At 53.9% G+C, this 68270-nt stretch overlaps 3 protein-coding genes and 1 non-coding gene across 6 annotated transcripts in view; all 4 read left to right on the top strand.

Annotated features, from left to right (window-relative positions):
* Positions 1-10029: 10029 nt before the first annotated feature.
* LOC116648889 lies at positions 10030-10132 on the top strand. Its single transcript, XR_004302579.1, has one exon. It is a non-coding gene; the product is annotated as a U6 spliceosomal RNA (small nuclear RNA).
* A 1745-nt stretch (positions 10133-11877) lies between these two features.
* On the top strand, positions 11878-19656 carry ZP3 (zona pellucida glycoprotein 3). The gene is made up of 8 exons (XM_032430915.1): positions 11878-12208; positions 13893-14011; positions 15651-15754; positions 15830-16007; positions 16104-16221; positions 18687-18778; positions 18943-19085; positions 19423-19656. The coding sequence occupies exons 1-8, from the start codon at positions 11903-11905 to the stop codon at positions 19641-19643; spliced, it is 1281 nt and encodes a 426-aa protein (XP_032286806.1). The 5' UTR covers positions 11878-11902; the 3' UTR covers positions 19644-19656.
* Positions 19657-28427: 8771 nt separating this feature from the next.
* DTX2 (deltex E3 ubiquitin ligase 2) lies at positions 28428-63760 on the top strand. Of its 3 annotated transcripts, XM_032431066.1 has the most exons (11): positions 28428-28560; positions 29722-29886; positions 40419-40775; positions 42856-43492; positions 49897-49997; positions 54779-54919; positions 57825-57898; positions 59332-59490; positions 60092-60253; positions 61451-61540; positions 62630-63760. In XM_032431066.1, exons 3-11 carry the CDS (start codon positions 40508-40510, stop codon positions 62855-62857), a joined length of 1860 nt encoding a protein of 619 aa, XP_032286957.1. In that variant the 5' UTR covers positions 28428-28560; positions 29722-29886; positions 40419-40507; the 3' UTR covers positions 62858-63760. The 3 variants fall into 3 exon arrangements, with proteins under 3 accessions (XP_032286957.1, XP_032286958.1, XP_032286959.1); XM_032431067.1 differs by lacking the exon at positions 29722-29886; XM_032431068.1 differs by lacking the exon at positions 54779-54919.
* Positions 63761-64997: 1237 nt separating this feature from the next.
* Positions 64998-68270, top strand: part of UPK3B (uroplakin 3B) — a 3663-nt gene continuing 390 nt past the window's right edge. The window contains exons 1-5 of the mRNA XM_032431199.1: positions 64998-65273; positions 65423-65572; positions 65816-66053; positions 67336-67415; positions 67902-68031. Of these exons, the coding sequence (XP_032287090.1) occupies positions 65186-65273; positions 65423-65572; positions 65816-66053; positions 67336-67415; positions 67902-68031 (686 nt within the window). The 5' untranslated portion in view covers positions 64998-65185. The remainder of the gene's footprint in view (positions 65274-65422; positions 65573-65815; positions 66054-67335; positions 67416-67901; positions 68032-68270) is intronic.

The following is a 68270-nucleotide window of genomic DNA, read 5'->3' as shown; positions in this document are numbered from 1 at the left end:
CTGCTCCACCCCCGTGCGTGCTCTCTATCTCTCTAAAATAAGTAAATAGGGCGCCTGGGTGGCTCAGTTGGTTGAGTGACTGCCTTCAGCTCAGGTCATGATCCTGGAGTCCCTGGATCGAGTCCCGCATCGGGCTCCCTGCCGAGCAGGGAGCCTGCTTCTCCCTCTGACCCTCCCCCCTCCCACATGCTCTCTCTCTCTCATTCTCTCTGTCTCAAATAAATAAATAAAATCTTTAAAAAAAAAAAAAAAATAAATAAAATAAAATAAAATAAAATAAGTAAATAAATCTTAAAATAATAGTTCTGTATCTTGATTGCCATGATGGTTACAGGAATTTACACGTATGATAACATGGCAGACCTATACACACACATTGTATTAATGTCACAGTCCTGGTTTTGATATTGTACCATAATTATGTAAGATGTAACCATAGGGAAGCCAGGTGAAGGGTACACGGGACCCCCTTACATATTTCTTTGCAATTTCCAGTGAATCTCTATTTCCAAATGAAACATTTTTTTTTAAGTCTTAGCTGATTTACAAGAGCAAAACAGACTAATACTTAAGAATAAAAGTGGGGGGGCTGGGTGGCTCAATCAGTTAAGTGACTGCCTTCGGCTCAGGTCATGATCTCAGGGTCCTGGGATGGAGCCCCGCATCGGGCTCCCTGCTCAGTGGGAAGCCTGCTTCTCCCTCTCCCACTCCCCTTGCTTGTGTTCCCTCTCTCACTGTGTCTCTCTCTGTCAAATAAATAAAATCTTTAAAAAAAATTAAATTAAATTAAAAAATAAAAATAAAAGTGGTACAGGGTGCCTGGCTGGCTCAGTCAGAAGAGCATGTGACTCTTGATTGCAGGGTCATGAGTTTGAGCCCCATGTTGGGTGTAGAGATTACTTAAAAAAAAAAATTAGAATTAACTTTAAAATAGATAAATAAGGCGCCTGGGTGGCTCAGTCAGTTGGGCGTTGCCTTCAGTTCAGGTCATGATCTCGGGGTCCTGGGATCGAGCCCCACATCAGGCTCCCTGCTCAGCGGGGAGTCTGCTTCTCCCTCTCCCTCTGCTGTTCTTTCTCTCTGTCAAATACATACATACATACATACATACATACATACATAAGTAAATAAACAAGTCTTTAAAAAATAAAATAAAATAGATAAATAAATCAATAAAAGTGGGGCGCCTGACTGGCTCTGTTGAAAGAGCATGTGACTCTTTTTTTTTTTAAGTATTGTAGATTTTTGGGGTGCCTGGGTGGCTCAGTCATTGAGCGTCTGCCTTCGGCTCGGGTCATGATCCCAGGGTCCTAGGATCGAGCCCCACATTGGGCTCCCTGCTTGGTGGGAGGCCTGCTTCTCCCTCTCCCACTCCCCCTGCTTGTGTTCCCTCTCTCGCTGTGTCTCTGTCAAATAAATAAAATCTTTAAAAAAAAAAAAAGCATTGTAGATTTTCAAAACATCCTATCACCTAGAAGTTGAACATGTATTTCTAGGTTTTTAAAAAATATTTTTTTAATTTATTTGAGAGAGAGAGCAGAGGGAGAGGGAGAAACAGGCTCCCCAGAGAACAGGGAGCTGATGTGGGGCTTGATCCCAGGACCCTGAGATCATGAGCTGAGCTGAAGGCAGATGCTTAACCAACTGAGCCATCCAGGTACCCTGAGCATGTGACTCTTGATCTCAGGGTTGTACGTTTGAGCCCCATGTTGGGTGTAGAGATTACTTAAAAATAAAATCTTTTAAAAAAAATAAATAAATAAAGATAAAAGCAAACATTTTTAGCACTTCTTGAAATCATCACCTTGAGGTGTGAAAAAATGGTTTCCAACAAGTGTTTTTTTTCTGGTATGAGAAGCTGCCAGTGCCGAGGGATTGATTTACTGATGAGCTTTCTCAAAGATCATTTGGAGGCAGCTGGGCCTGGATGGAGGGTAGGAAAATCTGGTGTCCAGTTAATGGGTGGATTTCCACTGGGCTCCACATTCTGGAATGCCTCTCCCATGTGGAACACTTCATCTGCTCTTGAGCTCCCTGGGAGGGCAGTGACCCTCAGATGCTTCCATGACTCCACTTAGGTCAGTTATGAAAAGACCTCATGCACTTCTTTTTTTTTTTTTTTTTTTTTAAGATTTTATTTATTTATTTGACAGAGAGAGAGACAGCGAGAGAGGGAACACACGCAGGGGGAGTGGGAGAGGGAGAAGCAGGCTCTCCACCGAGCAGCCCAATGTGGGGCTCGATCCCAGGACCTGAGATCACGACCTGAGCTGAAGGCAGACATTTAACCGACTGAGCCACCCAGGCACCCCGACCTCATGCACTTCTAATTTTATTTTATTTATTTATTTTTTTAGAGAGGGAGAGAGAGAGCATAGGGGGAGGAGCAGAGGGAGAGGGAGAGAGACTCTTAAGCAGGCTCTGCACTGGGCCTGGGGCTTGATCTCACAACCCTGAGATCATGACCTGAGCCGAAATCAAGTCTGACGGACTGAGACACCCAGGCACCCCAACCTCATGCACTTCTAACAGCTCTCCTTATCCTCAGGAAATCTGTTGCATGAAATCTAACAAGAGTGGCCAGATGCCCATTCTTTCTCGGTATGCTTCTCCGGGTAAGACGGCCTGAAGTAGGGATCCGCTGAAACCCATTCTTGTGAAATAAAAGTTTCGTTGTGAAATGCTTTTGCACTTTTACAAAATGCAGTTTCCACACGCACAGAGCACGCAAAAGCAAAATCCAGAGGATAGAAGAGAAGTGCCACATGTTTCCCCATAGAGTCACTGAAGCTTCATTCTTTGATCTTCCCAGAGACAACTATGGGCAGCACATTCGGTGAAGCACTGGTATTGAAGGAGTTCCATAAGACCAGAACTAGGGGCCCATTATGTTCATCCAGCATTTTCTTTTACCAGCAGCCTAAGGGGTGCCAAGGCAGAAACATCCCAGGGGAAAGTGCTCTTGCACTGGGCAGCCAAGGCTCAGAGGAACCTTCTGGCAATATTCTGAGAATCAAGCCGGCCCTATTGGCCAGGAGCTGCGTTTTTCTGATGCATTATTTAAATTTATTTTATTTTCAATTGTAGTAAAATACATATAACATAAAATTTGCCATCTTAATCAGGTTTTTGTTTTTTTAAAGATTTTATTTATTTATTTGACAGAGAGAGACACAGCGAGAGAGGGAACACAAGCAGGGGGAGTGGGAGAGGGAGAAGCAGGCTTCCCACTGAGCAGGGAGCCCGATGTGGGGCTCGATCCCAGGACCCCGGGATCATGACCTGAGCCGAAGGCAGACGCTTAACAACTGAGCAACCCAGGCGCCCCAGATTTTTTTTTTTTTTTAGATTTTATTTATTTATTTGCAAGAGAGAGAGAGAATGAGTGGGGGGAGGGTTAGAGAGAGAGAGAGAGAAGCAGACTCCCCTGCTGAACAAGGAGCCCAATGCGGGACTCGATCCCAGGATCCTAGGATGATGACCTGAGCCGAAGGCAGATGCTTAACTGACTGAGCCACCCAGGTATCCCTATTTATTTATTTTGAAAAGACTTTATTTTTATTATTTTTAGAAAAGATTTTATTTATTTATTTATGGGGGTGGGGGGGAGGGGCAGAGGAAGAAGGAGAGAGAGAATCTCAAACAGACTCTGAGCTGAGCAGGGAGCCCCACACAGGGTTTCTTCCCACAAGCCTGACATCATGACCTGAACCAAAACCAAGAGCTGACACTCAACCAACTGAGCCACCCAGGCTCCCCTATTTTATTTTTTTAGACTCCACGCCCAATGTATGGGGCTTCAACTCACAACCCTGAGATCGAGAATCTCATGCTCTACTAACTGAGCTAGCCAGGCGCCCCCTCCATTTTTACTTTAGACACTTGTTTATTTTTTAAGATAATTTTTGAACACTTTATAATAAAAAGTCAAAGTGTGGTACAAAATATCCGTTTTCCTGAGCTGTAATCAAGGTCACATACTCGCTCAATGGGCTGTAAATTTTATATACCATTTGACATTTAATAATGAAATAGTGAAAAGTTCCCCATACACGTTAGAGCCCCTTTCTTTTTGTATCTTTAAATTTCTTTTCACTTCAGTCACTGCACAAAAAATGTGCCAGATCCCAGCCCATCGGGATCTCTCCAGTCTGTCTGAAGTCTGGCTGCAGAATTAAGCAGCAGAATCGGCAGCATGTGGGTATGTGTGTCTGGCAAATTCCAGCTGCCTTATAACTTATGGCTACTCTTATTCTCTGTCACATACCAGCTATTTTGCCTTCCCAGGGTGACAGAAAGGAAAGTCCTAGTTTAAAAAAAAAAAAAAATTTTTTTTTTTTTTTGAGTAATCTCTACAGGCAATGTGGGGCTCGAACTCAACCCTGAGATCAAGAGTCAAATGTTCCATCGACTGAGCCAGCCAGGTGTCCCAGGAAAGTTCTATTTATTTTTTATTTTTTATTTTTATGTTTTAAAGATTTATTTATTTGACAGAGAGAGACACAGCGAGAGAGGGAACACGAGCGGGGTGGGGGAGTGGGAGAGGGAGAAGCAGGCCTCCCACCGAGCAGGGAGCCCAATGCAGGGCTCGATCCCAGGACCCCGGGATCACGACCTGAGCCGAAGGCAGACGCTTAACGACTGAGCCACCCAGGTGCCCCTCTATTTTTTTTTTTTTTTAAGATTTATTTATTTATTTTAGAGAGAGAGAGAGAGTAAGGGGACGGGCAGAGGGAGAGAATCTTCAAGCAGACTCCCCGCTGAGCATGGAGCCCGACGTGATCCCAGGACCTTGTCATCATGACCCGAGCCAAAGTCAAGAGCCGGTCCCTCAACTGACTGAGCCACCCAGGTGCCCTGTCATGGTAGCTATTTTTATCACTTATGAAAGTGTCCCCAAAAGTCACCTCTCTTTAATGGTTTGTGCTTTTTCTTGTTGGGTGGGTCATGTTTAGCAAATACCCTCCATCTCACTCTGTCCCGGGAGGTTGTATTTCCTTCCACAAATTTTAAAGTTTTCTTCCAGGGGCACCTGGGTGGCTCAGTCATTAAGTGTCTGCCTTTGGCTCAGGTCAAGATCCCGGGGTTCTGGGATCGAGCACCGCATCAAGCCTGTTTCTCCCTCTGTCTGCCGCTCCCCCCGCTTGTGCTCACTCTCTCTCTCTCTCTGTCAAATAAATAAATAAAAATCTTTAAAAAAAAATGATTTAAAAAAATAAAGTTTTCTTCCTACACATTCAGCTCTTTAATTTATCTAGAATTCCTTTTTATGTATGAAGTAGAAATCCAGTTTTTCCCCCATATGGATAATCACTGTCACAGCTCCTTTCATTAAGTTGTCCATCTGTCCCCTCTGTCATGTGTCATATTTCACATATGTAAGTGGCTGCTTCTGGGCTCACTCATCTATTCCACTCCTAGTGTTTTTCTGTCCTATGAGCACCCCATTTTAATTACTATGGCTCTAGAATATAACTTCATAGCTGCGAGCATGTGTCTTTCGCATTGTTCTTTTTCTTCACAAGTCTTGATTTCCTTGATCCTTAGCCCTTCTGTATAAATTTTAGAATCACTTAGTCAGGTTCCATACACACACACACGCACACACACACACCCTATGGGGATTTTGACAGAGATTATAGATTAACTTCAGGGGGAAAATTGAGATCTTGATGATACTGTGTTTCCCATCCATGAATATGGAATAGCTCTCTGTGCATTTAGATATTCTTTGATGACTTTCAATAAAGTTTCATAAAGTATTCCTCAAAGATCTTGCACATTTTTGGTTGGTGTGGTTTATACCTAGTAACTTCATATTTCACTTCAGCAATTGCTTTTGGAAACTGGTTAAAAGCCTTCTTCTGAAAAGGGATGCCACTATTTTCCCTTTCACTTGAATTGACCTAGAGAAGGTTTATTTTTCATTTTGAAATCCTGTTTCCCCTTTACAGCAAATATGAACATTTTGCTGCATATACTTTCTCTGTATCTGTCTCTCTCTCTTTTTTAAGATTTTATTTATTTACTTGAGAGAGAGAAAGAGAGCGAGGGGCAGAGGGAGAAGCAGACTCCCCGCTGAGCAGGGAGCCTGATGCGGGGCTTGATCCCAGGACCCTGAGATCATGACCTGAGCTGAAGGCAGACACTTAACCTTAACCGAGCCACCCAGGAGCTCCTCTGTATCTCTTTATATTTGTATGTGTATAAATGAACATACACAAGCATGTATATATACACACATGTATACACATAGAAGTGTGTACACACATACACATACATACTTTTTTCCAAAAACTGGGCATCATCCCCTCACGTGAGGAGGCACACAATGTCAGTTTATCCCACTAATGGGACAATGTTTATTCCTCTAATGGTTAATTAACTTTGACAATGTGGCTCAAGTGGTATCTGCCAGATTTAATCACTGTGAAGTAACCACTTACTCCTTTGTAATTAATACAGAATCTTGAGGGAGAAACTTTGAAACTATGCATTCAAGCTTCCATCAAGTAGTTTTTTTTTTTTCCCCTGTGTTGTTCTTATTGTGGTAAAATGTACATAACATAAAATTCACCATTTTGGGGTGCCTGGCTGGCTTAGCTGGCAGAGCATGCAACTCTTGATCTCAGGGTTGTAAGTTCAAGCTCCACGTTGCGTGTAGAGATTACTTAAAAATAAAATCTTGGCGCATCCTCGGTGGTTAAGTGTCCGACTCATGATTTCAGCTCAGGTCATGACCTCCGGGTCTGTGCTCAGCATGGAGTCTGCTTAAGTTTCTCTCTCCCTCTCCCTCTGCCCCTCCTCCCGCTCATGCTCTCTCTCTCTCAAATAAATAAATCTTTTTTAAAAATAAAATCTTTATTTATAAGTAAATCTTTAAAAATAAAATCTTTATTGATTATATATTTATAAAATATTTATATATTTATTTGTTACGAATAAGAATACTATGACTAAGTAAATAAATAAATAAAATTTACAATTTTAGTCATTTGTAAGTATATAGTTCAGTGGCATCCACTACATTCATACCATTGGGCAACCACTGCCATTATCCATCTCCGGAACTTTTCTTCCAGCTTTATCAAGTTATAATTGCATAACATTGTGTGAGTTCAAGGTGGACAACATGTTGATCTGATACTCATATACTGCAAATGATTATCACCACAGCTAACACCCCCATCATGCCGTCAATGAATTTTTAATATACACTGATAATTCTTGCCTGAATCTGTTACTATGATGACTGCAACTGGTCATTTTTTTAAAGATTTATTTATTTATTTGAGAGAGAGAGGTGGGGGGAGGGGCGGAGGGAGAGAGAATCTCAAGCACAGAGCCCTAGACATGGGGCTTGATCTCACAATGCTAATATCCCGACCTGAGCAGAAAACCAGGAGTAGAATGCTCAACTGACTGTACCACCCAGGCGCCCCCAAATGGTCATTTTCTAAATGATCCTTCCTCCTATGATAGTGTTCTACTGTAGAGAAGCTTCTTCCCTTTTATGGAAAAATATTCCCATTTATGTGTTTTTACGCATTGTCAGAATGGATGCCCATGGATTCTTACTTTATTCAATGTGGAGATGTGGAGTTCTTGTTGTCCTCATTCATTTGATGTACAGTTGTCCCCACCTTGGCCAGTGGGGCCACCCCCCCCCATTCAATTTGGCTTGTGTCCTTTTGACACGCCCTCATCATTTTGTGATCTTCTTTTGCCATAACAAGACATTCCAGATTCACCTGTACTTTCCTGGCCCTTGCCCTGGAATCAGCCAGTCCTCCAAGGAACCCTGGGTCCCCCAGTTAGAAAGGAATAGTATTTAGAGACCAGTATCTGGGCTCTAAGGAATTTTAAGGAAAACACTCTGGGCTGGTGCCTCCGCCTTTGGTGATTCTGGCCACCAGGTGGCAGTACTTCTCAGAAAAATGCAAAAGACCCAGAATCTGGGCGGGGTGGGGAGAGTGGGGGCTGGGCTGGCCAGGCTCCTTGATGGGGTTGTCTTTGGTCCTCTTTCTGGAAAGGGGACACACAAACTTACCAGCACTTCATGTGCATACTCTCCTCCATCCTCCTCTCCCCCTCCCCCAATACACGCCTCACACCCCCTCATCAATTTCTTCATGTCTTATTTTTTATTTGTTTGTAAACTCTAAGCCCAATGTGGGGCTTAAACCCACATGCTCCACCAACTGCACCAGCCAGGCAGTCCATGTCCTTTCATCCTGAAGCCTTCTAGGAGGGGTTAGTCTCAGGGCACAGAGGGAGAGGGGATGGATCCCAAGGCTTCAATGAGGCCCTCATTTCCAGTGCCCAGCCCACCCCACCCTATTTCCAGCACAGTCCACAAACACAGCTATGGGCTACAAGCATGGAGAGGCCCCTTCCCCAGAGGGCCCCCACTCCTAAGACAGAGTGTCTCCAACTAGCCGTTCTTTGGGGCCGCGGGCCCCAGCTGGCTCCCTCCCTCTGGACCTGGTAGGTAGGTTAAAAAGAAAACCACAGGCCCAAAAAGGCATCACTTGTGTTAAGGCCCCAAGTCAGTAAACCAAGATTTAATACCTAACCTAACTGTAGTTTCAACCCCTCAGAAATGTAACCTTTTTTTTTTTTTAAAGATTTTTTTTTTTTAAAGGTTTTATTTATTTATTTGAGAGAGAGAGAATGAGAGAGAACACATGAGAGGGGGGAGGGTCAGAGGGAGAAGCAGACTCCCTGCCGAGCAGGGAGTCCGATGCGGGACTCGATCCAGGGACTCCAGGATCATGACCTGAGCCGAAGGCAGTCACTCAACCAACTGAGCCACCCAGGCGCCCTTTTTTTAAAGATTTTATTTATTCATTTGAGACACAGATACAGAGAGAGAGCACGAGCAGGGGGAGAGGCCAGGGGAGAGGGAGAAGCAGGCTCCCTGCTGAGCCAGAAGCCTGTAGTGGGGCTCGATCCCAGGACCCTAGGATCATGACCTGAGCCAAAGGCAGACGCTTAACCGACTGAGCCACCCAGGTGCCCCGAAATGTAACCTTTTTAAAAAATATATATTTATTTTTAAGATTTATTTATTTATTTTAGAGACAATGAGAGAGACCGCAAGTGGGGGGGGAGGGGCAGAGGGAGAGAGAGAGAATCTCAGGCAGACCTGAGTTGCAATCAAGAGTCAGACACCTAACTGACTGAGCCACCCAGGCACCCCAGAAATGTAACCTTTAACCAGCCAACATAGGAATTTCCTGCTCTAGGGTCAGCCCTAGGAAGTTTCCTGAAAGATCCCTTCCATTCCCCTTAGGAGAGCAAACTTGCCTAAAACAATGAATTCTTTCTAATAATTTCCTTTGTTCTACTCCCTCTCTATTTTTAATTTTTTTAAGACTTTAATTATTTATTTGAGAGAAAGAGCGAGAGCTCGAGCATGAGCAGGGGAAGAGGCAGAGGGACAAGCAGACTCCCCACTGACCGCAGAGCTTAACTCAGAACCCAATCCCAGGACCCTGAGATCATGACCCAAGCCAAAGTCAGACGCTTAGCCCACTGAGCCACCCAGGTGCCCCTCCCTCTCTATTTTTAAAAAAACTTTCATTTCCTGTGGCCCTTTGGGGTTCCCCTTTACCTGTTAGATGGTGTGCTGCCTGATTCATGAACCAAATAATAAAGCCAATTAGCTCTTTCCCGGGTTGGGATGCCTGGCTGGTTCAGTCAGTGGAGCATGTGATTTTTGATCTTGGGGTTGTGAGTTTGAGCCCCACGTTGGGTATGGAGATTACTTAAATATAAAATCTTTGGGGCACCCAGGTGGCTCAGTCGGTTAAGCATCCGACTCGGTTTCGGCTCAGGTCATGATCTCATGGGTGGTGGGATCCAGCCCCTCATCAATCTCCACACTCAGAGGGGAGTCCGCTTGAGATTCTCTCTCCCTCTGCCCCTCCCCTCCCCTCCACGCGCGTGCATGAGCATGAGTACTCTCTTTCGCATAAATAAATAAATCTTTAAGAAATAAAATAAAAAATAAAATAAAATCTTTAAGTGCTTGCTTCAGCAGCACATATACTAAAATTGGAATAAAAGAAGATTAGCATGGCCCCTGCACAAGGATGACACGAAAATTCGTGAAGCATTCCATGTTTAAAAAAAAAAAAATTAAAATCTTTAAAAAAATAATAAATAAATAAAATTTACTGGGTTGAATTTTTGTTATCTAACACAGGGAACCCAGAGGGAAGGGTTTCCCACAGGGGTGGGCCACCCAGGTGAGCTTGGAGCTGCTTCTCTGAGCTGGCTGCCTCCATCCCCCACACCGCCCCCCACCCACCCCTGTTGGTTAAGTCAAAGGAAGTTGTGGGGGTAATCTCTTCCCTCCACTTATTTATTTTCCCACAAGTAAACTAGAGTACATATTAAAAAAATACACCCTTCCCCCCGCAAAAAGCCCACCAAGGGACTGTTCAAGCAACTTAAATCTATGGTTTGATTACTTCAGAAGCAAGCATTTGCAAGTGAGTCCACATTCTGTCCCTAGGAATTAGGTGCCATTAATTTTTTATTTTTATTTTTATTTTTTAAAATTTATTTATTTGACAGAGCACAAGTAGGCAGAGTGGCAGGCAGAGGGAAAGGGAGAAGCAGGCTCTCCGCCGAGCAGGGAGCCCGATGCGGGGCTCGATCCCAGGACCCTGGGATCAGGACCTGAGCCAAAGGCAGCCGCTTAACTGACTGAGCCACCCAGGCGCCCCTTTTTATTTTTATTTTTATTTTTTAAAGATTTTATTTATTTATTTGACAGAGAGAAAGACAGCGAGAGAGGGAACACAAGCAGGGAGAGCAGGAGAGGGAGAAGCAGGCTTCCTGCCGAGCAGGGAGCCCGATGTGGGGCTCGATCCCGGGACCCTGGGATCATGACCTGAGCCGAAGGCAGACACTTAACCGACTGAGCCACCCAGGCGCCCCTTTATTTTTATTTTTAAGTACTCTTCACACCCAACGTAGGCTCGAACTCAAGACCCCAAGATCAAGAGTCGCACACTCCACCAACTGAGCCAGCCAGGCGCCCTGGTGCTGTTAATTTTTGTAGTTCTCCTCCCCTGCTTTCTGGCAGAGTAAATGTAAATGTGGACCCTGCCGGTCCTTCTTCACCCTCTCCCACCAGGACTGGTACGGTAGCCACCTGACCCTCCTCTCTGGTCCTACCCCTTCCCAGCCAGAGAGCCCCAGACCGCCCCACCCACCTCCCCAGCCCCCTAAACTGTCACTCTTACCCCCTGGGGAACCGAGGCTCCAGCACCTCTGAGCTCCTGGGCTTTTCTCCCAAGCCCGCCCAATCCCCTCTCTTCCCCTCTGTTCACACGGCCACCTCTACCTAAACTGACCTCCCCTCCTACCTCCCGTAAAATTGGGCAACGACCCCTAAAATTCCCTGGTCTCCTAATGAGGCCTCCTTCTGTTTTCTCACTTGGAATGAGCTCCCTGCCTCCCCTGATCCATCCTCCTCACCCTCCAATCAAAGTCTTTCTCCCCATCTCCCCCACAGACCTGGGCCCGCTCTTAACTCCCTCGCTGGGCCAGCAAAGGGCTGACACATGGGAGTGGGGGTAGAGAAGGGGCAAGACGGTATGACTGAATGGGCTGCCTGCCCACGCTTGTCAGATTTACCTCGAACACAAATCACTTGGGAAGAGAGCAAAACACCAGATTCTGACTCGGTAGGTCTGGGGTGGGGCGGAGAGTCTGCAGGTCTAACAAGCTCCCAGGTGATGCGAAGCTGCTAGATCGGGGACTGGCCCACTGATTGGTTGGGGAACGGAGGCGGGTGGGAGCCCAGGTGCAGGTGGCATCATCCGGGGTATAAGACCGCTGGGTGGTGGCTGCACAGGGGTTACTAGTGCGAGTGACTAGAGGAGCCATGGGGCTGAGCCATGGGCTCTTCATCTGCTTTCTGCTCTTGGGAGGCGTAGAGCTGTGCTACCCCCAGACCACTTCTCCGGGTGAGACCTACTACTCATTGCCATCTAGGCCCCCCGTGGTTGTGGAGTGTCTGGAGGCCCAGCTGGTGGTCACTGTCAGCAAAAACCTTTTTGGTACTGGGAAGCTCGTCAGACCTGCAGACCTCACCCTGGGCCCGGAGAACTGTGAACCCCTGGTCTCTATGGACGCAGATGATGTGGTCAGGTTTGAGGTCGGGCTGCACGAGTGTGGCAACGGGATGCAGGTGAGACTTGGCCCCCTTGGCCGTGGGGAGTGTGGATGCAGGGCCAGGGAGAGGTGGGGCTGGGCCAGAGCCCTTTCACTTGCTGGGGACAGGGAGCAACTGAGGCCTGAAGCTTGGGATTGGCAACTTGGGGTGGTTGAAAGTGCTTGCCTCTAGTTGCCAGAATCAGGTAGATGGGGTGGAGTCCAGAGATGGCCATGCACTCTGGGCCAGAGAGGGCATCCCCCACTCTGATTCCTGAGGGTTTGTGAACCCCTGGAGGGCATCCAGGAGAGATGTGGCTTTGAGGGAGGGGGCAAAGGGCGTCATGATCACCTCTGTGTTAACTTCAAGGCACAAACGGGATCCCTGGGGGTAGTCCCAAGTAGAGGGGTGGGGACACTTAATGTGGGAGGCAGGTACTGAAGAGCTAAGGAATTCAGGCTACAAGGAGGGGCTTCCAGCAAGGCAGGGCTGGACTGGGCACAGGACCCCTAGCTGGTCCATGGTTCCTTGGACTACTTCCTGTCACCCCACAGCCCATCTTCTCCTTTGTCCTGGGCTCTTGCCCACCAGGCCCTGGACTCACGGCTCAGCTTGGCTAGGGTGGGGGCAAGCTCAGTAAGCACCTGGAGCCTTCCTGGGGCTTTAATCTTCCATGCTGCCCCCCACCCCCGGGGCTTACCCTGAGGCCTCCTGGCCCTTGCTTCCCCAGGAAGAGGACAGCGAGCCCAGAGAACCCAAAGAGTTATTTGAGGAATCATTCTAGTTGAGTAACTCCCAAACTTTGGGCATTAGAACTGCCCGGGGAGCATTTAAAAATCCTGATTCCCTTTTCCTGTGCTAAATCAGACGGGCTGTGGGAGCCAGCTAGCAGCATTCTTAAGGCCCCCAGGTGACTCCAATACGCACAACCTGGCCGTGCCCTTTTCCGGGGTGGGGTCTCACAATCCTGCCCGATAAGAATCACCTGGGGCCAGGCCCTGTGCTGTCTCACCAGCTGCAATTGGTTTAATGCCCCGAAATTCTGAACTTCTGAACAGGGCGACCCACAAATGATGCTGCTGGTCCATCTGGGGCCCTAGCTAGTAGAAAGCTCGGACTCTCTCCTAAAGATGCAGTGGTTCGGGCATGGCCAGGCAGCAGCTCGGTCTCCTCCCGGGTGGCCCCTTGGAAGATGCAAGTGTCCGGTAGCACCTGCCTGAGCTCTTCCTGCCTCTGGCAACCACTGACCCAGTATCCCCTTCTGTGATGTGGGTATGAGAAGAAGAGAAGGAAGGGCAAGTTGAGTCTTAACTGCTGTGGCCATGAATTAAACTTCCTGGAACCTTCTGGGTTCTTCAAGGTGGCTCTCTAGGTCCCAGGCCTTCCCTGCCCCCCTTCCACCCCCAGAAGGAAACGGTGTTGGGATGGGGGTGGCAGCCTGAGAAGGGGAGCACATACCCAACACCCCTGGTCGCTGGGCACCACTTGGGGCCTGACACAGAGCTGATCCAGACCCCCTGCGGTGGCGTCACAATTCCGGGGGGGGGGGCGGGAAACGCAGGTTCGAGGGTGGTACCTGTTCAGGCTTTCGCATGGGTCATCAGGAGGGTGGGCTTTGAGTCCAGGGTCTGGGTTCTCCCCACCTCAGGTGGGCTGCCCTCCCTGCACCCTTTCGTGGGCAGGTGATGCTGTTGGGGTTAACCCCTCCCGTTCCGTTCAGGTGACGGACAGCGCTCTGGTGTACAGCACCTTCCTGCTCCACAGGCCCCGCCCTGCGGGAAACCTGTCCATCCTGAGGACTAACCGCGCCGAGGTTCCCATCGAGTGCCGCTATCCCAGGTCAGTGTGGGACAGGGCGTGTTGCTGCGCCTGGTGCGGAGGCCCCTCCCAGCATGCTCTGGCAGCTTGGCGGCTCGAAGTTGTGCGTACTTAGGTTGAGGTCACTGCCCTCCACTCCAGCGGGGAGTGGGGAGGCCGCTGAGTCTGCCCTGAGCCTCTGAAATGCATCCGGGCCCCAGCTGTCTCTCGGTGGAAGCTGCAGGGCTGCCCAGCCCAGGCCCACCTTGAAGTTTTGAAAAACTCCGTGCAGGTGGAGGTTCTAGGCTTGGGCTAGCACAGCCTGCTCTTGGCCTCTGGCTTCCCCCACAACGTGCACGCGGGTGGGGGAGACCCCTCAAGCCTTAGCACCAAGCACGTGCCTGTGACCTTGGGCACTGGCGCGTGAGGAGGAGGTGACTATGGCTCATAATGACAAGGCCACAGTGCCGGGTCCTGTGTGGCTCCGCTGAATGCAGAGTGCACAGGCTGGGAGGAGGTAAGGGAGGTGGTGCCGATACCATGAGGGTATGGGCCTGGGTGGGGGGGTTCATGGTAGAGTCTCCCAGAACAAGATCCTGGGAGGGTGCCTCTAGGACGGGTGGGACTGGGACGGTCTGGGCAGAGCCACACACTCCCCAGGGGAGTGCAACATACCACTAATAGGGGCGCAGCCCAGGGGTCTGGAGCCCAGGGCCTGGTCAAGAAAGGGAAGGGGAAAAAAAAAAAGGGAAGGGAGACGGGGGGTTCTAAAGGCTCAACCAGATCCAGAGAAGGGGCGCAGGCTCACACGTTAGCGGGCACCCCTCCCTAGAACCAAGCTGAATGGGTAAGGACGGGTTTCTCAACCCAGAAGGGCCTCGGGCAGACGGAATCGGTGAGACCAGCTGCGATGGCGTAGAATGAGTTCTGACCCACGGCAGCAGGGGTGGAGGGAGCCTGGAGCTTGACCTGGTTGGGTGGGGGAAGATGGAAGAGCCAAGGGCAGGAAGGTCAGCCGCCCCTGTACTTGCTCCAGAGGTTGAAGCCCTCCTGGGACGATGGCTGCCTTGCTTTAGAAAATCTCTGCCTGGGACTGACCTGAGAACGTGGGCTTGCCTGGCCCGATGGCGGCAGGTGGTGCAGGGGGGCCTGCCCCAGGCTGGGATGCTCTATCCTAGCTCCAGTTCTCCCATGTGTCACCGACACAGCCTCTCCCATGAGACCCGGTGAGGTCGGCAGGGCAGACCTCTGGAGACCTTCCACTGCTCCCAAGGACCTTCCCGTCCTGGTATAGGCCCAGACAGTCCCTGAGGCTCCTCAAGAACCAGAGGGGGTGCAGAGAGGGCTGGCTGCCTCAGGCCCAAAATCTGAGCCTCTGGGGTTAACCCTGATAAGCCCATCTGGGTCTAGAGACCAAACTGCGAACTCGGGTGTATCCCATTTTCATGCCTCAGCAATGTCCTCACAGCTGGAGGGAGGGGCCCACTCACAGGTGTTGGGTTTGGGCGGGTCAAGGGGGAGGCTCAGACTTCGGGTGTCTGTTCAGTGGCCTTAGACTCACCGCCTGGCTGGGCCCCAGCTGAGGTCTCTGCTGTGAGATGGGAACGAGAGACCCAACCCCTCCACTGAAGCCAGGTGGGATGAGCTCAGGACAGGTGTAGACAGCTGGTCTGCTCCGTAGGCACAGCAACGTGAGCAGCCAGGCCGTCCTGCCCACCTGGGTGCCCTTTAGGACCACGATGCTCTCAGAGGAGAAGCTGGTTTTCTCTCTCCGCCTGATGGAGGGTAAGCAAGGAGGGCTTGGGTGGGTGCTGGCAGGGAGAACTCGGGTGGTCTCACCCCTGACTGTGTGCCTTTCAGAGGACTGGGGCTCCGAGAAGCGGTCCCCCACCTTCCAGCTGGGAGACGTCGCCCACCTCCAGGCCGAAGTTCACACTGGTAGCCACGTGCCACTGCGGCTGTTCGTGGACCACTGCGTGGCCACGCTGACACCCACCCGGAATGCCTCCCCTCATCACACCATCGTGGACTTCCACGGGTGAGGGCTGGGCCACTTCTCTAGGGAGCCCTTGTAACTACCTGACCTCCACCACCTTCCTCAGCCCCTGACTCCATTGTCCACTCCTCTTCAAAGCTGTCTTGTGGACGGTCTCTCCGACGCCTCTTCTGCCTTCAAAAGCCCCAGACCCAGGCCAGAGACTCTGCAGTTCACAGTAGACATGTTCCACTTTGCTAATGACTCCAGAAACACGGTAATTGACCTTTAAAAAATAACTGGGGGGCACCTGGCTGGCTAAGTCAGTGGAGCGTGTGACACTTGGTCTCAGTGTTCTAAGTTCAAGCCCCGTGTTGGGTGTGGAGCCTACTTCGGGGGTGGGGGAACTTGGAATAAGATTGAACTATAGGGTCAGGCTGACCAAGCTTACTGTCTGCTGTGGGTCACCAGGTATCTCCTTAAGCAACTTGATAGCTCTGTCCCTATCCCAAAACTCTGTGAATTCAGCTGATAAAGCCATGGGCTCTAGTGAGATCTTTAGGGAAGAAGCATGGGTAGCACAAACCCTTAGAGGTAGGTAGGAAGCCCATGAAAGGTGGAGAGAATCCAGGGTCTTAGAAATAGAACCAACCAGGGGTAGAGCTGATGGCTCAGATGAAAGGAGGACCACCCACTGTGGCATCTGGTGGCCAGGTCACTAACCTGGTCTTTGCCACAGTGGGCAGGGCCAGCAGCCAGATGAAGGGTTGAATAAAGGGGTTGACAAAAACAGGTGTCAGCCTTCCTGGAAGCTTTCTGGAAGGGCAAGAAAAGCAGGTACGAACTTTTCCTACAGGGTAGGCTCTTGAACTTGATCCTAGGCTAGACCGGGGACTTTTTGAAGCTTGAGTGCATCAGCAGCATCTGGAGGGTTTATTGACCTAGGTTGGGCCCCATCCCCAGGATTTGGTTTTAGTAGGTCTAGAAGAGAGCCCAGCCTCTGCATTGCTAACCAGAAAGTGCTGGTAGAATTTTACAAATAAAAAACAGATCTTAAGTTTGCTGAACTAGGAGCAGGGGATGCAAAGTTTGGAATAGCTGCTCAGGAAGGGATCGTAGCAGGGATTTTTTTTTTTTAATTTTGGCTCTATACTAATCACCTGGAAAGGTCCTATAATCCCATATCTTTTCACTTAATTGGGATGGGGACAGCATCTCTTTTCTAACATTTTATTATGGAAATTCTCCTGTGATGAAAGAATTTCACAGCAAATACCTATATACCTATCATCTAAATTTCTACCATTAGACTAGTGAATGAATGACCATAAAATATGGTCTTTTTTACTTGGAAATCATCAAAAGCTACTTAAGCTCCTAGGGGGCTCTAATAAACAGCTGGGTTTACAAACCACTAAACCAAAGGCTCCTATGGCTGAGGGGCATTAAGGGGTTAGCACAGTGAATTTGTAGATGACACTGGAGCTACCTCCCCACGCCCAGCAGTTCTGTTCTGAGAACAGGAAGCTTGATACACTGGTCAATAAAAGGAGGGGTGTGAATCAAGGCTATTGGTGAGATGCCCTGAAGCTCCAGATGGGTCGGACGGGGCTGCGGATAAAGAACAGACTGTGAGAAAGGGTCCTGATCACCCAGATCAGGGACCTTGTGGGTCCTAGGGTAGAGGATCCTAGCTGGGGTAGGGAGTGCCACTGACCCTCAGAGGTGACCTGGTGGGGAGGAGGAAGGGATAAGGTTTCATACGGGTGGTGGTTATCAGCACAGGTGCAACCTGAGCTGGTATCTGCATCTCTCGGGATTTTGGGGGGGTTGGGGGGGTTGCGCACCAGAGACCAGAGGATGATGCTGATCAGTGGAAGGTAGCCTGAGTTCTGGGAAGATTCTTCCTTAACAGTAAATGGGATGGTTTGGCTGACCCTGTCCAAGGCACAGAGAAGTAAACCTTTTATTCAAGAGGAACAGAGAACCATTGTAGAGTCTTAGGCCCCAGTTAACATCAAAAAATGTACTGGGAAGAAGCTTGAGGATAAAAGCAGTGCTATCCTGAAATAGGGATTCTAAGGGATCCCAGAGCTCTCCTCTGCTGGGGCAGATAGAAGGCTAGTGGCCTGGGGCGCCTGGCTGGCTCAGTCAGCGGAGCATGTGACTCTTGATCTCGGGGTTGTGAGTTCAAGCCTCACGTTGGGTGTAGAGATTACTTTAAAATCTTTAAAAAGAAAAAAGCCGCTGGCTAGAAGTGTATCCTCCCTTGTTCAAATTGGCTTCCCTGCTGGTGCACTCAGCCACTAGGTGGTGGCCAAGGTTTATGGCTCTGCAGACGGCTTCAGAGAAGGTGGTAGAACTTCTATGCCCTTGTAGGGTTGGCAGGGGGTGCCAAAGCACTGCCTGGAGTATGAAGGGGGGACCTCTGCCTGGGGATGCATCTGCCAAGAGGACCAGGGCTGACGTGAACCCTGGCTTTGTATCAAAATTTCCCCTATCCCAGGTGGCACAGTGGTAAGGGATTGGAGAGTTTGGGAAAGATTGGTTGGGGGGGGGTATAAAGCTGGTGGGTTACAGTCTAGAATCTGATCTGCCACTTCCTCAAGTCTTGGCTGACTTCACCTCTGACCCTCTATTATCTCTAAAATGAACTCCAAGGGTTCAGGTTAAAGATCTGGCTTACTCAAGTCCCTGGTACAGTTTAGAATTCCACCTCGTAACAGCTGCTCTTACTTCTAGATCTATATCACTTGTCATCTGAAGGTCACTCAGGCTGACCAAGTCCCGGACCAGCTAAACAAAGCCTGTTCCTTCATCAAGTCCACCAAGAGGTGAGGGAACGGGTTAGACATGGCTGGGGCAGAAAGCCATGTCACCGGCCTCCCTGGGGTCCGTTCCCCTAGGATGTATACCAGCAGCAGGCTGGTGCCTGAGGGTAACACGGCCATCTGATCTTGTCTTCTTCCCCTCCTTCCCCCCACCCCGCCCTGCTCAGGTGGTACCCTGTAGAAGGCACTGCTGACATCTGTCACTGTTGTAACAAAGGCAGCTGTGGCCTTCCAGGCCGTTCCAGGAGGCTGTCCCACCTAGAAAGAGGGCAGCGCAAGTCTGCTTCCCGAGCCCGAAGTCGAAGGCATGGTAGGTGTTAGGACCCCTCCGGGGCTCTTGCCCTTGCCTCCGTCTAGGGTACGTGCTGTCCCTGCAGGGTGACATTCCTCCTTGGTCTCCCACTCAAGGCTGCTCACCGCTGGGGGAATGCGGTTTTGGGCTTTCTTACATAGACTTGGGGGCTAATAGGGGACTCTAAACCCCCACTCCAGCATCAGCCAGTGGTTCAGAGTAGGGCGTGATCAGGACTGTGGGGAGATAACGCAGCTTCTAGAACAAAACCTAGTTAAATCTGCTGAAATAGAGCAAAACCGTCGGACCCCTGGTGCGGGACTAAGGTGACCCTTAGGTGTCCTGTGTCTTTCAGTGACCGAAGAAGCAGAGATCACCGTGGGGCCTCTGATCTTCCTGGGAAAGGCTGGTGATCGTGGTGTGGAGGGGTCCACCTCTCCTCACACCTCTGTGATGCTGGGCTTAGGCCTGGCCACGGTGGTATCCCTGACTCTGGCTACCATTGGCCTGGTCCTTGCCCGGAGGCACCGTACTGCTTCTCGCTTGGTGACATGCCCTGTGTCTGTTCCCCAATAAAAGAAGAAAGTGAGCTCTGGGGTGTGGTGCGATGATGTCATATAGGGGTGAGGGGGAAGGGGGGGCAGACGGGAGAACAGTGCTGTGGGCTCAAGGAGCACCCTCTAGCATGGACTGCTGCATCTCTAGCGTGGGGTGGTCTGTCCACAGCAGAGAGGCCAGACTGGGTTGTGAAGGCAAGCCTGCATTTTCCTGGCTCTGGGCAACACGGCCTTCCTGGGAGAGGGGCTCATCTTCCCAGGCCACCATCCTCCCATGTCTCCAAGGAGGCCAAGATATCAGCTATCGGGGGCAAAAAAGCAGGGTGGGCCCTGCCAGCCCCCTTCTGGGCTAGCAGAGGGTCTGGTGTGTCTCTGGACCCCGTGCATCTGAAATGGGGTTGGGGGCAGGGAGGAAAGGATGGAGTCGGCCTCTCTAGGGGGCAGCAGACTCAAGGCCCAGAGGTGACCGGGTCCAGGGCGGGGGTCTGGACAGTGGTCACCCTGGGCCTGAGGCTGCTGTAGGGGAGCACGTCTGGGGTGTAGGGTGAGTGGGAGTGTGCTATGGCCAAGTCACCAACTCAGAGGTAGGCTCCTCAGAAGGGCTGAGCCCTGCTTGAAGCTTCCTGTCACTGGGGGGAGCTGCTTTCCCCCTCTGATAGAGCTGCCTTCCTCTCCTAAGCCCCAGGGGTGCCCAAGCAGCTTGTGACCCCCTCTCTAGGGCAGGGGGCCCCCCGCTCCCTCTGACAGCTGTGACACCCCCCCCCAGGGGGCTGTGGCCCTTAGCTGGCTCCAACCTCACCCCAGACCCCAACTCCTTCTCCTGATTGTGTGAAGTTCCCCTTCACTGGGAATCCCAGCCTTGCCAGTTAATTTCTGTGAGCCTGAGGCTCCTCATGGGCAAAATGGGGCTGGTACCGGTTGGGCGGGCTTGTTGGACATAAATGGGATTGGAACCAGAAGGAGCTTAATTGTTGCATCTGGAATGGCTCCCTCCCTGCAGCCTGGGGCCTGGCTGAGGGCAGAGGCTTGGATGTGTTGACAGAAGCCTAGAGACAGATGTCTAAAGTACATTCAGGGGGCGCCTGGATGGCTCAGTTAAATGTCTGCCTTTGGCTCAGGTCATGATCTCAGCGTTCTGGGATCGAAGCCCCGCATCAGGCTCCCTGCTCAGTGAGGAGCCTTCTTCCTCTCCCTCTGCCGCTCCCCCTGCTTGCGCTCTCTTGCTCTTTGTCAAATAAAATCCTTAAAGTACATTCAGGGCAAGGTTTTGTGATTCTGGGTCTGCCTCGGTTCTTGCCCCTCTAAGGGTGGTCTGTGAACACTATTAGCATCACCTGGGGACTTGTGGCAAGGCAGAATTTGGGGCCCCATCCCAGCTCTAATCTGCATTTTAAAATCTCCAGGTGATTCAGGTGTGTTAAGGTGCCCTGGGCCAGGGGATTTGCAGCAAGAAGGAATCACACCCCCCCCCCCCCCCCCCCCCCCAAGCAGGTCCGGGTGTGCTGTGGGAGGGAGTAAAAGGCTGGAGATAGGAGGGGTGGGCTTCCTGGAGCTGGTGATCCTGGAGCAAATCCTTGAAGAACCAGCGGGTCCTGGCTGGACAAAAGGGGAGAGGTGGGTGTGGAGGGAGGAGAGGAAGAGAGAACGCTTTCTCCTGGAAGAATGGAGGGCCTGCGTGCCTAGAAGAGGTGGGGTGGGTGGGGAGGGAGGGAGGTCTCCTACCAATGAGTCATTAACAATGTGAAAAGGAGCCACGGAATGGATAGTCTGTCAAGAAGACCCAGAGGAACAGCAGAACATGGCCTGGAGGCAGAATCAGCCTGGCTCCCTGCCTCTGCTGGCCTGGCAGGTCCCCCCCATCTGTGAGGTATGCTGTCCAGAGACTGAGTGGAGTGCTTGATGGCCGCCTGGCTCACGCAGCAGGCCTCGGGGGGGCCAGAGGGCCTGTGTCTCATCCCACCCAGCTCTACTCCTCACCGAGCCTGTTTCCTCCTCAGCATCATCACCTTTCAGATGGAGTTCTCCACTCTTCAGGGTTCTTGGGAGGAATAATGTGGTACTTGGGGTCCAATGAAGGGGCTCAGGACAAGTCTCCCCGAAGTGTGTGGCTCGGCCTACAGCTCAAGGTAGGCCGCATGCCAACGGAGACCCAACAGCTCAAGAGAAATTTTTGCCCCTCCCTTAACTAGAAGTATTGAATTTGGGGGAGAGTGTCTTTCCCAGAATGGGAGTTTTTACCACCAATTTTATCTGAGTGATCCATGGGGGGGAGGGCAAACATCTGATTTTTTTTTTAAGATTTTTGTCAGCACAAGCAGGGGAAGCGGCAGGCAGAGGGAGAATCAGGCTCCCCGCTTAGCAAGGAGCCCGGTGCTGGACTCGATCCCAGGACCCTGGGATCATGACCTGAGCAGAAGGCAGATGCTTAACCTACTGAGCCACCCAGGAGTCCCCAAACATCTGTGATTCTTGCCTTTTGAATTGCCTTACATGGCCTACCCCCTTCCTTAGCTCAGGATGGCCTATATACTTCATGTCAGCTTTGTCTTTGGGAACCGCACATACATGAACGGTTCATGACTACAAAATTCGATCTGATTTTTCTCCTGTTAACCCGCCTCATGTCAACTTGTAATTTACCCACGTGAGTTTGCACCTAGGGAAGTCAAACCGCACCAGGTGGAGCAAATACGGAGATCACGGGGAATGGCTTCCAATACGCAGTGACCGATAAAGAGAGGGTTGGACGGGTTCCTTTTGTTTAGGGGTAGGAAGACTAGATGAGGAAACCTTGTCTTCCTGTGCAGAGGTGGGCATAAGGTGGTGCATGTGCCCGAAGGAAACCTGCCTAGACCTACCTTGTAAGTTACATAAATGAGGCTGGGTGGAGATTTTAGTGCTCTAATGAGGTAAAAGTGATTGTGGATCATTCCAGAGGTCACTCCGTGGTCCATCTGCACAGGTGCGAGTCAGGTTTCCGCTCAGGGGTCTAGCTGGTGACAAAATTCTTTAGCCAGAGAGACCTTCTGGAGGAGAGAGAATTTTCACTCCCCACCACCCTCGTGTGTTGGGACAGAAGCGCTCCATAAGCTACAGCTACTTCCAGGACACGCCGCAGGGACTGTCCCCGCAACAACCACCCATCCTGTTATCTGCCCTCCTATTTCGGGGGCTTGCAACATCCTGGGAACTCCTCTCATTCAACTTCTGCTGTCTTCAGCGGGAACAGGAAGTGGCTATATCTGGTGTGGGGAGGAAGTGTGACTAGAATGTGACCCTGGATGTCAGCCCCAGCCGGTTCCAGATGGGCCTCTGCACTGCGCGAAGCTGGCCTCCAGGCAGGGCCAGAGAGGCCGCCTCCAGCAGTGAGGGCAGAGGGCCCTGCCTTCTAGACTCCACTGGAAGTTTGGGGGAAGTGAGGGAGATAGCCAGCAGCTGAGGGTTGTCTGGATTGCCATTGCTTACAGCCACCTGTTTCCCTGGTGTTTGGGGCAGCTTCCTATTACATGCTATGAAACTCTTGGTGGATCAACACTTCGTGGGTTTAAAACTTTGCCTTTGTGCTTCCTGGTGGCCAAGGGAAAAAAGGAGAGGCGGTGGTTAAAAAGGACAATGCGGGGCGGGGGGAGTAAAATCATGATCGCCCAAATACAAAATGAAAATGTGTCAAAGGTCTTGTCATAACTCCTTCCTTGAGGGAAACCACAGGATGTTAGAACTGGTTCAAAGGAGAATCCGAAGACTTACATAAAGGTAATCAGGAATGCAGAAATGAATTTGCTGATAGATGCAAACTTGGCTTCCTCCGAAGGGCAGAAATCAATTTCATCTCCACAGACAGGAATCCTTTGCAATCATTTGCATTACTACCGGCTTTCTACAATATACAGAATTGCAAAATATGTTAGGGGTGCCTGGGTGGTTCAATCAGATAAGAGTCTGCCTTTGGCTCGGGTGGTGATATCGGGGTCCTGGGATCAAGCCTTGAGTTTGGCTCCCTTCTGAGCAGAGAATCTGCTTCTCCCTCTCCCTCTCCCCTTCTCCTCCCGCCCCCTCCCCGTGCTTTCTCTCTCTCAAGTCTTTATTTTTTTTTAAAGATTTTATTTGAGAGAGTGAGAGAGAGAGAGAACACAAGTGGGGAGGGGGGAGGGAGGAGCAGACTCCCCACTGAGTGGGGAGCCCGACATGGGGCTCAATCCTGGGACTCCAGGATCATGACCTGAGCCAAAGGCCGACGCCCAACCGACTGAGCCACCCAGGTGCCCCTCTCTCAAATCTTTAAAGAAAAAAAAACTTAGTCAAAGACTAGGCAAGGCAGACTTTTATAGAACCAGATAATCTGGAAGGTTGCTAGAGGACATCCAATTATCTTTTTGCCCATGTCTGAGACACTTTTGCCTGATAGGTGTTAGATTTACCAGGTATTTTTAGCAAGAGATTCTAAGCAGCTCCTAGGGACTAATGAAACTAAGGTTCAGGGGGAGGCTGGATACTACCAGGAAGATAACTCTGTCTCTCGGGGGGCCTCTTGCCCTTAGCCTTTAGGCTAGGAAACCTGGCTTGTCCACACGCCACACTGAGCCCTCTCTTGAGCAACTCTGGATCCCAAACCAGGATGCCAGAGTATTAATTTACAATGAGAACAACTGGGGTGGAGGGCATAGGTCGAGTGAGATTGCCTAGTGTTAAAACAAACTTCTCGGATGAATTAGCTGTGAGTACACATCAGTTATTTCAGACTTGCAGCAAGGGAACCAGCAAAAAGGACAAGCCAGTTCAAAACGTGTTCCAAGGGGCCAGGACTTACATAAGATAACGCTTTTAGGGGCTTTGCTCCTGGGGCTGCAAAGCCATCATGCTTTTGTTGGCTGTGTAGGTCACACCTGGGTCCTGAGTGGGCACCGTTGCCCAGAGATGCCAGGTGCTGTCTATTAATCAGAAATAATGAGCAAGGCAGCTGTGGCTTCTAATCAGACAATCCCTCCAGAGTGTCAGATGGAGGCCAATTAGCCGAGGCACCAAGCAACAAAATCCTGCCTTTCCAAGCAAAACATCAGAAAGTGCTCGAGCCCCTTAGGGGAGAGGCTGGGCCCCCGGGTCTAGCCTTTTCCCAGATTTACATTGATCTTTTCTTGCTCCCGGGTGAGCTGGGGCCGGTTCCAGGATCAGAACCTTCAGAAGCAGTAAACCCTGGCACCTGGAGTGGAGTCTAAGGACTTCTCGGAAAAAAATTAAGTTTCTTTGGCCACCATCGCTCCCCATTCCGTGGCCAACAGCCACATTCTTTCTTGGGCCACGTCATTTATTCTCAGTTGCTAGGGAGCCTTCGGAGGCCTGAGGTTGGCACAAACTCCAGCCTTTGAGACATTAAAAAAAACAAAACAAAACAAAACAAAAAACCAACAAAGCTTCCCTTCGGGGCAGAAGATTTTGTTAGGACAGAGGGCCAATGCCAGGGATGTGGCAGTTCCTTTCACTCCTAGGAGCACTTCGTGCCAGGCAAAGCTAACCTGCCCTACTGTGTGTGTGTGTGTGTGTGTATGGGTGGGGGGGCATTCTCACATTTTTCAAACCAACAACACAAAGAGGTGCACATTCTCTATGCTCTGCAAGTTCCTTTTTTCTTTTTCAAAGATTTTATTTATTTATTTGACAGAGAGAGACACAGCGAGAGAGGGAACACAAGCAGGGGGAGTGGGAGAGGGAGAAGCAGGCGTCCCACCGAGCAGGGAGCCCGATGCGGGGCTCGATCCCAGGACACTGGGATCATGACCTGAGCCGAAGGCAGACACTTATCGGCTGAGCCACCCAGGCACCCCCATACATTGGTTTAAAGTTCAGTTTGCAAGTGGCCGATCCTCTTTCCCTCCTTTCAGCTCCCTCAGGGGCATCCTGCTGCAGCCTCAGAACACAGCACACTCACTCTCTCCTGCCTAAAAATTTAAAGTCCATCTCCCCCACCCCATTCTCCTTCTTGCTGCTGCCCTATTTCTCTTCTTTTCACGACCAAAACTCTTTATTTTTCCCAAATAAAAATAGTCTTTCTTTTCAGGTTATAAAAAAGGAAACTATTCATTGGGACACACTCAAATGATGCAAGAAGAGTACAAAGAAAGTGAAAATCACCTGCTATCCTGCTCGGCAGATGTTACTGTGTTGACCAGTGTCCTGACCAGTGTCCTTCCAGGCACACACAGCCACGGGCAACCTTATGTAAGTCGCCCCATTCCACACATGTGGGTTTACCCTCTTCCGCCCCATGCCCAGATGTGTGGAACACAAAGGTTGTTCTTGGAAGAGCGGTCTGCACTCCCAGACTGCAAAACCTTCACAACCACAGACATCTATGGGCATCTGTGCGCTCGAGCCCCTGCTTCTCTATGGAAACCACTTCGGTCACCAGTGGCCTCCCTGTAGTGAAGTTGGAATTTTGGGGCATTTCCTGAAGACTGCGAGATGAGAGAGCCCGGAACTGGGAGGCAGGGGCCCTGCGTTCTGGGATAGGCACCCCTCCCAGCAGACCTCTAGGAAGTGTCTGTTGGGCCTCTAGGAAGTGTCTGTCACCACTGAGCGCCACCTTCATGGGACACTCCTCTTGATTCTCTGCCACCATGCTCGCCCCGGGCTCCCCCAGTCCGGCCTCCTTTCCAGACACTTCTATCTCCTCTGTTCTTCAAAAGTCAGTGTTCCTTAGCCCTGGACTCCCCTTTTCTTATCTTCTGTGGTCTTTCCAGGTCATCTCAGTCTCATTGCCTGTGACTCCCAAATCCCTATCTCTACCCAGATGTCTGGATTTGCTCGCCTTCCTACCTCACACTCAACTTGTTGACTGAAATCCCCTCCTCCCCGCTTTCTAGTGTCTTCTACCCCATGGGAAGGCACTCCATGCACCCAGACTTCCAGGCTGTGTCCTACTTCCCGCCTCTGTGAAACTTCTCCACCCTGGCCTTCCCCCTGGCTCCCACACTGGCCCCCAACCTGGGCAGCCCCATCAAGCCTCCCTCAGAGCTCCAGCTCCTTCTGCTCTCCGAGTTTAGATGTCCTCCCCTTTCCAGAGCCTAGGTTCCAGAACCTTTCCAGCCCAGCCTGCCACCATTGTTCTGTTTGAGCCTGTAGGTGTGTGTGAGTGCAGTGGAATTTTAAGGACAATAACTATCACTCAAGCATTTCACGGAGGAAAAAGGAAGCACTTAAGAGAACACCTTTTGAGGGTTGAAAGGCTTTTCTAATGCTTCAGACCATTTCATCTGCACCACCCTCCCCAGCAAGGCCAGCAATATGGGGCTGCTCAAGTCTGGAGTTAGACACCACCTTGATTTAAAGACCAGCTCTGCCAGGTCCCCGCTGTGTGACCTTAGACGCATTGCTTGAACTGTCTCAGTGTCCCCATCTTTAAAATGAGGATAATGAGGGGGCACCTGGCTGGCTCATTCAGTATAGCATGCGACTCCTGATCTCAAGGTTGTGAGTTCAAGCCCCACGTTGGGCGTGGAGCCTACTTAAAAAAAAAAAATGGCGGGTGCCTGGGTGGCTCAGTTGGTTGGGCGACTGCCTTCGGCTCAGGTCATGATCCTGGAGTCCTGGGATCGAGTCCTGCATCGGGCTCCCTGCTCGGCGGGGAGTCTGCTTCTCCCTCTGACCCTCCTCCCTCTCATGCTCTCTGTCTCTCATTCTGTCTCTCTCAAATAGATAAATAAAATCTTTAAAAAAATAAAAAAATAAAAAAAAAATGGGGATGATGTTAGTACCTACCTCATTGAGGGGATTTACCGTGAGGTGAGGCATGTCACAGTGCTTGGCACATGCTAGGTGCTTTAGAGATGTTGTAGGTGGTTTTGGCTAAGAATATTGAGATTCGGAGAGAAGAAGGGAAATGTCCCCATCCTAATCTGTAGCCACTGCAGTTACCTAGTGTAAATCACAGCTTAGAAAGTCATCCTTCATTTCTAGAAAGAGGGCTGGCATCATTGGGAGAACCTAACTTTGGCGCCTCTCCAGACTCAAGGCCTATATCCTCTAAGTCAGGTTCTAGGTCATGAAGAGTCCTGGCCTAGGGTCCCAGAAGACGGCCCGCCACAGGCACTCCTTCCCCTGCTTCATCAACTTTGGGTTGATTAGTCCCCGTCTCTGGGCCTCAGCTTCCTTTTCTATAAAATAAAGTTTTGAACTGAGTGATGGGGGGCGGTGGGAGGTGTCTCTTTCTTAAATCCCTGATGAAGTATGAGTGACATTAGATTATGTAAAGACACTCAACTAGAGTCCCAGATTCAGAGAACTCCGAACCCTGTGAAACCAAGCACTTTCACATCTCTTTTCCTTTGCAAGAGCTTCCCTGTACTCCATCTGGCAAACCCCTGTGTGTGCTTTAAAATCCAACTCAGGCGTCCGACCCCTTTGTGATGTCTCCCTGACACCTCCCCCAAATTAACCACACCCTCTGTGCTCCAAGTCCTGTGCTTAAACTCACATTTTCCCCACTGTACTGTAATTACGTGTTTGAGTGTCTGTCTCCCCAAGTAGATATGAAGCTCTCGCAGGAGAGAAACCAAGTTTCTGACTCACGTTTTAATCCCCAGTACCCAGCACAGGGCCTGCTGGCACCACATATGTACGGGTAAACACGATCTAAAAGTAAATAAGTAAATGAAGAAGTAAGTCAGTGAGTGAGCGGACTAAGAAGGAAGAAGAGATACACCTGAACAGGTGCGTGTCGGGTTGGGTCCCGCCCCACCCCCACCCCCACGGAACTACATTTCCCAGAAGGCCCCGCGTCCTGGGCATGCGCAGCGGAGTGCTAGGAAGCTGCGACGCCGAGTTTCACTCTGGCTACCTCCTCAGAGTCGGAGCTTCAGTCGGAGCGGTGCCCAGGCCGAACCCGAGCTGTAGCCCGAGTGCGGCGGTGCCTTCAGCTTGCCCCCTCGCCTTCGTCAGCTTCGGTGAGAAGGGCGGGCAGGCCACCTGCCTGTCGCCAGGGCTGGGGTCCCGGGGACGCGGGGGAGACCGAGCCGAGCTGGGACCGGAAGGGGGCGGGCGTGGGAGTGAGGGAGGGCTGGGCCGGGCCGGGGAAGAGCCCGGGGGTGAGGTCCGGGGGCACTGGGAGGACTGGCCGCCGGGCTGGGGCAGGCGCAGGCGCAGGCGGGAGTTGGGGGAAATGAGACGCGCTGGCAGCTCGGGACGGGACTGGGTGCGAGGGTGAACGCCGGGGGGAAGCCGAAGGGCCAGCAGGGGGAGGGGCGCAGACCCTGGGAGTTTGGGGCGGGCGCGAGGAGGGTACCCCTTCCCGCAGGACCGGGGCGAGGCGGTGGGGATATTGCCACCGGGCTCTGTGGTGCGGGGTGTGGATTCGGCTGGGCTCTGCCTTCAGGTGGACGACTCGCTGGAGCCCGGGGCTGTACTTTTTAAAGAGTTTGTCCCCTAACTCTGCTTCCCTCGCCTCAAGTAGGGGTCGCCCTCCAGGAAACTCCTGTTTCCTGGGGCCCTGCGTTACTTTTGAGGGGTGCATAATGTATGTTGAAGAGGATTTAGAAGACGCTCTTTTCTGAAGCTGTTCTTTCGAACCCCCCCTCCCCCTCAAGCCAGCCTGGTTCCACTTCTCTACGTACCAGTAACAATGGAAATAGTGTGTGCACAGGCGCTTGGACGTTAAGAATTAACTCAGAATATTTCTGCCTGCCATCCTAACTCCTCTAGAGTTCTTATATAAGGTGGACTTTCTGGTCGCCAAAGTCAGGCTTTACCATCCGGGTAACTATAACTAGGCCTCTTGTTCATTTGCTGTGTGACCTTGGCCAAACTTTTACCCTCTCTGGTGTGCTAATTTTCGTGGTTACTTACACTGCAGACTGGCTTATGAAGTCCGGTTAGGCCTTTCCATGAAAGAGCTGAAGTGTTTGTTTTTTTCCTCCCACCATCCCCTTGATTATTGAGCGGGTAGAGGGAGACTGTTGTACCTCCTGCCCTGCCCAGGCTGTTGGAAAATAAATCTGGTGATTTCCAGTCCCCAGCCGCAGTGCACAGACCCAACATCTGTGCATTCGTTTTCACTGACCGTTGTTTCTCCATTTAAAACCTGATCATCTTTTTCCTTGTTGGCGAAGGTGCCCTGGAATTTGCGTTGCTGAGTCAGCAAGGCTTTCCGATTTGCTCCGTTTTTGTTGTTTGCATTTTATATCAAGATGGGAACTCAAACAAGTCATTCCTCCTAAGGATCTAGTGTCTCCGTCAAGAAGGGACAGTTTGTGCCAGCTCTCCAGAGGGAAAAGGTAAGAGCTGCAGGGACTTCTCATTGCTGCCTTCTGGACCTGGTTTTCAGCGGAGGTGGAGACTGGGGAGGGTGGAATTTAAGGTCTCCGGAATGAAAGTCAGCCTTGGGAGTCGATTGTTGATTGCCAGCTGTCTCAAATAAAGTCAAGTGCTTTCTTGTCAAGGGCTTCTCCTGTTTAACCAGTCTTAGAGGATGCTTTCCACTTAAGGCATGCTTTACGCGGTGAAGGACACAAGTCATGATTTCAGCATCTGAACTGGGAATTTTTATTTCTTTCGTTGCACGAACAAAACTGGGTGCCTTCTTTGTGTCAAGCCCCGTGCTCAGTGGTGGGGCACCCTGATGAGCGATAAGAGCTCTGTCACCTGGGAGCTCATCATTTGGTGGAACAGACAGACACACCATAGATAGTGGCAAGGCATTGTCGGTGTGCTGTGTGTTGAGGCAGGAGGAATCACAGGGCAGAGCCCCAGCCCCCTGCCCCCCAACCCCATTTGTGCAGGAAGGGGTCGGAGGGCGGGTCAGCAAGCTTCTGGAAGAGGATAACTAAGGTGAGTTGTGAAGGGGTAGGACTTGAAAAGGAGGGGAGAAGCCGGGCAGAGGAGTCGGCATCTGCAGAGTCCAGAAGTTACCTGGTGCGCCTGGGCCACTATAAGTAGCTCTGTGTGACCGGGGCAGCAAGGGATGGGCGTGGGGTAGAGGAGGCTGGTGAGGTAGGCAGAGGGCTGCGTTTGGAGGGTTTTGTGGGCCATGCCAAGGCTCTGGGGAGCAGGATTTTAGCAGAAGAATTCCAGGAGGGCATTTTATTTTATTTATTTATTTTTTTTTTTAAAGATTTTATTTATTTATTTGAGAGAGAGCATGAGAAGGGGGAGGGTCAGAGGGAGAAGCAGGCTCCCTGCCGAGCAGGGAGTCCGATGCGGGACTCGATCCCGGGACTCCAGGATCATGACCTGAGCCGAAGGCAGTGGCTTAACCAACTGAGCCACCCAGGCACCCCCAGGAGGGCATTTTAAACGAGCACACTGGCTGGAAGTATGGGATGGATTAGACGGGATTATGCTCTTTGTGACTTATTTCCTTACACCACGCCAGTTTCTGATGGGGGTGGGGGTTAGACATGAGATTGTTGCCCCCAGTTTGCTCATGGCCTCCTTGAAGAGATAGAATGGACATAGAGAACTGTAAAGGGCAGACAAGGGCTGTGGAAGTTGCTAAGAGGGTGTTTTCTTTCAGTTGGGCACCTTGAGGCATCATGGAGGTGCTGTTTAAACTGGGTCTTGAAAGTATGGGTAAGGTGAGGATGTGTGGCGAGGTGGGTGGGATTCTGCATGGAGCCGGGGCATGGAGGTGGGAAAACTGGATGTATATGGGGGGAGCAGTTGTCGCTTAAACTCTTGGGTATGGGCCGGGGAAGGGGAGGCGTAGAGGAAAAGAAGGTATTGAAGGCAAGTGCGCTGGCAAATTCTGTTGATAGGGAGGGACCAGATTGTGATGGGTTTTCAGTGTCAACCCAAGGAACTTGAAATGTATTCGGGAACTATACTTCGGGAGGCTCAATCTTGCACGTGCCTCTCGGGTGGACCAGGAGAAACAGAGTTGGAGAAGCCAGTTGGAAGAGAATACTTACCAGGGTGAGAGAGGCACAAAGGTCCCAAGCGGATGCTGGCAGCGGGTCTGAGGAGGTGAGGAGGGAGGAGAAAGTGAGCCATGGCAGCTGCGTCGCTGTGGGGGGAAGGTGGTGAAGAGCTAGAAACCCAGGTTTTTCTCCTAAGTGCCTGGGGCCAGGGCATCCACGGGGGAAGCAGAATTAGGAAGGAAGGTGAGTCTGGATTCAAACATACGGAAGGTGCCGAAGAGACCAAGAGGAATGGGGCCCCACAGAAACCATGTGCCAGGGCTAGTGCTTGGTGCTTGGGGTAAGATGTGTTTGTTTTAATGTTTACCTCGGGTAAACACAGAGCTAGGTTAATACACACTCATCACCGTTCATGCGTGGCTTGCTTTTGTTTATTGCCTAAGTGATTTTTAATGAATGTCGTAAGCTCCTGCATTCCAGTCACCCAAAACAAAAGCTTGAAAGGAAAGTATACGTGTAATCGTTTGATATTTCTCCCCATCCTGAGATAACCGTTATCCCCTCACTTTCATGTAGTTTTATTGTACCTATGTGTTTCTAAGGAAAGTAAAAAAATATTGCTAAGATTTATCCGTATTATTGCATGTCATCTGGTTCATTTGTTTTCACTGCTGAATAATCCGTGGAGTGAACACGCCACAGTTCATGCATCTAATTTTCCACTGATGGGCACTTAGTTGTTTCCAGATTTCTGCAGTTGAAAATGTGTTGCTCTGGGCATTTCCATACACATCTGTGGTACATGTGCAAGAGGTTTTCTTGGGTATGAACTTAGGGGTGATATCTTGTTGGGTTATAGGGTAAATAAAGGTGCCGCTTTCATAGATCTAGCCAGACTGTTTTCTGAAGTGGTTGTACCGGTGTATGGGACTTAGCTGCTCCACATTCTTGCCATCACTCACTATAGGCAGACTTTATTTTTGCCAATTGAATGGGTATAAAATGGGATCATTGGGACCGTGATTTCTGTGTTCCTGAGCCCTGACATTGAATGTCTCTTCATAAGCTCATTGGCATGTTTCCTGTGAAATATTTGTTCATGATTTTTGCCAACGTTTTATTATTTACTGATTGTAGTTCTTTATAGATTCTTGATTTTGATCCTTTGTTCATATTGTGAATATTTTCTTCTAGCTTGTACTCTATTTAAGACATCTTTTGTTGAACCATTCTTAATTTTAACATAGTGAAATTTTGTTTTTTGTTGTTGTTGTTGTTTGTTGTTGATGTTGTTTTTTATAGTCAGTGTTCTATGTCTTGTTTAAAACATCTTTTCCTGACCCCAGTCCTTGCCTCTAAGGAGCCTGTGCCCTAGTGGAGGGCCAGGTAGATAATTGCACTCAGATGTTATGTGGACATTGATTGTTAGAAGTGGCCACTTCTGCCTGTGGGTATCTGCCGAGGGCAGAGGCACTTCCCTACGTTTTGAAAGAGAAATGGATTCAGAGCAGTATTTCTCGCAGAGAAGTAGTTCCAGGATGGTGGGAGTGTGGTGACGGGTGTTGGGGGAGCTGTAGACTAACCACTCCAGTTAGTTTGCACGTCGTCTGTGGCTGTTTTCACACTCTCCGTGGCAGAGTTACGTAGATGCTGCAGACGCCCTATGTTCTGCAAAGCCTAAAATATGTGCTCTTTTGTCCCCTTAGAGGAAAAGTTTGCTGACTCCTGCCGGGGGAGTCGTGGTAACTGTGGTAACCTGACGAGTGTGTCCCAGCCACCACAAGTGGTTCAACTAGTTGTTGCTGGATGCTTAATGAATCTCGGTCAGTGCTGCAAATGTTGCCAATTTTTCTGCTTTCCAGAAGCTGGAAACCTGGATTTTTTTTTAATGGTGAATATTCCAATTTTTAAACAACAGCTCAGTTAGAAAAAAAAAAACCTAAAAACTGTGTTGGCCAGGAAAAACCTATCCGGCAGGCCGATGTGTCCAGCATCAGCATACCCCTTCTGTCTTGGACTCTGGAAACAGATTTGGGTTTCCTTAGACCTGTGGATTTTTGGGGCGCCTGGGTGGCCCAGTTGTTAAGCGTCAGCCTTCGGCTCAGGTCACGATCCCAGGGTCCTGGGATCGAGCCCTGCATCAGGCTCCCTGCTCAGCCGGAAGCCTGCTTCTCCTCCCACTCCGCCTGCTTGTGTTCCCTCTCTGGCAATATCTCTCTGTCAAATAAATAAATAAAATCTTAAAAAAAAAAAAAAAGACCTGTGGATTCTTGGGCAGGTTGCTTATCTTTTGCCTCCTGTCCTCATCTGTAAAGTCAGGCGAAGACCCGTGCCCAGGACTGTGAGGCTTAAACATTTAAGAACCTGTGGAAGGTGCTCAGTGCGTGGTGCCTTATAAGCCCTAGGTTGGTGGTCATCGCTGTTACTGCTTCCACTGCTCCCCCATTTTGACCCCCTGGGGAGGCCTGGGGACCAGGGCATGTTGCTTCTGGCAGAGAAGGAGCAACATAGCGGTTCTTGGTGCTGGTGGAGGAGGTTGCCTACAGGGAATCAAAGATTGCTAGGGCCTGCCCCCTGGCCACCCTGTGGCTTGCTGGCTATTTATTTATTTATTTATTGAGAGGGTGAGCATGAGCAGGGGGAGGGGCCAAGGGAGAGAGAGAATCCCAAGCAGGCCCCCTCCCACCCCTGCTTCAGCACAGAGCCTGAGGTGGGGCACGATCTCATGACCCTGAGATCATGACTGGAGCTGAAATCAAGAGTTAGACACTCAACTACAGGGCCCCACCCTGTGGCCTACTGAGCCCTGTTTGGAAGGTTCTGCTCTGACCTGCCCCTGGAGGGCTCAGGCGGGCACCCACTAGAAGGAGTTGTCCCTTCCCTTACAGCAGCCCCGTGTGTAGGGGACGGATCATGTACGAGTGTCCTTCCATCTCTCAGAAACCTGGTAAGTTCTGGGTGGCACCAGCTTGAGCCATCTGTTTTCGAGACAGAAGCCCCATCTTGCAGTGCCTGCCTATTGCAGTAGTTCAGGCGCATGGATGGTCTGTTTTATGCCTTTTCTTGGGACTCAGAGATGGGGATGTGTCTTGGCAAAGAGGTGCCATGGTACTTTGAGGAGGTCTGTTGTTTGCAAAACCACACTGGGGTAGTTAGCAGCCATTTAAAGTAATGATGCTAAGTGACAGTGGTGGTTTGGTTTATGTTTATGGTCTTTTAAAAGTGCTGGGCATTTTAAAGAGATGTGTTGCTGATAACGGAAATAATACTTTTTCACTTTAGAAAATGTGAAGAGTTCAGGTAGGTAAGGAGGTCGAACCAGAGGCCTCCTACGGTTTCTCTAGTCGAAAGGCAGCTGGTGTGAACACTTCTGTAGGTTTCTGTTGAGTTTCCTCTATGCTTCTCTTACTGAGTCAAAATAGTGCTGTGGCAGATATTTTTATGTCTATCTCCTTAGGTAGATTATTGGGTCAAAGCAAGTAAACATTTCTAAACCACTCCGTACATATTACCACATCTTTCTGGAAAGGGTTTATCCTTCCCAGGGGTAGGAGGACTCCATATACTCCTGCCAGCACCAAGTATTGAAATTAAGCTTTATTTTGTTTTTTTATTTTATTTTTTTAACTATTTTGATAGGCAAAAAAATAATGTTCCATTGTTTTAAATTTGCATTAAAAACAATATTCCTGGTCAGGTAGGACATTTCTTTGCCATGTTTGTATGCAGGATTGGCCTTTCCCGGGTCTGTCGGACGGCTTCCTGCCAGGGCCAGGGTGGCTGGCTGTGCTGTCCTGAGGTCTTGGAAGGTCACGCTCCTCGTGTCAGCTGGTGGGTGTGGAGTTTCAGGCCGAGCTTCTTGGAAAGGCCCCAAAGGAGAGGTGGCTTAGGAAATAAGCCTGGGCTCACGGGGTTCCCATCCATGCTCCTCAGAACTCTTGCGCTCTGCAGAACAGCATCCTGGGCTTCTGGGGAAGTTGGCACGGAGGCCATTTCTTTGTCAGAAAGAGCACGTTCCTGCGTTTTACATACCAGTGAGCAGCCTGCGATCCCATTTGCAAATAGGTTCTGGTAATCATCAGGGGCCGGAAAATCCATCCAACTGCCTGAGTGGTAGAGCCTACAGAAGGGATGGTGATTGTTCCAAAGTCACGAGGGTGGAGTGTACTTGCACATGTGTTTGTGCACGTGTGTATGTGGGTGTGCGCGCGCGCGCCTTCTGACCGCTGTCTCCATCTCCCCTCGGGACAATGGAGGGTGGGGGCCGGTCCGTGTCCCTGCGTGGACCGAAGGGTGAACCGCTGAGCCCGGGCATGCATGAAGCCAGTACTTATTTCAGTAGGCTTTGGAGGGATGAAACAGGGTCCTCACATGTTGGCAAGGTGATGATCACAGTCTGAGCACCGCCTTAGAAACCACACTCCGGGACCTCTTCCCAGAGGCCGCAACCCTCGTGGGATCCGCTTCTGTGGTTCCCGCACCTGGAGGCCCACAGGTAGGCAGGATGATTTTCACTCAGATTCTTGTGCCAGCTCAGATCTTGTTCTAAAGCTCTTCTAAATCCTCTGCGGATAGAAAGACTCTGGGACACATGTAACTTTTTTCTTTTGTGTGAAAATGCCTCCCTGGTAGGACAGCAGCAATCCTGTGTGCCCCACCGCGCAGCGCTGTGGGCAGGATTTGCAGGTAAACCCCGCAAGAGAATGCGAAGGAAAGCAGGAAGGTTTTTCTCATGGTCGAAGTTGTTGATATTTTTTAAAATGTAACTTTGGGCTCATCCTAAGAAGTAGTATGACCATTGTGGAACATCTGCAGGCACAGAAAGAGGTATACAAAACAGAACTGTAACTCCATCACTCCTGTTAACATTTCAGAGTTGTGGGGCGCCTGGGTGGCTCAGTCGGTTAAGCGTCTGCCTTCGGCTCAGGTCATGATCCCAGGGTCCTGGATCGAGCCCCGCATCAGGCTCCCTGCTCCGCGGGAAGCCTGCTTCTCCCTCTCCCACTCCCCCTGCTTGTGTTCCCTCTCTCACTGTCTCTCTCTGTCAAATAAATAAATAAAATCTTTAAAAAAAAAAAAAAAAAATTTCAGAGTTGTTCCTTGCAGCCTTTTTTTCCCCTTCCTTCCAGCCTTTTTACATTTTTAATGTATTTTTAAAAGATTTTTATTTATTTATTTATTTGACAGAGAATGAGCGAGAAAGAGTGAGTGTACAAGCAGGGGGAGCAGCAGAGGGAGAGGGAGAAGCAGGTTTCCTGCTGAGCAGGGAGCCCAATGCAGGCCTCAATCCAAGGACCCTGGAATCAGGACACGCTTGGTGCCTGTCTGCTGTGTGCCCGAAGGCAGATGCTTAACCGACTGAGCCACCCAGGTGCCCTTAGCCTTTTTAAAAATTTTTTTAAGTTTATTTTTAGTAATCTCTACACCCAGCATGGGGTCGAACTCACGACCCCGAGATCAGGTGTTGCACACTCTTCTGACTGAACCAGCCAGGTGCCTCAGTTCTTAATTTCTTTTGGCCTCAGTTCTCTCCCCTATAAAATGGGGGACAATGCCTACCTTCAAGGGCATTTGAGGGTTGAGAGAGCCTGAAGGACCAGAGCGCCCCACAGTAGGTGCCCAGTAAATGACACACCGTCCTGCCTAACAGCGGAGCGGGTGCTGTTCCGTATCCTGTATTTCGTGTTTGTCATGAGCATTATCATAGGTCTGTAGGCCTTTTGTAAACATCTTTCAGGACTTGTATTCCATCATTGGGATATACTGTAACTTCCTTAAGAATTCCCTTATTGTAGGTGTTTAGTTCCAGATTGAGGCTTTTTTTCCATGGCCAATTATAGTAATTATTATTTTCATAATTAAGAACACCCTCAATAGCCCCTGTCATTAAGAGCCGAAACAAATTAGGTTTTTGAACTACAGCTTCATGATGGCTGAGGTGGTTGCAGAAAATGGGCTCCTTGACACAGCCCTTGTGTGCGTGTAATTGCCGTGTTGAAGTGGAACGCCAGTGGGTGTTTCTGGGTCTGGCTTCAAATGTGCCCCAGGCCCCGGGAGCAGGAGGTTCTGCTCTCTTTTGTCTGCTGGTGTTTGAGACCCTCTGGGATATTAGGCATTTGAAGTGCTGAAGCCCCAGCTTTGGGTCAGCTCCAGCTCTGCCCTCAGGGAGTTCCTGTTCCAGTGGGGAGACAGACAGTGAAACCAATAAATGCGGTCTTTCGTGTTCGACGCCCTGGGGGGTGGAGTCAGTGCTTTTCTGGTGAGGGTGTGGGTCAGAGGGCTCAGGAGAGGGGGGTTGCTGCGGCTGAGTCTGGAAAGATGGGCACGCTCGCTTGGGTTCTTTGGTGGAGAGAGGACTGGAGTCTGGACACATGTAGCAGCAGGATCAACAGGTAGGAGGCAGTAGGCAATGGCTTTGAACGTTCTGGCACTTTCTAGAATTGGTTGTGTCTGGACCTAAGGAGGAGGCCGCGTGGTATGACGGGGGACAGCGGCTGGGTGCCATGTCGTCTTCCTCTCTGGGTCTCCAGTACCCCAACAGTGCCTGGATGAGGGTGGACCCTTGGTGTGTGGAGGCCGAATGCTTTCATGAAGAACCTCAGCTGCAGTTCTAGCCCGTATCTCACAGGCTGTTTGGCAGAGTTCTGCGAGTTGGTTCGTCTGGGGATGTGCAGACATGCTGGAACGTACCACGTGTGCTGATATCCAGGAGGCCTCCGCTGCCTGAGATGAGTGATGCCCGCCAGGAGGTGCCAGGAGGAAAGTCTGGGCTCAGGATTAATTGGCTCTGAAACCAGTCCTGTGATTTGTACCTGGATGTGGTTACAGAGACTTCTAATTGCAATCACTGAGCTAATAAGCCAGCTGGCCCAAGGGCATCCCAGGTCTGATCCTCCAGAGTGGGATGTGTGCTTTTGTTGGAGCAGCTCGCAGCTCGCGGACAGCCCCGGCACCCGCAGGTGTGCTCCCAGTTCCCGCAGGCCTGACTCATCCATCGCCCGCGTTCTCATGCTGTGTGTGTAGCTCAGTGCCACCCTGGGCCACCGCTCCTCCCCCAGACTTGAAGGGTGGGGATGGAGGTCTTGGGGTAGCAGGGGCTGGGCCAGAGCAGGGAAAGCGAAGGAGGCCAGGCTTGGCGGCTAACTGCTGTGTGCCTGGCGCTGCGCTGGGTGCTCTGCACAGAGCTCTCGGAACACCAGTGAAAAGCACTGAGAACAGACGTTAGTATCATCATTTTCAGGTGGGAGAAAGCAAACTTGGAGAGCTCAGGTACCTTCGTCAAGATGATACAGCGAGTAGAGTAAGCCTGTGCCTGTTCATTTTCATGCACTGCTCCAGATCTGCCTGCCTTGTGGGGCAGGTGTCTTGAGTCTTCTCGAAACCTTGGTGGTGCAGTGCTGTCTCAGGGACAGGAACCTTATTACCAGCTGTGTAAGCAAGTCACCGCCACTCTCTGGGCCTCGGTTTCCTCATCTGCAAAATGGGGAGACAGTTCAGCGTCTGTACATGAGGGGTTTGTGTAGGAATCAGAGCAGACGGTGTGACTGGGAACCCTGGGCCCTGGGGGACGTGCTGTAACAGTTGAGGGTGCTCAGGACTCGGGATGGAGTCTCCTCTCTCCTCCCTCCTTTCTCAGCAGGGCCTGAGAGTGGAGCCCAAGGTAGAGTCGGGCTGAGCTTTCCTGTCCAGGAGATGGGCATTAGCACTGGGTTGATGGGTTTGCTCTCTGCTGTTACTTAGCAGTGTTTGTGTGCCCTTCAATAAGACCTTGACCTCTTTTGAGCCTTGTCATAAAGTGGAAGTACCGCCTTGTGGGTCTGTTAGGCATACATGAAATAAGTCTATTTGGCGTTTGTCACTAAATTGGTCCTGTTCCTCTGGTACTCTGGGGGCCTGACACGGTACAGTGCCTTCACAGTGTAGTGCTCTTCTCCAAACAGCTGCAGGCTACTTCCCATGCAGCTGTGTTTTGAACTAATATGTATATAACACTTAGGACAAGGCCTCTGCTGGGGCTGGCGATATGACTGTGGACAAGGCAGACTCCCAGCTTGGTGCTGTCTGGAGGGGCAATAAGATCTGGAACGTCATCCTACCCATACGGGCATCAGAGTTCTGGTCGGTGCTGCAAGGGAGAAGCTCACATGATGGGCAGCCAGGGAAAGGCTCCCTGAACCACGCAGCCTGGGCCTCAAGGCTGAGTAGAGTTGACAAGGGAGGAGGATGGGCTGGGGTGGCCGGGAGAGGAACGTCTCAGGAGATGGATGCAAACCCTCTGGGCCTGCCCAGTGGTCATCGAGGTCCAGACTGGGGTGCGGAGAGGCCGGGCTTCAGCATCTGTGAGATTTCAATGTTTATCTAGGGTACCCTTCGTGGCTAATGATGCCTCCTGGAGCAGCCTGGAGACCTGGGCGGAGCTAGGACTGTGCTTTGAGTCCCAGCTCTGCCGTTGACCCTCTGGGTGTCCTTGAGCCCTCCCCCTCCCCAGTTCTTTCAGAGACACAGGTTTTTCCCATTTGTAGCATAGCAGGTGTCTCACAAACAAATCTGCTTTGGAAACAGTAGAGTCTCCACCACATAGTGGAAGTGAGGGGTCACCACGGCCTCAGTGCATGAGGGGTTTGGGCTTATTCATGAAAACACAGGATAAAAGGATATACTCAATAGTTAGGTCACAGGGAAATGATCGGTAGAAAGAAGCTGGGCTGGTGATTAGCACCCAGGACTCACTCCGCTGAATCTCCCTGAACATTCACAGAGGCAGGTAGGATGCTTGATTGACTGAATTCTTCCTGGCTGCCTGAGCAAAGAGACAGGATCGGGTACTAGACTCACAATGCTCTTAAGGTATTAGGGGAAAAAGTAATTGTGGAAAAGTAGACATTTTTTCCCCTCTGAGGCCGACTCTCAGGGACGCTCTGTGCGTTGGTAACTGTTTGTCCTGTTTACAGGTCTTCTGGAAGCACTGGGCAATGACCCCGAGACTCCAGCCCAGAGTGGTCTGAAACCGTTTGGGAGAGCGGAGGGAGACCTGGGGAAGATGGCCATGGCCCCAAGCCCTTCCCTGGCGCAGCTGTACGCCAGCCCCGTGGCGGTGGCTGTGTGGGAGTGGCAGGACGGGCTGGGCACCTGGCACCCCTACAGTGCCACCGTGTGCAGCTACATCGAGCAGCAGTTCGTCCAGCAGAAGGGCCAGCGCTTCGGGGTGGGCAGCCTGGCCCACAGCATCCCCTTAGGCCAAGCTGACCCCTCGCTGGCCCCTTACATCATTGACCTCCCCAGCTGGACCCAGTTCCGCCAGGACACTGGTAAGACACTTCCTGCCTCTCGTACGTGTCGGATCGCCCGCGTTGGGGTTATATATAGCAGTGACTCTCAGAGCTTCGTCCTGTCCCTGAAACGCGCTCAGTTGGGAGGCAGGTGCTGTGAGTGGTACGGATACCACAGTGTGAGATGTACCTCTCAGTAGTAGGGAGTGTCCTGAGAGCACAATGCAGGGGCCCTCCCAGCCCCTTGCCCCTTGTTTCCCAAACCCCAAATGCCTGCTTCCACCTGCAGAGATTGGAGGGTCTTGCGGACAGGCCAGCATGGAAGTAGTGTGCTAGTAATGAGGGCCTGGTGATGCGTCCTGCCTCTGCTGCACGGGTCTGTCTGGCTTGGTTACACAGGTTACTGCACTCTCCCACGTGCTCATATGTGGGTTTTTGTGTGTTTTAATCAGTATTACTGAGAATGGAACCACCAGCTTCCTCCTGGAGCTGTGCCCTGTCCCTCTAACCCAGGGATTCTCAACTGGAGGTGTTTTTTTCCCCCCAGGACATTTGACAGTGTTTGGAGACATTTTTGATGGTCACAAACGTGGGGCAGGGAGCCATTGGCTCTGGTCAGTAGAGGCCAGGGATGCTGCAGAAACGCACAGGACTGGCCCCTGTGCCAAAGAATTCTGGGCCCAGGACGTCGCTGGTGCTGGGACTGAGAAACGCTACTCTGATCCCTACGGCAGGGTCCTCGGGTGTGTGAGGGCTAAGGCTTCCAGTCAGTTGGATGCAGAGGGAATCCCTGCCTTCCTGATGTTTGCAGTCCACTGCGTAAGGCAGCAAACAAGATACATAATGTGGAAATTATGTATTGAATTAGGTCGCGGTGAGTGTTAATCAGGCCATGAAACCGTCAAGCGTTGGGAGAGATCGAAGTTTGGACTCGGGTGGCCAGGTCACCAGGAGGAAACGCGGACAGACCCGAGGGAGGGGCAGGTTGTCCCTTGAAGGGACTTTGGCTTTTATTCTGAAAGGGGGAGCGGTGGGAGGATTTGGGCAGAGGAGTGCTGTGATCTGATTTGGAGGTGAAGAGCATCCCTCTGGCTGCCACGGAGGCAAGGGTGGAGGTCAGGAGACCGGCAGAAGCGAATTGCGGCGATCATCTTTTGGCAGGTGCTATGGAAACATGGCCCAAGTTCGTTTTCTTTTTCTCTCTAATCTTCAGGTTCGGCTTATTAAGAATATACGCTAACCACAGGGTGTTTCCCAGTAGTTGTCACTTGAGAAGTCAAAGGGAATGGTACATCCATGTAAGGGATTTATGTAACTCTGAATAATGAGTTTTATAAAGTTCAAGAGACGTAAGAAATACTCCCTCATACGAGAGAACAGCCCGAAAAGTTTTCAGTGTGATCGTCAGCTCCCTAAGTGTACGTGCGTAGGAGACCAGATGGGAGGAAATGCGTGGCAATATAAGCTGTGTGGTTGGTCTTGATCGTTGGATTATGGACCGTTTAATTTTCTTTATTTTTTTTCTTTATTTTTTTTTAAGTGGGGCTACATATTTTTCATCACTGGAAATACTTTGAAAAAGCTTGGAGTCTGAGCCACAGCTGTTCTTTGACCCAAGTTCCCAGCATAGGAGCATAGGTCCCCCTCTGCCACTAGATCCCTGTGGGCCCAGTTTCTTGCTGCTGCTTCTTTTTTTTTTTTTTTTTTAGATTTTATTTATTTGAGAGAGCACACGTTTGAGCGAGCACGAGGTGGGGGGGAGGGGCAGAGGGAGAGGGAGAAGCAGAACCCCCGCTGAGCAGGGAGCCCAACTCGGGGCTCGATCCCAGGACCCTGAGATCTTGACCTGAGCTGAAGGCAGATGCTCAACCAACTGAGCCACCCAGGCGCTCCCCCCACCCCCACCTAGTTTCTTTACCTAGAGGGAGCTTTCTGCCCTTTCTACCCAAAATTTGGAAAGCATAACTGGTGCCAGTCTTAAGGTCAAATAGCAGCATGACCCTATGCACACTGCGACCGTGTTGATTTATTTTGGTTGTAGAAAGAGAATTTTTAAGCTCCTTCCATTTTGGGGGGCTAGCAGATTGACCATTTATGTGTCTGCCTCCTTTCCGAACAGGCACCATGCGGGCTGTGCGGAGACACTTGTTCCCCCAGCACTCAGCCCCCGGCCGGGGCATCGTCTGGGAATGGCTGAGTGACGATGGTTCCTGGACGGCCTATGAAGCCAGTGTTTGTGACTTCCTGGAGCAGCAGGTGGCCAGGGGCAACCAGCTTGTGGACTTGGCTCCCCTGGGGTACAACTATACCGTCAACTACGCCACCCACACGCAGACCAACAAGACTTCGAGCTTCTGCCGCAGCGTGCGGCGCCAAGCAGGACCCCCGTACCCGGTGACCTCCATCATTGCTCCGCCAGGCCACACGGGAGTCGCCTGCTCTTGCCATCAGTGCCTCAATGGCGGTGGAACTGGCCCGGTGTCAGGCCGCTACCGCCACTCCATGACCAACCTCCCCGCGTACCCTGTCCCCCAGCCCCCCCACAGGACCGCCATTGTCTTTGGGGCCCACCAGGCCTTTGCCCCGTACAACAAGCCCTCGCTCTCTGGGGCTAGGTCTGCACCCAGGCTGAACGCCACCAACCCCTGGGGTGGGGCGCTGCCCTCCCTGGGGAGCCAGCCCCTCTACCACTCCAGCCTCTCCCACCTGGGACCGCAGCACCAGCCCCCAGGATTGTCCACAGCCAGTGGAGCCAGGTATCTCGTGTTACTGGGGGTCCGTTTGTCCTCCGTGCGCCGTGTCAGCAGGCTTGGGTTTCTGCTCTTACTTAGCTGGGAAGACACGCCCACGTACCTGCAGGCCTGGGCCCTGCCTCCTTGGCTGTTCCTGCTGTGGCGTCGGGTGCCCAGGTGCGGGCCTTCCACAGCCTTGCCTTGCACGGAGCCTACCTGAGCTCCGGTACCTGAGTGCTGGTCGTGGCCTCGTGGGTTCGAAGCAGCAGTGCCTTCGTTCACGCAGAAGAGCCAGGCTCTGTAGAGCAGGTAAAGGCCTGCGTGCCGCACAGCTCTGCTGTGTACCTGCGGATGCATACCTGACTTCTCTGTGCCGGGCACTGGAGACACACGAGGTGGAAGGTTCAGTCTCCTCCCACTCGGCCAGGGGCAGGCCCTGAGCCCAGTTTGGGAGCTTAACGGTTGGTTGAGGAGAGAGCAAAATGCTGTGTGTGGCGGGTGGCAACAGGTGGCTTCCACGCTGGTGCGGTCAGCCCAGTGACTTGTAGAGCTCTCTGCACCTGGAGGAGGATGGTGAGATGGGCCCCACCTGGACCCCGGAGGGCACCGACTAGTCAGGGGAGCCCTGGAGTGGCCAGTGGGGGGTGTTCCTGGGGTGCCCGGGGACCTGTCGCTGACGAGGGGACTCATCAGGATGCGTTATTGAAGGCGTTGGGCTTCTGAATGTTAGCCGGGATGGGGGCTGGTTTCTGAGAGGGTGACCGGTGACTGGACATGGGGGCCTGTCGCGGGCCTGTGGCTGCCCTGCCCCTCTGTTGGGTTGGACTGACGTCGGCCTCTAGCATTTTTTTTTTTTTTAAGATTTTTATTTATTTATTTGACAGAGACACAGCGAGAGAGGGAACATAAGCAGGGGGAGGGGAGAGGGAGAAGCAGGCTTCCCGCGGAGCAGGGAGCCCGATGTGGGGCTCGATCCCAGGACCCTGAGATCATGACCTGAGCCGAAGGCAGATGCCCAACGACTGAGCCACCCAGGCGCCCCTGCCTCTAACATTTTTTTAAAGCTGGGTTTCAGAGGACCCTGCCAGCTTCTATAAGACACGGCGGCGACTGCCATTCACTGAGCGCGCGTAGCTGGGCTGTGTGAGTGATTTCAGTAATCCTTGTAATGGCCACCTGATAGGTGGTGTCCTCAGCTTACGGGTGAGCACGCTGAGGTCGGCAGGACCGCCAGCGAGTGGCAGAGCTGGGAGTCAGCCCAGGCCCCAGAGCAGGCCATGAGGGACACACGGAGATCTTGAAGCTCTCTTAAAGGCGGAGTGAGGGGAAGGCAGAGACGTCCTGAGGGATGAGTGTGGAGGAGTCCGTAGACAGGAGGGGGATGGGTCAGGGCATCTTCCTGGGCATCTTCTTCAGAGATTGGGAGGGCGGGCATGTGAACCTGAGGTCTTTCTGGGAATGGGGCGACCGGAGCTTTCACTTGGCCTTCTCCCTGGATTTTCGCATAGGCGTTAGCAAGCAGGGCGCTGTGCTGTCTCAGCCCCACCCAGTGTTCTGTGAGGCCCCCTCCAGTATGTGGGTCAGAATCTTTCAGAGAAAAGTATGCTGTCTGCTAGCCCAGAATGGTTATCAGCAGGGCTAGAGCTTCTCTTCTACTGGGTCAGTTTTGCTGAGCCTCCTAGGGCTTCTTAAGGTCTTGCAAATTATTTTGAGGCACATTTCTGGATAGTTCTAGAGCTGGGATTCTGGGATGGAGCCAGGTGGTTTAATTAATGGGCTTGTTGCTTTCTCCTGGTCCGGCGCTCCCATTGGTCTCCCCTGCTACTTCTCTGGCACCCCCCTCCCCCGCCTGAGGGCCTGAGAGACTGCCAGAGTGGGTCCTACTGGTACAGGCCCGGCAGGTTACAGAAGGGAAGGCGGCTGGGCCAGACGGTGTTGCCGTTGCTTCTGGGCTATGCGTGTTACTACTTGCCCTGCTTGCCTTGGTTGTAAGCCAGGAAGGGAACCAGGCCAACTGGCTCTGTTAGCTGAAACCGCCTCAAAAGGGCCTGCCTCATGAGATGGGTGTTCATCTTTATCTCCTCCAGCTTTTCAGGAGCTGGGAAAGGCACGGTTCACTCGCATGGGCCTATCCCCCCCTGTTTTGAAAAACAGGGTTTCCCCATGCCTTATTTGTAGGGCGGCCCTTTTCAGTTAACCCCTTTCTGATGGGTGTTGTAGAGCCTGGAGGGGGCTTAATGAATACCTGGCCTCTTGACCCAGCAGAGCCAGGAGAAGCGAAAACACTTGTCACCTTGTTCTGCCTAGGGGCTGTGGTATGGTTCTCCAGGCTGAATGAATGTCAACTGTGTTAGGTGGAAATTTCCCAGAGGGCGTCAGGGCTGGTGGCACCATGGGCTGGGGAAGTCTGGGAACCCACTGTCTTTATTGGTAGCCACTGGAAGGAACATGCGAGTGAGCGAAATCAAAATTTGTGGAACCCATGTGGTTTTTATTTTGGAACCCGTGCGGTTTCAGATCGCTTCTTGCTCAACGTGGGTAAAACCTTGGCTGTTGGACTTCCCTGTGCCCTCGGAGGCTTTCTGAGTAGACAGTAACGTGCTGAGCTGCCGGGTTGAAGAAAATTTCCTGGTAGCTGAACTTTATCCCTTTAAGCACCAAAACTTGTATTTTAATGATGTTGGACTGAAAGCTTTCCAAAATGTGTCATGCATACTCTTGTCTTCTTTAGTAGAGGGTGTGGTGGCTTAATGTTTTGATGACTTGAGGTGGTGATGGTGACGGGCAGTCTGTTGCAGCTTTCGCGTGGCTAGGCCTCGGGGCTGCTTGACCCTGCCTTGAGTGGTCCTAGGACGTGGCTCTCCCAGTTTGCTTCCATCTGCTCCATTCTTGCTGCTGCTGTTCTCCCAGCCGCTAAAAGCACGCCCTCCTGCTGTCTGCCTGGCTTGCATGCTCGGAGTCTTGGGCCCCGGGGTGGAGGTGGGGTGGGAGTGGGGGTTGGGGGGCTTCCTCCTGACTGGCTCTAGGCCTTTGGGTCAGCTCTGTTCCCTTCCCATGTCTCTCCTTTGCTCTCCTAAGATTAAGGAGTTGGCCTGGGAAGTCTGAAGTTTCCTTTTGCTCTACTATTGTGGTTTTTGGGATTTCCGTGGGGGCCCTGCGGGAAGGTGCCTGGCGGCCCTTCAGCTTTCCTATATATCCCCTTGACCCCTCTGAGAGCAGAGTAACAGTGGACATTTGTATTGGGCTGCAGATTAAGCCTCATAACCATCCAGGGGGCCTTTTGGAATTATTCTCATCTTACGGATAGAGAAATTGAAGCTCAGAAAGGGGACTTGACCTGCCGAGGGCATGCCGCTTGAAGCCAGAGGGTGTGCTGGGAGGGGGGCGCTCTAGACCCCACATCTAGTGCTCCTTGTACAGCACCTGCTGCCAGGGCTTGCTCGTTGGTGCTGGGTAGCTGGCCTGTAGGGAGCTGGTGGGAGGTTTTGTGTTTCCTTGCTCCAGCCTCCCAGCTCTGCCCCTTGCCTAGGACTGTCACATATGTCTTCGTAGAATACTGGAAGTCTTCACGTCTCATGTTCTGAGCTCCATCTGGAAGCTCCTGGAGATAGTTCCAGACAGGAAAGCCAGATTGGGGCTAGTAGGTAGACCCAGGAACGGGAGGCTGTGACTGGAAGGAATTCTCATAAGGGCACTCCTTGGGGCGAATAGTGCCCATGTTGGGGAACATTCTGCCCGTCTGGGCCCTTTGAGGATGGTGGAGGGGGATCGGTGACCTCCGAGGTTCCGTCCACCCTGAGAGTCCCCATCTTGGGAACCGCTGGGTCCTTTTACTGCTCTCATCACTGCAGGGAAACATCTGGGGGAGGAACTGGGATGAGTGATAGGGGAAGTGGCAACAGTGTGAGACCCACAGAACTTAGTCACAGTTCCTGGCCCCAGTTCCAGGGTGAGCTTCCCAGTGGGAGCCTTAATGGCCTGTCTGCTTTCTGCTCCAGGTCTTGGTGGTGGAACCTAAGGCCTACTCCTTCAGATATGTGCCTCTCCCCAGCAAAGGAGGACCCCACTTCTGGGACCCCCTCTGGGCCAGCGATGAATAGCCCACTAACTTGGGGGAGTTGTCGAGCCAAGCTTCAGGTTTCCGGCTTCCTGGCTGAGGGCTCAAGCTCCGTGTCCCCTGTAGAGCTGGCTTGGGAGATGAAGGATGCCTGGAAGGGCTCTGTCTTCTGGAACTCCTTCACTTCTAGAACCTGAGAATTGCAAAGACCGTCAGAGATTATCTACTTTCCTTTTAAAAACCAAAGTGGAGAGACAGGCTTAGGAAAGGGGGAGGTGGTTGCTCCGACTTAAACGGTTTAGTGGGGCCAAAAGCTTAGTTAGCCCAGGTGTTCTGAGCACCCAGCTCTTCCATGGCATTATCAGAGCTCTCCAGGGCCATGTCCCTTGTTCTCTCTGGCTTGAGAATAGCCGAGGAGGGCAAGTGTCACACGGGTGATTCTCTTTGGGGAGAACGACCCGGAAATGAAAACAAAACCACCTCTTTCCTCAAATACTGACTGGGGCGCTTGCTGTGCTCCCAACCCCGTGCAGGGGGGCCCTGGCAGCTTCAGCACCCAGCTGAGTGTGAGGTTTTGGTTTGGATCAGAACTGGCCAGCTCCCTGTAGTTTCCACCAGCAGGATCTGTGCCCCCGGGGCTGGTGGTGAGGAAGCATCTGGGGCAGTTTCCAGAAGCATTCACCATAAACCAGGCAGATTGTTGGTTTGCTGGCAGCCGCAAGGGTCGTACAGTAGATCGGAGCTGTCCATCATTTCCTGAGCACCTTCCCCACTCCAGGCTAGGCCCAGTGGAACAGACTAATGCAGCCCGGCCCTGTCCTTGCGGAGCTCCGGTGTAGGGACTATGCAAAAGGGTTTCATAACCCTTCTGGTGTCACCATCCTTAACATGGGCAGGGATGGACCAGAAGACACAGGAATTGGGGTGGCAGGTCGGCGGCGGAGAGGGGGTGTTTGCCAGGCATCTCAGGCCATCTACAGCAACCATTCTCCATTGGGGGGGGCTTCCCCCAAACCACAGTGGCATAGATTTATTATCACTTGAAAAATATAATGGCTTAAAACCAAATGAATGACCCAAACATAGTTACTGTGGGAAGACCCTTATTTAAAAAAACAAAAACCCTTAATTTTGAACTAATTTTAGATTTACAGAAAAGTTACAAAAATAGTACAGAGAGTTTTCATCACTCTCTTCCTTGACTTATCTTGTGAAGCCAGACAATTGCCATCATGGGGGCATTACTGTTAACCAAGGACTTTTCTCGATTTTCACTTTGTCCACTGCTGCTCCGGTTCTGTCCCAGGATCTTGTGGGATCCTGTCTCACATCCAGTTGTCTCCTCCCCATCCTCCCTTCAGTAGGAGTTCCTCCGTCTTTATTGTCCATAACCTTGACACTTTTGAAGAGTTACTTTGTCGAATGTCCCTTAATTTGGGCTTGTCAGTTGCTTTCTCATGCTTTAGGTTATGCAGTTTTGGCAGGAACCACAAAAGTTGTGTTATGTCCTTCTCAGAGCACCATTTCTTGGGGTTGCTGGTATTGATTGGTCATATTACTGGTGATACTGGTCTGGAGTATGTGTTAGAGTGGTTTCTGCCGGATTTCCCCTCTCTAGGTACCGTAGAGCCCTCATTCTGACAAAGTTAGTGAGCTCAAAATTCTTTTAGGATTGTCTTCAGAATCTGAATTGCCCAGGAAAACTTTTTTTTTTTTTTTTTAAAGATTTTATTTATTTATTTGAGAGAGAGAGAGAGCACATGAGAGGGGGGAGGGTCAGAGGGAGAAGCAGACTCCCTGCCGAGCAGGGAATCCGGTGCGGGACTCGATCCCGGGATTCCAGGATCATGACCTGAGCCGAAGGCAGTCGCTCAACCAACTGAGCCACCCAGGCGCCCCAGGAAAACCTTTCTTTTTTGATGCTTAAGGCTTCCTTCTTGATCACTTGTAAACTGCTGAATCTCACCCCAGCACTGTTCTTTCCCATCACGGCTCTGGCCCTGCCTGCCGATGCTCCCCCACCTCTTCGCCTGGCTTGGAGTTTGACTCTCCCTACTTGATTTTGGCTGGGGTGGTGGGCCAGGCTCTGGGCTTCACATCCTCAGTATTCAGCTTCTCTAGGTTAGTTTGGGTCTGACCGTGGTGAAATTCAGATTTCTTTGCTCCTCTTTCCAGATATCAGGGTCTTTAATAAAAAACAAAACAAAACAAAAAAACCCACAACAACCCAGAAGTCCTCGCTCACACGGAGGTGGCCATGCAAAGTGAAGTTGTGAAGGGCCCCCAGCAGCACCAGTGTTTTCACATCTTGGGCTGGCTCTGGTTTCTGCTAAGGCTCCTACATTCAGCTTTGTTCTCTCTTCTCCCAAAGTGCCTCCCTCCCCAGCGGTCCTGCGAGCAGCCCTGGGAGCATCCCTGCCGCGGTGCCCATGCAGATGCCGAAGCCCAGCCGGGTCCAGCAAGCCCTCGCAGGTAGGCACCTCGCTGGGTCGTGGGTTCCAGAACAGGCTGTGTCTGGCGGGGCAGGACGTAAAGGCGGTGGGAGAACGCGTGGGCCGGGGAGGATACTGTGGGGTGGGGGTCTGTTACCCTCTCTGTTCTCACGGAAAGCCAAGCGGCTCCGGGGGTGGGGGGGCAGTGCCTCTTTTCCGTGATGGCGTACCCTTAGTGAGTGAGCCTGTCTCTCGGGGGGCGGCCTGCCTGATGACAGTGGGTACCCTGCTGTGGACCTTTCCCCATCTTTGAAATTTCCACATCACTTTTTTTTTTAATAAAGATTTTATTTATTTATTTGACAGAGAGCGGGAGAGAGAGAGAGAGAGCATAAGCAGGGGGAGGGGCAGAGGGAGAGGGAAAAGCAGGCTCCCCACTGAGCAGGGAGCCCGATGTGGGGCTTGATCCCAGGATCCTGGGATCATGACCTGAGCCACAGGCAGACGCTTAACCGACTGAGCCACCCAGGCGCCCCTCCATGTCACTTTAATTATGGTCTGAGTCACTTGTCTGTTCTGAAATGCTTTATGTATTTCCCTGAAGGGGCCCTCTGGGGAACTCAGCTGTTTTGGCTGGAGTTATGCTTTGAATAAGTGGCTTTGTGTCCACCTCGATCTTTTGTTAACCATACACCTTTGAACTGTTTTTAAAATTCCTTTTATAGGTTAGGGAGTTACTGAAAATTACTTTTTAATGAGTGGGAAAGGCAAAGTGTCATAGATAGGGCAAGTGTAGTGAGGTTGAAGCAGGAGAATAAGATAACCCAAGTCTGTGTGTTAAGTGAGTCACTGTAATAGCACAGGGGGGTTCGAGGGGACAGGCCTGGAGCAGGGAGGCCCGTGCAGAGCCCGACTCCATGGCTCAGGGGAGCTAGCCAAGGGCCTGACTCGGGCCTCGGCAGTGGTGGAGGTAAAAGCTTCTGACTTGGTGACTAGGTGGGTCGAGAGAGAGAAGGAATGGAATGAGGCCCGGTGTGCGGCTGTCGAGGTTACTGAGGCACTAAGGAGGGGTTTTGCGTGTATCTTCCTTCATTTCTTCCCAGTAACAGCTCTGCGAGGTAGGAACTTTTATTCCTTATTTTATACTTGAGGAAACTGAGCCTCAGAGAGTCATAGAAACTTCTCAAGATCAGCTGGCCAGCCCTTGGCAGAGCTGGGACTCAGCCCCAAGCATTCTGGGCCCCAGAACCTAGATCCTCAGCAGTTACACTGTGCCACTGCCCAGGCCGGTGGGAACACGGAGAGGGGCGGGGTGGGGGTTGGGCACTGCTGGGTCGTAGCTGGGCGGAGCTGTCCTGGAGGCAGTGGGCATTTGGATGTGCAGCTCAGAAGAGCAATCTGGGGGTGGAATGGGGTGACCTCTGCCCCTCATGGGGGGATGTATGAGGTTACAGAGACTGCGGGTGGGATGCTGGGAGGAGCCCTGGAAGAAGATGGAAGGACCAGTCAGAGAGATGGGAGAAGATGGGAGAGTGGGGCCCCCTGGAACCTGCTTCAGCTGCCCAGCCATCAGCCCTGTGCCGGGGCAGAGAGAACAGTGAGCAGACACGTGGCGATTGCAAAGTTCCCACGCAGTTGAGGTCTTCATGTGGTACCAGCTGAGTCAGAGCCGTGCGTGCATGCGTGGGGTGGTGATCTTACTGGAGAAAGGTTGTGGGTGACCAGGCGTGGCCGGCACAAGGCTGAGCTCCATTCAGCTCTGTAATCACTAAGGCTAAAATACAGATGCTGTCAAAACCTTTCTAAACGCAGCTCAGAAGTGTTCTGGGGCTTGAGTTGCACTTGCTCCCTTTCCTATGCTCCTGAGGATGAGGACCCTTTAGTCTGCATCCCAGAGTGTCCTTAGTGTCCCCCATGCCCTTGGCTCTCAGATCAATCCTGGAGGAAGGCGGATCTTTTTTTTTTTTTTTTTAAAGATTTTATTTATTTATTTGAGAGAGAATGAGAGAGAACACATGAGAGGGGGGAGGGTCAGAGGGCAAAGCAGACTCCCTGCCGAGCAGGGAGCCCGATGCGGGACTCGATCCAGGGACCCCAGGATCATGACCTGAGCCGAAGGCAGTCGCTTAACCAACTGAGCCACCCAGGCGCCCCGGAAGGCGGATCTTTTAACCTCCATTTTATTCATTGGGGAAATTTGGGGATCTCGGTCCCAGCCCGCAAGGAGTGGAGACTGGAGCCCATGGCCAGATGCCACCTCCTCTGAACGCAGGCTCTGCCTTGCACCTGCCGGTGGGACCCGTCTGAGGTGCCAGGGAAGGCGAGATCCCGAGCCAGCCCCCAGGAAGTAGGGTCTGGAGAATGTCTTCTTTCCCCGGGCCACGTTAACGGATTCGGGAATACTCAGGCCGCCGTTGAGGGACGTAGGGTTTTGCGGGTAGGTGTACAAAGGTCACGCTGTGGAAGGACTGGGCACTCTCTGCGCGGGCAGAGGAAGGCCACGGAGGAGCCACCTCCTGTCAGGCTAGCAGTGCCTCAGGTGACAGCTTCCCTGGCCGCGGCCGGGCCCAGCCCTCTCCTCGGAGTGTCTGTGTTTCACGCTGCTGCAGCCCCCCCTGGGCCGGGCAGCCAGGGCCGAGTGGAGCTGGGACCCAGCTCGGTCAGGCCGGTTGGAGAACGGGGGGACCGGAGCCCCGGTGTCCGAAAGGAGATGTCTGCACGTCTGACCGCTGCAGGGGCTGCTCTCTCTCTGGGGCTCTGGCGGAGAAGTGGGCACCCTCTCAGATAATTGGGGGAGCTGTGGCCGTGCGAGCTGCTACAGTTACTTGGGGATGTTGGGAGTTTGGGGGGCTGTCCCTGAGCCCTGCTGTTGGGAAGTTGTGATGGCCCACTCATGGTGTCCCCCACCCCCCGCAACCCATCCTGTCCAGTGGGTGTTGCTTTTGCGAAGTGTAGGTGTGGGGTGATTTTCACACTTTCCCGCAAAAAGGCCGACGCACGGAGCAGGCTTCTAAGTTGAGACTTCTGTGTCTGTGACTTGAATTCAGGGGAGGGGTCCTGCATCGACGAGGGCAGAAGCGTTGTTTGTGCTGGCCTCACAGAGGCCACCCGGCAGCATTCAGGGGGATTTTGGTTCCCCAGCAGACAGGTGCTGTGCGCCTCCTGTGACCGGGCCCTGCCCTCGGTGCTCGGTGCAGGGAAGACAGCAGTCATAACACCCAGACGTGAGTCCTTTCTCGTAGTAAGAACGCTAAGCAGGGTAAAGGAGACACAGATGGAGGGGGATGTGGCCCTTTTAGATGGGGTGGTCAGGGAAGGGCTGCCTCGTAGGTGACGCTTGGAGAGAGGTCTGGTTGAAGTGGAGCAGAGAGTGTTTGGGGAGGAGGTCATGGTCAGTGCAAAGGCGCAGGGTTCTACTAAGGCATTGTTCCCGTCCCCTCCGTCCCCTCCATCGTTGTGCCCCTGCCCCTCCCCCGTGCCTGCTTGTCACTCGGTCTGCCTGACATCTAGTTCAGACCTACTTTGGAGCTCGGGAGCAACCAACCTTGAGACGCTGATGGCATCGCACTGCCTGATGAGTGAGTGCCCGGGGTGCAGCTTTGGTCTTCCGATGTGCGCTTTGGTGTCTCTTGCGAGTGGCCGCCACAGCGCCCCCTCCCACCTCCGCTGTGCTGCCCAGGCTGCTGGCTGGCCTCTGCTTCTGTCCCCAACTGGGCACGTTTGCCACATGAGTCTTTGTTCTTCGAGGCCCCGGTGGCTGGCCCATCCAGGATCTCCGCTTCCTGCCCCAGGCTGCCCTCGGTACCCAGCCCCTGAGCCTGATTCTGAGTGCTCGGAAAGTCTCCCTCGGGGAGCCCAGAGCTCACTTGCCCTGTGGAGGAGGTGTTACTGAGCTAGACAGAGGGCAGGGAGGATTGGGTGGGTGGTGCTGTGGACAGCAAGGCAGGCTGAAGGTGTGGCAGGAATAGGGGCTCTCACGGGAGGACATGCTGGGTTCCCGGGAAGTATTGGGTCCTCAGGGAGTGAGTGCCAAGGGAGCAGCATGGGGTGAGGGTCCAGCTACAGTGTGTGTGGAACACCAGGCTGAGGAGTGAGGCCTTCCCCCTGTGGGGGTGCCCACGGTGCTACCCTCCAGGACAGAGGAGCCTGTTTGAGCCTTGACTGAGGGCGCTAGAGAAGGAAGCCACGGCCTGGGACCATTGCTGCTCCAGAGGATTGGCCACAGGGGCCATGGGGAGGCCTCAGTCGGGGAGCAGGCCCAGGGCCAGCATTCCTGCTCACCCACCCTAGCAATGGCACTGGAAGCATCTAGAGGGGCCAGATGGGGCGTGGAAAGCAGATAGCACCCCACTGGAGGCAAGGTGACCAGAGGGCACGGCTGGGGGGAGCACGGCGGGGGGGGCTGGACTGTGAGCATGAGACCTTGTCCGTGTCTCCATAGCTTGCCCGTGCCCTTCCATGTCACCCCTCTGCCCTCCTTCTTGCGCCTGGCAGAAGGGAGATCCCACCCGGAATGGCATCCTGCCCTCCTGAAGCAAACGGCCTCGCCCTGCCCCTTCCCCGCATGCTGTGAGCGTGGGCCAGTTGGTGGCTCATACAGGTACCTGTGGAGCTCTGACGAGCTGGGCATTTCACTGGTTCCTGGCCTGGAGCTTAGCTGCCTCGAGCCTCCAGCAGCCGATTCCTCGGGAAGATCGGTGGGTCCTGCTGGCCGTTCACAGTGCCACCTGGACTCAGCCGGGGTTTGTGGATGTCACATGCCGAATGACTCCTTCTAACGTTTCTCCCCTCTCTGCATGTCTGATCTCGCACCCCGTGTAGGCATGACGAGTATTCTGATGTCAGCCATTGGACTCCCTGTGTGTCTTAGCCGCGCACCCCAGCCCGCCAGCCCTCCCGCCTCCTGTCTGGCCTCTAAAAGTCACAGCTCAGTTAAGAGATTGAGGAAAATGTCCATGAAAGGTAGTTCCTGCTCACAAATACTCTCTGGCCTCTGCTAAGCCTCCGAGTCTTGCTGCCTCTGACTCTCCTGCATCGATTGCTCTTCTCTGACCCCACGGCCCTTCTCTGCTTCCTTTACCCCCAGGGGAGGGCCTCAGTGGCCCTTTTGCCTGCCCTCGGTGCAGAGGTGGGCCCCAAAAGCCACTTTCCGCCGAAAACCCAGAGTTCAGAAGCTCCTGTCTTCCTGGCACAGGTGGAGTGTGAGGGCCCTGTTCTTGAGGACTCTGTGACTCTATAAACAGAAGCATGGGGTGAGGCCAGCTCAGGATGGGGTGACTGTCCCTCCCAGCAGGGCCAGCGTGCGTCTCAGGAAAGGCCCCCAGCCCTATCTGGCCACCACGAAGGGCTACTTCAGAGGAGTCCCCCAATGGTGCTGCGCTGCCCATCACATGGCTGGGGAGGAAGGGTTTCAGAACCATGGAAGGTGCTGTGGGTTTTAACCAGACTTACGTGAAGGGGCCTGTGGGTAGTAAGTTCTAAACCTGCCATTTTGAAAGCCTATGCCTCTGTCATTGGGCTGGAGACGCACAGACTGCTGAAAGCCCGGTGACCTTCAGCGTGGTGTGGTGAGCGAGGGAGCACGGCTCTGGCGCAGCCAGCCTGGGTTCCAGTCTTGGTTCTGGCTTCATGTCTCACACCTGTGTCTCCATTCACGAGCCGGCACCTGGTACTTACTAGCAGGTCGGTCGTGGGAGGAATAGGAAATGCACACACGAGGCGCCCGGCATGTAGTCACAGGGGTGCTCCGATCATGCCCACCGCCTATCTAACCCCAACCCCGCACGTGTCAGGGGGGCCCAGCGAGTGGCAGGGCTTTGCACCGATCCCGGCAGCCAGGCAGGCCAGGCCCGGAGCTTCCTGAGACACTCAGACTGGCCCAGGAAGAATGCAGGCTCTCGGCAGACACTCTGACCTTCCTTCCTGGGCTCAGATGTCCCTTTCTTGGGGTTGGTGGTCACCTGGCTGGCCCCCTTAAGAGAAGTGTGGCTCGTGGAAAGCTACCTTGGGTTCTAAAAGGCCACCCGGGCAAGGGCGAGTAGCAGGGAAATGAGATGCTGAGCCAGGCCTCACCAGAGGTGGGCCCAAGGCTAGTCCTGGCAGATGGGGTCCTGGGGTCCCTATGCTTTTCTAAAATGCTCCTCTCCTCACTCTGAGTCCCAGCAGCTACCAGGACGGCTACCAGAGCTGGCGGTCACTGTGCTCTGGCCTGGCCTTCTCACCAGTGACCAGTCTGGGGCCTAGAAATCTGTGTGTGTCTGTATGTGTTGGGGGGAGGGTGCGTGCGCGCGCGCGTGTGTGTATGCGTGTGATGTGTGTGTGGGTGCGTGTGGAATGTGTTGGGGACATTTGTGTGTGTGTGGTATGTGTGTGAAGGGGTAGAGGTACATTTGTGTGGAGGTGTGTGTGCGTGAGGGGGTTGGAGGGGATGCTTGTGAGGGTGTGTGGGGTGCGTGTGTGAGGGTGTGTGTGTGTGAGGGGGTTGGGGATGCTTGTGAGGGTGTGTGTGTGTTTTGAGGGGGTGGGGGATATGTGTGTGTGTGGGAGTGTGGGGAGTGTGTGTGAGGGGTGGAGGTGCATTGGTGTGGGGGGTGTGAGGGGGTTGGGGGGACGTTTGTGTGTTGGTGGGGTGGTATTCCTTGGTCCGTAGCTGCCTCTCACAACAGTCACAGTTCGGGTCAGGATGAGGTCTCCCTTTTGAGGTGTGGGAGCTGAGGTTCAGGGGGTGTACTTTGGTCCCAGCGTGACAGCCGGAACCAAACCTGACGTCGCCTGCTCCCCTCCCCCTCCTAGCTGTCGCCTGGCCTTCTCTGGTTTTGAGGGCGCTTGGCTGTGGAGCCCTCAGGCTTGTCTGTCTTTGCAGCCACACCTGGTGTCTCTGAGCTTGGGTGCAGACCAGGGTCCCTGTGGTGTCAGAGGCTAGGAGCGGGACCTGCCCAACGACCTGGAGGCAGGAAGAAGAGCTTTCCCCGGCTGCACTAGTCTTCCCGGGTCCTCCTTTCTGCTCCCGCACAGCTTTGCTGCCATTCTCTGTCATTCTGCCGCTGCCTCTGTCTGAAGCCCCGGACCTGGCCAGTTCTCTCCCCGGCTGGGAGAGTTTCTCGTTTAGGGGTCGTGGGGGGGGGCCCATGTGGGGCCGGGCTCAGTGTTGATGTAGGCACAGGGCCGCCCCTCCCAGCTTCGTGCACGTGGGGGGTCTTGAGAGGAGTGGGGTGGCCGGGGTGCCCTTCCTGCTGCGTCCCAGCTCCTTCCCGGACTTGGTGTGTCGCTGAGACCCCATGGTCCAGGGCCAGGCAAGAGAAAACCGTGGTTTGTCGTGACCGTATCCACGTGGCATTGTCTGCAGTTGGCGTGCACAGAGATGCCCGCCGGGCAGGCGCCCGCTGCACGTCCAGCTCCTGGAACTTCTCTTGCCTTGGCTTTCTCACGGGAGTAATGGAGGTTGAGCGAAACAGCACTGCTGGAACACGCTCCAGAGTGGTTTGTTGTAGAAGCTGCTGTTCGACTTCCTGTGTGTCCTCGGAAGAGCCTGGGTCTAGCCTTCTGACCGAATATGCGCGGGGATGTGGTGGAGGCCCACGCATGGCTCCTGACGGCTGGGACCTCTGGTCTCCGGTCCTCGTCCGCCGCCTCCAGGGCTCCTGGGGCCGGGCCTCCAGCGGGCAGACCGGATAGGGCTCTGCCAGGCCGAGCTCCGAGCATCTGCAGTGGTGCCGCGTCTCCTCTTGCACGCTCACCCCTCCCACCTCGGCCCCTCTCAGTGTCCCTCCCGGCAGCTTGGGCCTCTCCCTTGTCCTCCTTCCTCTCTAGATTCAGCGTCTCCAGTTCGTAGTCCTTGGGACACTGCTAATCTTCTTCTCTCTTGTAGGAGGGACTCCAAAGCCAGAGCCAGAACAGGTGATAAAAAAGTATACGGAAGAGCTGAAAACGGCCCCAGATGAGGTATGTGTCGCCGGAGCCACGCTGCTTCTGGTTTGGTTTGGAGATGAGGGTTGGCTCCAGAGGAGAAGCCTACCAGCCTTTTCGTGCTGGGAGGGTTCTTCCCAAGGTGCTCTGAGTGCCGGCCGTCGTCCAGGTACTTGGGCTTGATCTCCCAGCCTCCTGGAGGAGGCAGGCCTTACCAAGGGGAGGTGGCCTGGCTTCAGAGGCCCAAATTCTGATCTGAGCTTTGCCGCTCACGAGCTGTGGTCCTGAGCAAGGCTCCTACACAGGCCTCTGCGTAGCCCTCTGCCTGGGCCATCCTGGAGACAAGGGGTGGGAGAGCCTGCCCCACTCCCCGAGGACCGAGCTGGGGAAAAGCGTGGCTTTGTCCCCTTGGCAGTCCTGCCCCTCTGGCTATGGGGAGAGCCAGTCAGCCTTGCTGTCATTACGGGGCCTGCCAGACCCTCATAGCAGCTTCGGTAGGACCCGAGCCTCTGTGCTGACCGCGTTTTGGGGGCTGCTGTGCCGCTGGTCTCTGATTTGAATGGAGAGTCCCAAGGACTCTCGGGGCACGGGGCGGGGGGTCCTGGGTTAAAGGGGAGTCGTGCCAGTACAGAACCAAGGCCTCCACCCCACCTCTTTCTCCCGCAGCTCTGGCTGGTAAAGGTTGAGTAACCTGGAGGTCGTCCCCGTGTCCCCCACCCTCCCTCCAGAACTGTTTGTGCTCCCATTGGACAGCACACAAATCTGTGTCCTTGTCTTTGCCCTTGCAGGCTCCCCACCCCCCCACCCCCGCCCGGCATAACTGGGCTGCTCTGTACCAGCCTCCTGGCCTCCAGGCAGCTGTGATCATGCTGGTAGCCTCACCTTAAAACCCTTCGGCAGGGTCCCCTGCCATGGGAGACAAAGCCCCGCTCCTCAGCTTGGCCGTCAGAACCTCAGGGACCTGGGCCTGACCCGCCTGTCTCTTTTACACCCTACTCACCCCTGCCCCCTGCGGCCGCCACCACCCTTCCCAGATTAGGCTGCTTTCTGCTTCAGAACATTCTCTTCCCTTTCCCTGCCATGCCCGTTCCCGTCCTTGTCCACCTTGTCCTTTTTCCCTTGTGACAGTCAGCTTTGAGGTCCTCTCCTCTCAGTTTCTTGCCCTGTTGTTTCCCTTCTCCCGGCCCGTGTCTGCTGCTGTCTTCAGCCTGTGCTTCTGTCACTGCCAAGGCCCCCGTGCCCCTGTGCTTGTGGCCACCTGTCGTCCCCTCTCCTGTGGCGAGCCCTCTAAGGGCACGGATCCTGGTGCCTCATCTGTCTTCCCCACCTCTGGGACAACTGACTACAGGAATGACTGCCCATAATCCTGGCATTTCAGCAGATGACGGCCTTTTCCTGTTAAGACCTTCCACCCCCCTTGCGGCGCAGCGGGCTGTTGGTGAGCGTGCCCTGTGCTGGTCTCCCTCCAGGACTGCATCATCTGTATGGAGAAACTGTCTGTGGTGTCCGGCTACAGCGACGTGACCGACAGCAAGACCATTGGGCCCATGGCCGTGGGCCACCTTGCCAAGTGCAGCCATGCCTTCCACCTGCTGTGTCTGCTGGCCATGTACTGCAACGGGAACAAGGTGCCTGCGTGTCCGCCCCCCGCACGTGCCCACAGTCCTGCCCTGGTCCTGCCGCGGCTGAGCAGGGGACCGCTGCTGTCCTGCGGGGAGCCCGGGACGCTCTCGGAGGCAGACTCGCGATGTCTGCAGGCCTGGGCCCTCAGCAGGGTAGAGCTTGGCCGCTGCAGGCCTGACGGCAAGTGACACCTGGCTGCTGTCCTTCAGTGGCTCTTAGCCGGAACGGACAGAGGTCAGGAGGACAGACAGAAGGACCTGGGTCACGCGTCAGACCTCATGTCCTGGCGTGGCGTCTCCCGCCCGCAGCATCCCTGGGCCGCCCTGTACCAGCCAGGGTGCCGGCACCAGCATTTGCTAGGTCACGGGGTTTTCGTTTGGTCTGAAACCCATTCGACCGTGGAGACTGTTGTGCACCAACCTGGTTTGCCTACTCGATGCTGGTCTCCCAGTACCTCGCCCCCATGTCAACCGTCTTTCCAGGGAAGCCGTTGGGGTCGGGAGGGAGTGGGGGGGACGAGCTGGGGACCTGCTGTGGGGCAGGGGGCCGTGCTAGGCACTCTCTCAGGGCCACCGGCTCAGTCCGTGGTGCTCTGCTTTGTCTCAGGACGGAAGTTTGCAGTGTCCTTCCTGCAAGACCATCTACGGGGAGAAAACTGGGACCCAGCCCCGGGGGAAGATGGAGGTGTTCAAGTTCCAGGTGTCCCTACCCGGCCATGAGGACTGCGGAACAATACTCATAGTTTACAACATTCCTCACGGCATCCAGGTAAGGGGCACGAGAGGAGCTTCCTGGGATCGTTCTGGAATCGGTCCCTCTCACTCTGGGGCAGTCTTCTTCCTACGCTGCCCCTCTCCCAGTGGTCTGATCCCTGGGGCACTCAGGAGGCCCCAGCCTCCCAATTTCAGGCTCCCAGGAACCAGGAGGCACCAGCGTCTGGGGAGGGAACAAGCTTTTAGGGCTGTGGAAGCAAAGAGGTGGCCTTCAGCCCTTTCCTGATGCAGGGAGGGCATCCTGGAGGCGGAGACATCGTAGCTGGACTTGTACTGGGCAGAAGGCCAAGTGTATAAAGCAGGAAGAATGCTCGTGTTGAGGGGCTGAATAACGGGGGATCCCACAGGGCAGGGAGGTGCCAACAGTGAGGGCAGTTGCTCTTGAGAGGCCAGCTCAGTGGCCAGATCCAGGCCTGCCTTGGGTGTGGTGGGGCCGGCTCTAATGTCAAGAACAAGACGGGAACCTGAGCAGAAGGTCCCAGGGTCCCAGTAGAGACCCAGATAGGAGCCCTGGGCCTTTCGGCCTCCTGCTTGGGCCAGGGCTGACCTCAGAACCGGTGACAGGTGGGCAGGGTACCGGGCAGTGGAGACCAGGACCCAGAGGGGCCTGTCTGTGACAGGTGGGGTGTCCCTGTTTTGTTCAACCACATGCTTTTCCCTGGTTTCCCTCTGCTGCTTCTCAGGGGGTCATAGTGAATTTTAAAAACATTCCCGACAGCCTTAGAGCCACAGAGCGGGGTTGGGGGGGGGGCCGGTTTGGAGGTGTATGTGATGTGCCTCTGAGTGGCAGAGGGCCTTCCACCGTTCTAGCCCCCTCCCCTCCCGTCCTGTTTGCTGCCCCTGTGCCAGGCCCCGCTGTGGCCCCGTCTCAAGCAAGGGGTGAGGGCGTCAGGAAGGAGGCCCTGCCATCTCGGCCACAGAGCCCGGAGGGGCACCAGCGGGGTGGGAGCGTGTGCCCCGGCCTTTGATGAGTTCTGGTCTCATCAGTTAGCAGGAGCGTCTGTGCCAGACCGAGTGGCATGGCGTCAGGGAAGGCCGTGTCATGTCCCGTCTCTGAGGGGCGGGATCTGAGACACGGATTTATTTGGTCCCAAGTGCGGGAGTAGCCCCGGCCGGGGAGGCAGAGGGTGCGCTGGGCTGCTGGGCCCCTCTCAGGACGCTCCCACACCTGGTGTCTGCGTTCCTTCTGCAGGGCCCAGAGCACCCCAACCCTGGGAAGCCGTTCACTGCCAGGGGGTTTCCCCGCCAGTGCTACCTTCCAGACAACGCCCAGGGCCGCAAGGTGAGGAAGGGGCCCCCCGGCTGGTAGGCCTGTGCCTGGCTGCTTGTGGCCAGTTCGAACAGGTGGGGTGGGGAAGGGCCCAGCCTGGTGGCCATACCTGCTCTGCCCTGCTCACCTTCTTCTTCTGGGGCTGGCTGGGGTGCTGGCCTCTCCTTCCCAGGGGCTGCTGTGCATTAGGCATGCTCCCTCAGGAGAGATGACTGGAGGGGAGGCCTCTTTCATCAACCTCTCGGGCCAGGTCATCTGGTCTTCAGTCAGGTTAGCGTGACGAGATCAGTGGGGTGGGGGCGGGGGTGGGGGGGACAGGAAAGGACTGGGTGACTGGGACGGCCTGCAGAGCCACCTCTGCGCTGAGGCTAGGGAGAGCATTCCCAGCAGACAGAGCAGCTCGTGAGTGGCAGCAGGTGGACTGGGCTGGAGGCTGGGAAGTCTGGGGAGGACCAGAGCCCCTTGTGGGGGCAGTGGGGCATCGGGCACCCCTAGGCCGCCCTGGGTGTTGCTGGTTGGAGGTTTGAAAAAGCTCCCTCTGGCTGCTGGGAGCCTGGCCCGCAGGTACTGGGTGTGGGGGAGCAGAGAGGCGCGGGCTCCCTTGGGAGGGAGAGGCCGACTTGGAAGTAGGGCCGAGTTAGACCGGCCCCAGGTGTGGCTTGAGCAGCGGATGGCGGCGCCCTCTGAGGTGCAGGGTCCTCTTGGGCGGTGAGGTCAGCAGGTAGAGTTCTGCGAGAGGAGTTAGGACTGGAGCCAGAGGCCAGGGACCCCCACCGATGGGGCTCCAGGCCCGGGACTGTGGGTGGGCTCACTCAGGAGAGCGGCCCGGCCCCGGTCCTTTCGGCCGTCACAGTACAGGTCGGAGAGAGAGGGCTTCGCGCCCCTTGGTTCGCCCCACCCACGGCTGGCACTGGGTGGGTGGCCGCTGTGCCCGTCCTGGCCCCCACTGCTGGGGCAGGTCAGACCCGGGAAGGGGCACGAGCAGTGGATGCCAGCAGCTATCGACCGGCCCCCGCGCCCCCCTGCTCCGGGGTGAAAAACCCGTGCCCAGGCCTGCGCTCGCTCACCAGGCCCTCCCTCCCTCTCCCTCCCCCACGGCAGGTCCTGGAGCTGCTGAAGGTGGCCTGGAAGAGGCGACTTATCTTCACAGTAGGGACGTCCAGCACCACGGGAGAGACGGACACAGTGGTGTGGAACGAGATCCACCACAAGACAGAGATGGACCGCAATGTGACAGGCCACGGCTACCCTGATCCCAACTACCTGCAGAATGTGCTGGCCGAGCTGGCTGCCCAGGGGGTGACCGAGGACTGCCTGGAGCAGCAGTGACCCCCGCAGCCTGGCCGGCCCCAGCCCCGCCCCGCCTGCCTCCGGCAGCCAGCCGCCCTCTCCCCACGCTGCCGGCTGGGCTGTCCCTGGGATGGGCAGGTAGGAAGGTGCCTTTCCTCCGAGGCTGCAGTGTTTGTCGGGGCCTGCCTTCCGCCCCCCTCCTCCCCTCCAGGCCTGGATCTGTGTGGGAGTTGGGCAAGCCTGGGGAGTTGTACTGTGGGGGCTTAAGATGCAGCTACCTCAGAGCGTGGGGCCCTGCCCTTTGCGGCTGCTTTGGGTCCATAGTGCCGGGGGCCTGGCGTGGGGCGAGGCGAGACTGCCCCATCGTAGCCAGGGCAGGCGTGGGTTCCAGGTCAGCTTCTCATACCTCACATGTTCCGTTTGCAATAAATGCCCTATAGCCAAAGTCAGCAGGCCCTGGTGTGTTTGTTGGTGGAGAGGCTGTGCGTGGGGGTGTGCGTGTGCGTGCATCCTGCTGCATCCGAGCAGGAGGGAGCCGAAGACTGCCCGTTCGATCCGCATTCCCCAATGACCAAGCTGCGGTGAGGCCCGGGAGCCCGCCCCCTGACCTGGGCTGCTGCCCCATTCCCACTCCAGTTCTCCTCGCCAAGTGCGGTCCAGCGACTCTGCCAGGCCCGCCGTCCCATTTACTCCCCGAGTAAGACGCTGCTTGCCGTGGCGGGTGGTGCTGGCTTCCAGGTTCTGGATGAGGGAACAGGTTCAAGGATGCAGTGACTGGCCCAGGGTCCCAGGCTCGCAGTAGAGCTGGGCCTGGAATGGGGCCAGGGCTGGTCTGACCCCATCCTCGAAGTTCTAATTCTTCTCAACCCTCTTAGGAGGATCAAATACCCCAGCCTGCCATCTGTCTGGGGGCAGTGACTGTGGCCCGGGACTACAGGGACACTGGCCACATCCTGAGTGGGCCAGGGGTACTTTTGCCTCCATAAGCCCTTTTTCTCCATAAGAAAAAAAAATTAAATTCTGTTTTATGTGTTGGTGTAAAGATGAGTATATTATATATTAAAGCATTTTTCTTCCACCGAAAAGTTTGGGGTTTTGGGGGCGCCTGGCTGACTCAGTCAATAGAGCATGTGACTGACTCTTGAGTTCGAGCCCTATGTTGGGTGTAGAGATTGCTTAAAAATAAAATCTTAAAAAAAAGTAGTTACCCTGTGACTCAGCGATTCCACCCCTAGGCATGTATCCAAGAACAGAAAACAGGTCCACACAAAACTTGTACGTGAACGCTCGTGGCAACATTATTCATAACAGCCAAAAAGTGGGAACAGCCCAACTGTCCGCTGAGGGGCCAGGAAACAAAATGCCCGGTCTCCATACAGTGGAGGGAAAGTTCTGGAGCGAGGCCAGCCACACGCTACATCATGGATGAACCTGGACAACAGAACGCTAAGTGAAAGAAGCCAGCCCCAGCTCGCCACTGGTGTGGTTCTGTCGATGTGAAATGTTCAGTACAGGGAAGTCCGCGGAGGCTGAGAGTAGACGGTTGCCGGGGGAGCGGGGAATGGGGAGTGACTTATCATGGGTACAGCGTGTCCTCTCGGGGTGATGCACATGTTCTGAACTTAGTGGTGATGTTTGCACAACCTTGTGAAAACCCACTGTGCTGTACATTTTAAAAGGATGAATTTTATGTGAATTATCTTTTTAAAATTATATTTTAACAAAAAGACAGAACCAAAAGGAGTAAAGTAAGTGGGAGGCTTGTCAGCTGTCAAAGGTCCTTTCTCTGATTCCAGACTCCTGTTAGACAAGAATGTGGCCTTGTGGAGGGAGGGCAGGGCGCTGAGATGGCAGTAGGACCGGGGGGCTGTCCTGGGGCTGGAGCAGGACAGGTGGGCTGGGGCCTCTGCATCCTGCTCCCACTCTCTGGGTGGAGATGGAAGGCCAGAGGGAGGCTCCTGGCACCTGGGGTGCAGGAATCCCAGGCATGTGGCCCTAAGCCCATGTTTCCAGAGACTGGGTCCTCTCCAGGGCAGGGAGGCTAGCTGGGGCCCCAATTCAGACATGGGACTCTGGTGGCCTGGCTGGCATCTGGGGATCTGGTGGCATCCCCTTCAGTCCTGCACTGGGGCCTGGCACTGGCCTGCCCCACCCTATAGCCCAGCCCAACCCCCTCAGGGTAGGCCAGGCTGGTGGGAGAGGGTGGGGTGCATTTACATTTTCAGGTCTTTCCAGGCCTTGGCCAGCCTCTCAGCCTGACTAACTGGCTCCTCCAGGCTCAGGGTGCTGGGGCGGGGGTGTGGCAGGAGGTAGCCAGATCAGCCCCAGGCTGCGGATGTGGAAGAAAGCTGAGCTCGGGTAGCCATCATGGGGCTCCCCCAGAGGCAGCCTGGCCCATCGGTCCTGCTCCTCCTCGTGGGGGCGCTGGTCTGGCCCCCATCCTGTATGAGCCTGGGTGAGTGGGGGTCCTGGGATGAATTCACCCGGCTGGACCCAAGGGGCTGGGATACCTGCTGGGGTGATTGGATCCTGGGAGCCCCCCACCTCCAACGGGGGGGCGGGGAGCAGGTCCCAGGACCCTCATGCCTATCTCCGTGGCCACAGAGCTGATCCCCTACACGCCGCAGATAACAGCCTGGGACCTGGAAGGAAAGGTCACAGCCACCACGTTCTCCCTGGAGCAGCCTCGCTGTGTCCTGGACGGGCATGCCAGCGTTGCCAACACCATCTGGCTGGTGGTGGCCTTCAGCAATGGTGTGTCACGGTGTGGGTCTGGGGCTGAGGAGAGCTGCCCAGTGGTGCACCAGGCGTTGGGCTTTGTCCTGACGGGCTCTGAGAGGGTGACAAAGTAACCTGGTTTGTGCCTGGAGGGAGCTTCTGGGCCCTTGAGGTGTGGAGGGGCCAGGTGTGGGGGGTGGGGAGGGGCGGGCGGGGAGCCTTAGACCCAGCAAGGGGCTAGGCCCTCTAGCCCCATCTGTCTGTCCCTTTCTCCTGCAGCCTCCAGGGACTTCCAGAACCCGCAGACACGAGCTGAGATCCCAGCCTTCCCACGGCTGCTGACTGATGGCCACTATATGACGCTGCCCCTATCCCTGGACCAGCTGCCCTGTGAGGACCCCAAGGGTGGCAGCAGGGACGTCCCCCTGCTGCGGGTTGGCAGTGACCCCGGCTGCCTTGCTGACCTCCACCAGCCGCCCTACTGCAACAGCCCCCTCCCCAGCCCTGGACCTTACAGGTGGGTCACTACACCTGGACCCTGGGACAGGGGCTGTGCTGGGGGAGAAGGGGTCTCGGGTTAGAGAGCTGCCCTTCCTAGCCTCTCCCCAGACCCTTCCCCTTCACAAGCTTTGGTTTATGCCTCTGTGGGGTCAAGGAGCAGCATTCATCCCAGTTGGGGGGCAGGCAGAATGTGGCCTTTCCAGGAGGCCTGCCCATGAGGAAGAAGTGGGCACCACAGGGCTGGTGGGGTCTCAGGCCCAGAGTTGGGGGGCGGGGGTGCTGGGCTGCAGCCACTAGTCCATGGGTAGATCTGGCAGGAATCTAAGCCCCAGGCTGAGTCCCAAAAACCCAAGCAGTGGGTATGAGGCAGGGAAGCAGGAAATAAGACCACCACCCACTTTCTCCGGTGAAGAAGCTGAGGCGCAGGGCACCATGGGCTTGTCAGGGTCACGGAGGGAGCCAGAGTGGGAGAGCAGGTGTCCAGATGGGGTCTGGTCCCAATGTGCCCCAGAAGAGCCAGGCCCAGGGGTCCTCAGGGAGTCCAAGTCCAGCCGAGAGAACCAGCACGGGGTGTAGGGAAGGTGGGGCATGGTGTGGGCTGGACCGGTGCTTCCATCCACAGCCTCCCTCTGCCCCTGCGCAGCCCCTGCCCTGACAGGACCACCCTCCCACCTCCCCCATGCCCACTTCCTGGCTCGGCCTCCTCTTACCTCCTGCCCCCATCCCTAGCAGCCACCGGAGCTGGCTGTCCTCGGTGCCAGCCTGCCTGGGTCCCTCCATGCTCAGACACCTTCCAGGGCTCCCCACCTGGCGCAAAGATACAACCTCCCTGCGCGGCCTCTGGTGCCCTCAGTGCTCAGCCCGACCCCTCCCTGGGACCCCAGGCTCTGAGTGCGCCCTGACCACACTCCTCCCTCCCTGGCCCTTTGCTTAGGGTGCCCGAGCCTAGCGGGGGGCCTTCTATGGCTTCCTAGATGCCACTTGGCCAGCCATTTTCTCTGGGAGGCCTGGGGCTCCCAGCTCCATCTGACCCGCTGAGCCACCCTGAGGCACTGTGTATGTGACATTTAGTGACTGGGGTCCCCTAAACCAGATGGGGTGTCTGGAGAGCAACGGCTCAGATGCACTGGGACTGATGGCAGAGGTCACTGTGGTCAGTGCGGTCTCAGAGGGCCCCCAGAGGGGGACCAGGCCACGGCTGGTCCTGATGTGGCCCAGAACTGCCTGGAGCTTGGCCGCTGTGGGCGCCCTGCCCAGGGCAGCTGAGGCTCAGACTTCCCCCCTTCTCCTCCCCGCAGAGTGAAGTTCCTCCTGATGGACGCCAGGGGCTCACCCCTGGCCGAGACCAGGTGGTCCGACCCCATTGCTCTCCACCAAGGTAGCCCTGGGGGAGGGGGGCGCTCCGGCTCCAGTCTACCCCTGTGGACTCGTCACCCCTCTGCCAAATGGTCATGCTCAGCCGTTCTCTCCCCCTGCTGCCATGAGACTGGGGGCCTGGAGGCACTGTGTCCAAGTCCAGCCCCTCCCCCAAACAGAAGCTCGTGCTGGGGAGGTGGGGCACCGGGTCAGCCTCATGGGCAGACACACCAGCTCTGTCCATGCCCAATGTTGGTCACCCCTCGGCTGCCCAGGTCCCAGCCCAGTCGTGGGCAGGGCGGTGGGGGGGCACATTGGCAGGAACAGCCTAGAAGGTGAGACCAAGGGGCTGGAGCCGTGGGTGATACAGGCGGGCAGGGCCCAGATGCCCGGCTGAGATGAACAGGTGGGTGGACTCAGGAGGCTGTCAGGCTTTGAGTGTGTGCCTGGGTGGGGACGTGACTGCCCTGGGGTCCAGGGGCAGCCTCTGAGCAGCTGCTGTGTACAGGGAAGGCGCCAGCCTCCATCGACACGTGGCCAGGGCGGCGCAGTGGTGACATGATCATCATCACCTCCATCCTCTGCTCTCTGGCCGGCCTCCTGCTCTTGGCCTTCCTGGCAGCGTCCACCGCGCGCTTGTGAGTGCTGACGGCCCCACGGGCCTCTCTCCCACCCCGCAGAGCCCCTTCCCTCTCCCTGGCCCCGGCACCTGGAAGCCCTCCTCGAACCTTGCGGTTTTGAGTTGGCGGTGCCCCTTCTAGGGATGTTCGGGGAATATCGGTCCCAAGTCTCTCTCACCTGGAGGGCAGGGAGGTGGCCCAGCAGCTCCTCTGAAGACAGGTTCAGAAAAGGGGCCACCTCGCTCTGCCCTGCCCTT

The sequence above is a fragment of the Phoca vitulina genome, unplaced genomic scaffold (genome assembly GCF_004348235.1).
Source record: "Phoca vitulina isolate PV1807 unplaced genomic scaffold, GSC_HSeal_1.0 scaffold45, whole genome shotgun sequence".
NCBI lineage: Eukaryota > Metazoa > Chordata > Mammalia > Carnivora > Phocidae > Phoca > Phoca vitulina.
The sequence above is the reverse complement of the archived record's forward strand: the minus strand, read 5'-3'. Positions and strand labels throughout refer to the sequence as shown.

Coding starts and splice junctions, on each gene's coding strand:
- ZP3 (XM_032430915.1), top strand. CDS start 11,903: ATGGGGCTGAGCCATGGGCTCTTCATCTGCTTTCTGCTCTTGGGAGGC. Junction 12,209..13,892: donor AGTGTGGCAACGGGATGCAG/GTGAGACTTGGC, acceptor CGTTCCGTTCAG/GTGACGGACAGCGCTCTGGT. Junction 14,012..15,650: donor ATCGAGTGCCGCTATCCCAG/GTCAGTGTGGGA, acceptor TCTGCTCCGTAG/GCACAGCAACGTGAGCAGCC.
- DTX2 (XM_032431067.1), top strand. CDS start 40,508: ATGGCCATGGCCCCAAGCCCTTCCCTGGCGCAGCTGTACGCCAGCCCC. Junction 43,493..49,896: donor TCCACAGCCAGTGGAGCCAG/GTATCTCGTGTT, acceptor CTTCTCCCAAAG/TGCCTCCCTCCCCAGCGGTC. Junction 49,998..54,778: donor GGTCCAGCAAGCCCTCGCAG/GTAGGCACCTCG, acceptor CACCCCGTGTAG/GCATGACGAGTATTCTGATG.